General features: G+C 33.3%; 3 protein-coding genes across 4 annotated transcripts; 1 reads left to right on the top strand and 2 right to left on the bottom strand.

Annotated features, from left to right (window-relative positions):
- Positions 1 to 2,619: 2,619 nt before the first annotated feature.
- On the bottom strand, positions 2,620 to 10,308 carry CD69 (CD69 molecule). The gene is made up of 5 exons (XM_019713477.2): positions 10,151 to 10,308; positions 6,484 to 6,606; positions 5,287 to 5,486; positions 4,821 to 4,924; positions 2,620 to 3,702 (listed from the first exon to the last, which is right to left on the bottom strand). Exons 1-5 carry the CDS (start codon positions 10,212 to 10,214, stop codon positions 3,594 to 3,596), a joined length of 600 nt encoding a protein of 199 aa, XP_019569036.2. The 5' UTR covers positions 10,215 to 10,308; the 3' UTR covers positions 2,620 to 3,593.
- A 22,808-nt stretch (positions 10,309 to 33,116) lies between these two features.
- KLRF1 (killer cell lectin like receptor F1) lies at positions 33,117 to 45,582 on the top strand. The gene is made up of 7 exons (XM_074326031.1): positions 33,117 to 33,302; positions 36,171 to 36,269; positions 37,096 to 37,242; positions 37,410 to 37,445; positions 42,360 to 42,499; positions 42,891 to 43,003; positions 45,021 to 45,582. Exons 1-7 carry the CDS (start codon positions 33,218 to 33,220, stop codon positions 45,127 to 45,129), a joined length of 729 nt encoding a protein of 242 aa, XP_074182132.1. The 5' UTR covers positions 33,117 to 33,217; the 3' UTR covers positions 45,130 to 45,582.
- On the bottom strand, positions 45,581 to 69,308 carry CLEC2B (C-type lectin domain family 2 member B). Of its 2 annotated transcripts, XM_074326032.1 has the most exons (7): positions 69,058 to 69,308; positions 64,241 to 64,372; positions 60,036 to 60,128; positions 55,427 to 55,590; positions 52,279 to 52,382; positions 50,376 to 50,486; positions 45,581 to 49,449 (listed from the first exon to the last, which is right to left on the bottom strand). In XM_074326032.1, coding segments are annotated over exons 1-7 (693 nt in total). In that variant the 5' UTR covers positions 69,146 to 69,308; the 3' UTR covers positions 45,581 to 49,448. The 2 variants fall into 2 exon arrangements, with proteins under 2 accessions (XP_074182133.1, XP_019569029.2); XM_019713470.2 differs by lacking the exon at positions 64,241 to 64,372.
- Between the last annotated feature and the right edge of the window lie 2,781 nt (positions 69,309 to 72,089).

Genomic DNA, 72,089 nt, shown 5'->3' with positions numbered 1-72,089 from the left:
CTTTTTCTCTGCAGCCTATCCAAAACTTGTTATTATTTGTCTTGTTGATGATAGCCATTCTAACAGGTGTGAGGTGATATCTCATCGTGGGTATTAGAAACAATAAATGAACACAGTAAAGTTGCTGGCTACAAAATCAATGTACAAAAATCCAAAGCTTTCTTATATATTAACAATTAAATTTCGAAAAAAGAAATGAAAAAAAATTTCTTTTGCAATTGCAACAGCAACAACAACAACAACAACAAAAATGCCTAGGAATAAACTTAACAAAGGATGTGAAGGACCTATAAGACATTTAAAAAAACTATGAGACATTTAAAAAAAAATTTAGAAGACACAAAGAAATGGAAAGACATTCCATATTCATGGATTGGAAGAAGCAACATAGTTAAAATGGCCATATCACCCAAGCAATATACAGATTTAATGCAATCCCCATCAAAATCCCAATGGCATTTTAAAAAGAAATAGAACAAAAAAAGTTATCAGATTTGTATGGAATCACAAAGACCCCGAATAGCTAAAGCAATCCTAAGAAAAAAGAACAATGCTGGAGGTATCACACTCCCTGACTTCAGCTGATACTATAGGGCATCAATAATCAAAACAGCATGGTATTGGCAGAAAAACAGACACACAGACCAATGGAATAGAATTGAAAACCCGGAAATAAACTCACATAAATATGGGCAGTTAATTTTTGACAAAGGAGTGTATAACATTTAATGGCATTTTGTCCTTTAAAAAAATACTTTTCATTTTATTGAATTCCTATAATTCTGTGAAATAAGCATATGAAATATTATTCCCCTTTCCAGAGAATGAAATTGAAATTATGCTGAAAAGCAAAATAAAACACAGATAACAATAGATATCTTCAGCAAGTATTAATATAATTATCCAAGGTAAATAGAGCCTACTGATTTAACATTTAAAAAAAAATAGTTAAAAGCTTGAATACAGAGCAAATAAAGGCTATAGCTGTAATATACTTCATTAGCACCCCACATTTTCCTTACCATAGGCTTCATCACCACCATAATATAATTTCTTACTTTACTATTTGTTTTACAAATAGAACATAAACTCCACTAGGCTAAGTTTTCTTAGTATTTCAACCCTGTTGTCCACCACAGTAGTAGCTGCTTAATAATAACTCACTGAATAAAAATGTTTAAAAACCCCTCAAAAAATAGATAAGATATGCTACGTCGATATAGACATGTTATGTAGAAATGCTGCTGTTTTGCCAGTACTGGAAAATTGATGACATGGTGCTCCCCTTTATAATAATCATCATAAAATGTAATACGTCTTTGGAGTTTTCTTTGAGCCAAGTGCTGTTCTAAGTCCCTTCTCATATATTAACTCATTTAGTTTCTAGCTACTTCTAAGTAAATTTCTAACTATTTCTAACTTAAACAGCTGATCAATTAGTGAGTGGTACAGATGAAACTCAGGCAATATTTCTCCCATGCTCTGGCTCTTCACAGCAACAATTTCCACTTAGACATTTCATAGTACATGCATCACAAAACATTGTTTCTAGCATCACTCAGGAGTATATTGTTGTTAGTTGAAGCTGAATAATATTGAATGTCAACTATAATGATGTATAATATATATAAATATATATATTATATATATACATATACATGTATATATACATATATATATACACACATACAGTCACTGGATATGGAGTAGAGCATGGGGAATAGAGTCAATTGAATTATAACAGCTATATTCGATGTCAGAGGGGTAGTAGATTGGGGGGGTTATCACTTTGTGAGGGGTGTAAATGTCTAACCATTACATTGTTAGACATGAAACTAATTTAAAAAAAGTAGTGATAGTATATTAGACCTTGAAGGCCATTTGTTTCATTTTACAGCAGTGGGAACTGAGGGACATGGAGAGTAAAAAACTTCTGTATTGTTTATCACTAAGCAGTGTCTGGAATTCACATTTCTTTTCAATATGCCATACTAGTGACAAAAGTTTAAAGATACGACATACAGCATACATTTCCAACTTGCAGAGAAGGAGAATATTGCAAAATGCATTCATAAAATAATTTTGAAGGTATAGATTTTTCCTTGACTGAAATATATCATGAAAATTATGTAGTGCCTTATTTCTATTTAATAAATTATTTTATTAAATAACTAAAATATGTATAGCATTTCTGAATTGAACAAGCTGCTTTCAGAAGCATCAGTTATGAGGATCAATTGTCCTCTTATTGGAGAGAGGATGAGATCATAAGTAGGTTCTCATAAAATGACGTTAGGTGTCTCCCAATTTCTCTGTGATTCTTCAGTATGAGAGTGATAAACAACAAAGAAGAAGAAAATAATAGAGACAAAAACATTTTAAATGACATAAATTCCTCTCGATTAGAATATTTACTGAGCATCCACTATTATACAGAAAAATGGATATGGCCCTTTTGGAAACACACATGAAAATAATTTGAAAAGTAGAAACCATGTTATAAAGCTAAGGGTTTATGATAGATAAGTTCTATAAACATGTGATAATATCCTCTTTTTTGATTTCTAGTATGATATATAATTTTTAGTGTATTTTAAAGGAATGAACACTTCTTAGAAACCATTTTGTTGATTTTACTTTTATTTTAACATACATAACGCAACTTATAATTACACTGAATATGAAAGACAAACAAACAAAACACTTTATTGCACTAAGAAATACTTCACATGAAGTACTGCACATGATAGAATTGATTAGGAGAGGCACAGACTTATAATCCGATAACACTGGTATTATTCTTGGTTTGAACAATACAGAACTTTTCCTAATGGGGAATTGTCACATCATATATTGCACAATTTCCAACACTTACCTGTTTTACAAGTATTCCTCATATTTTTTGGTTTTGTCTTTATGTTTTTAAAACACTGTGTATAAGGTTTTAAAGGCAATTAATTATGTACCACTGAAAAAGACAAGTCTACATTGAAGAAGTAAAAACACAACAACATAAATACATGGTCATCCCATTCTTTTGTGGGGAAAAAAATGACAACATAACCCGGCAAACTTCTCCAAAAAAGAGAGAAATATTACAAAGCTTAGTTTCATAAGCATTTGCCCACTTATAAATGTTCTCTGTGTTCCCAGTTAAAATTCTGTTTGTTCACATTCAGTTTTTAATACCACCATCTAACACCTTCAAATAGTGCAAATGCATGAAAGGCACTCATTGTTGGTAGTCATTCAACAATAAATAACTCTTTACCTAGCTATTTTATTATTTCTGTATTTGGAAAAGTATAAAGTGCATTCAGAAAGTTCAAAGTCATTCTTCTCAGTCTTGAACATAATTATCAGTCAATCTGTGATGTTTTTAGCTCATGACAGGGGTATTCCTCATTGCCGAGATTCCTGAAATTTCTCTCCCTTTTTTCCACAGTCTTATTTGGAAGAAAATTTCCAAAATAATACAAAGTTTGTTCACAAAGTCTTTGTGGAAAACGTCTGACCATAGAGCAGCATCCATCAAAATAAATTTCCTTGAGTTCCATATGATAGTATTCTATAATCAAATGATTCATTCCTCATTATTTGAAGGGTTTGCTACATATCCAGTGTAAATTCTTTCCACATTCTGTACTGCTGACCTCTGTGCTATTCAGAAATGCACAGTTCTCAGATCCTGTAAGATTGAACCTGTCAAATAATAAAGAAACTGAGAATTATTTTCAGTTCATTTTCGTTTAGTTACATGAGAATAAACTGTGGTGGCAGAGGCCTCTGCATATTGTGTGTGTGTGTGTGTGTGTGTGTGTGTGTGTGTGTGTGTGTGTGCTGAGTAGGAATGTATGAGGCAGGTCTGCCAGTCTAATGATCATAGATTAATCTGGACAAAAGTAGACAAAGATCTAGAGGAACAGTATGTGGAAGGAAGGTGCAAAGCTAAACTAAGAGTGAAAAGCTCCATTTATTTGGTTGGCATGCCTCCAGAGGAATGAATTTTGGTCATTTTTGAGGTCACAAACCCTTCAAGAAACAATTCTCAGAAAGTATACACATTCAACAATTTTAGGGGGATTATGGCCCCTGAAGCTCATCTGTGGAGAGGGTACCATAAGACACATATTAAGAGTTCCTTTTCTAGAGATCTGAATTTATTCTCTGTATCAGTAATTAAAATAAAACTATTTCAATAGCTAGAAATTTAACTCTGAGTTTTCTGATGACGAAGATTTATACTAAACTTATAAAGTGTCCTCAAACTTTAAAAAATGTAGTTTAATTACAGGTAATAAAATAAAGTCAGCATTTTTAATTTCAGGGCAAGATTTTTCTCAGGTTCATAGAAGCCTCTTATTAGGTATAAAAATATTGTTCTTGAAGGAAAAGAAAAGAGAATATTGCTCTTTATCCTTGTGGAGATGAGAACTGGGAAAGAGTAAGAGGAAATTATTTTCCAAAAATTAGCTCATCAGTAAAACATAAATATGAGATTTGAAATATTGGATTTTGTTTGCATCATCATCATTTTTTCTAGAATATTTCTGAGTCTATTATTCACATGAAATTTGGCTGAGATCAAATTACTAGAAGCATTTATTGTATGAATTCCAAATAGATAAAAAGAACAAAATGATAATATGAAATCCTTTCTTAAAAGAATTCCAAGGAGTATAAGCATACAAAAAAGGTAATTAAAGATCTGCTTATAAAGAGCACAACCTTCGTATTGAACAGTGCTTTGACAGAAAGAAAGGAAAGTGGTTTCCCTGAGTTGCCAGCCTGGGGAGCATAAAAGACATCTTGAAATTTACCAGTTATTAAACTCTTTGCCATTTGACCACTTCCATGTCTGTTCAGCTTCTTTTTTCAGCCCAATCCAGTGTTCAGCTCTACCCACATATCGTTTTAAAAAGATCTTGAAGAAAGCAGAAAGGACATGTGTATTAAACAATCCCTTTGGGGACGTATGTAATAAATCTTCAAAAGCAGTTTCTCAAAAGCTGCATCTGAAGAATGTAGCTAAGCTCATCATTTATTAATTCTATATAGGATCAACTCATTTGGATATCTGGCCTTTGAAAGTAAATATTCAAACAAATTTACAAGATTAAATTGAGACTTCATTTTGACTGATCATACGGCTTCCTGTAACTAAATATTCCTACATGGAAGGCATGTACAACGTCTTCACTTAGAAGGAAACAGAAGGAAACCACAAAGTAGCTAAAAAAATAAAATAGCAATATTTTATGAAACTATTTTTGAATAATACCTTACCATGTCCTTTTCTGAATCAAAGAGAGCGAGAGTAGCACCATGTTTGAGGCAAGATTTGTGGGCTAAGCTCCAGCTCCTTGTTAGATTGGAAATATAGTAGCATTTTCTCTTGTATCCAATCCAGTCATCCGGGCATGAAGAAACATGGCCGCTTGATGGTACTGAGGACATATATTGGACTGGACAATTGTATTGGCCGACTGTAAACAGAAAAATCATTTGTTTTAGTAACAAAAGAAACTAAATACCCACAGAATGCAAACCTAGTTCAGGAGATGTTGTGCTGTGCTTGGTAACAAAGTAAAGGATGAAAGGCAAGAAGGCAAATTCTGAGAAGAGAAGAAGGCAAGTTCTCATCTTATCTGATCTGCCATTGTGCCTAACTGTCATTGTACAAGGTATAAGAAAAAAGAGGGTGGCTCTTTGGCCATAATATCAGAAAGTGGTAGGAAAATAGAAAAATCTTAAAAATACCTTTTGACTAGAAAGGGTAAAGTGCATTATAAATTCTAAGTAAGGTTTAGAATCTGAATGCAGAAGTGGAGGAATTTGAAGATACAGTAGATAAAACACTATATTGGGAGATGAAAGATTTGTAGCTCCAGATGTTTCATAAAATTGTGAAATTTCATGTTTGTAAAATACACAAATGATTTTTGGTATAGCTGTATGTTTTGAATACCATATGACAATTAACTCTCTAGGAGCTTATAGCTATATTCTTAATTATCCATAACCACCATTCTGTGGCCTTTGAGGTAAAAGACAAGAGACTGACCAAATCCTGATTAATCTATGGCTTAGATATTATTTTGTCTATCGACAAGGAATGTGAAGCCCACATTTTCTTTCAAACATAAATATTAATTTATGTAGAATCTAAATCAGCCCCTTTCATTCCAGATTTAAATGTTTGCTCAAATGTCACTTCCTCCCACAGTAATGTATAAGTCATAGACAATTTAAAAAGTTATAAAGAAGCTCTCGAAAACTCAAAAGTATTATATTAAGTATCCAAGGAACTTGGAATTATATTTAACATTTTTTTACTAAATAATCAGCCATGTATGATGTATGGGATGATCCTAAATTAATCAGAATTTCTGATTAATTGGATCGAGTGATTCCTGGTGATTTCAGCTGGGCATGAATGCTTACAGCAAAGAGACTCAATGAATTCATGAAGTGCAGACCTACCTGATAAAGCAATGAGAGCCATGATTAAAACAGTGATGATGACCACATTCAGTACAGCACATGGAACAGGAACTTGAAGGGACCCTTCACGATGTGTTGCAAAGTGAGAGCTGGTGGCATGATCTGAAGAAAGAAAGCTGGTGGTGAATTCAGGCATACTACAGAAGTCAGATAGGGACATTTGATATTCTCTTGAGGCACTTAAATTATAAAAACTAGTTATGAGTCTCCCTATCTTCTTACATACAATTTATATGTTAACTTTCCCCAATTTTTGAGTGATGTTGGATAGTTTCTTATTGGCTAGAAATAAAACAATCCAGGCATAATAATGAGAACATAAAATATCTTTCTAATATGTGCACTTAGTAGCTATGATCATTCTACATATATCATAATTTTATTGTTTTATCATAAGAACTTTTATTAAATACCTGATTACCCTAAAAGACATGTAAAACATCCTAAGCATAATTCCTTAACTTCTCTGTGTTTGAGATGATAAAAATGGAGATAAATGTGGATAGTGTAATAAAAAATATTGAATTAATACATAAATATCTATAAATAGCATGGCTGAAAAAAAAAAAAGATTGATAGTACCAGATGTGAAGCAATTGAAATTTTCATATATTGCTGATGGGAGAGTAGAATGAAAAAAATACTTTAGAAAACTGTTTCTTAAATAATTAAAGATACACCTACCCTATAATTCAGCAATTCTACTGCTATGTATTTTCTCAAAAGAAATGCAAATATGTCTTTAAAATGCTTTGTATAGGAAGGTTCATAGCAGCTTTATTCTTAAGAGCCAATTCTTAGAAATAACCCAAATGCCCATCAGCAGGAAAAATGGATAAACACATTATGCTATAGCCACACAAAGAAATTCTACTTAGTAACCAAAAAAAAAAGAAGTTGATTGTAAAATATCCAACTACAGTTACACACTGTATATTTCAATTTATTTGACATTCAAGTAAAGATGTACTAAACTATGGTGACAGAAATCAGAAAAGTGATTGTTTTATGTGTGTAGGAAAGGTAGTTTGAGTGGAAAGGAACAGGGGAAACTTTCTAGAGTGATGAAAATTTCAAATATTGATTGAAGTTGTAGTTGTAACTCATTAAACTACATTTGGGATCTATGCATCCCTTGTATGGATATTCTACCTCAATTATAAATGACATGTAAATGGATAAAATATTTGAATTTTTGAAGAGAAGTTAAAATAATAAAAGAAACATAACAGTATTATAAACCAAATATTGGGTGGAAGTTTCATTTATCCTCTGTATAATGTTGAAACAAAGTAAGAATCTGATTTCACCAATAAGAAATATTTTTATAGAAGGATTTAGAATATGAATATAATGTGAATCACGAATCTTAGTCACACACACAAAAAATGGAAGAATATCTGTTTTAGAATATAAATAAATAATTGAGAAGAGAGAAGGGGATTTTGCAACTCAGAGTTTGAATTTCAGTTTTTGTTAGGATGAGCTATCAGGAGTTTTACAATTTGCCTCACAAGAAATATAGAGTTCTCAATTGTGTTCTCTAAAAATGAAATGCAAAATTGCTACTTGAGTGATATTAAGATTTACCATAAAAAAGCCTCACAATGCAAAAATATCTTGTCTTTCAGTATGGATGACTTTCATAATTAAAAGAACGTACCTTGAAATGCATGTATTTTTGCCTTAAAACACTTCTCTAAAGTTAAACTGAGCAATGAGATGTTGCTTTCTTTCATAGTAATTTACCATGTACTGGATCTCAGCATCAGCTTTTGCTTCTTCTGGGAATTGTCTTTCCTAGTGTAGATCTGCATTTAGATTTCCCAAGAGATGCCTTTACTTCACTCCCACGTAGTTCTATTTCTTTCAGCTTCTCAAAACTAATCTTCCCTTTTTCACTGGTATACAATTGTCACCAGAAACAGACCTTGGTAGATAAGGTAGTAAGTTCAGAGCTCTTTGTCTAGTTTCACTTCTCCTCATGCTGCTTAGACTCAATGCAGCTCTCATTCCTGAGCCAGTACTAACTCATGCAAATACCTCATGTACTCCAAAGCCTATGTCAATCTGTTGGCTGACATTGCCCATTATCCAATGGATAAACTGTGGGGATGATTCTCAGATTATATTTTATATCCATTAGTGAGAGCTATTATTACTCAGTTTGATTTATCACCTAGGTAACAAAACACTCCCCCAACAGTATACTTCCGCTCTGATTATGGGCCTTGTCCATTAACGGAGAAATTGATAATAAACCTGCCGTTACATATTGAGTTACCTAAGGGTGATGCCTAATGATTGTCCATACAAATGAAGCAAGGGCAGCATAAACTAAGCATTCAATACAAAATTGGGATGATCTAAGGAAAAGTTAAGAATTCCTGAATTAGGTCCTTCTTCTTTCAACTATGCCCTCTGTTTATTTAGTAGTTTTATTATTATAATTGTTGTTCTTTTTAGCACCTCATCTGGGCCATAAAGTTATGGTTACCTAATTACCAAAAAATTTGTGTGGCTTGCACTTGATATCCACAAGTGATTTTTTGTTCTTAAGTTATAGATGGGTTTATTGGAGGTAATTGAAGCTTTTCTGATGCAAAGCAGTCTAGTAGACACATACTCCAAAAACAATGCCTTCCTCTAGATTGTTTCAGCTCTGCTGTTCATAACACATCCCTTTAATACTGTATAGATTTCTTACAAATAAACTCCACTTCCTACATGCTAGGTTTGGGGGGTACCTCAATAAGTAGAGAGGAAGAGGCATAAATGAAAAAACTCAAGGAAGTCTCACAGAAACAAGTTAAAGGAAAACAATGGAAAAATTCTGGTAATAAGAAATAGAATAGGTCTATGGATAGACTAGACAAATAGAAGAGAGGAAAAAGTATAGTATTGCTAAAATGATCATATTTTGATGAAAAATAAAAGAAAGAATAATGTCTTATTTATGTAGAATTTGAAGTCAGTGATTGGAAAGGTGAGAGAGAAGGATGAAATGGAACTAAAGAGTTCTGTAAGAATACAGAGGCAGAAAATGTCATTTTCAAGAATTGTTTCATGACATTCTCCTGATAAATTATTGTTGGACGCTGTACATGTTTAGATGCTCATATGGCTGCTTTCTCAAAGATTGGAAACCTTCATTTCCAGCAACTGGAAGATGCTGTCATGAGAACGCAAGATAAGGCACACAGGAAGCACACAAAGATACAAGGTGAAGACAATCAAGAATGTAATTGTTTATGTGGAAAATAATTTTTGTAAAGAGAGGCAATGCTTCCTGGAGGATGGACAGTTGGATATGGAAAAATGATGGAGAGTGTACTGTGCAAGTGCAGGGAATTTTCTAGTTAAATCTGAAAAATTGAGATGGAATAAATTGAAACAAAGAAACAGATCTTTGAATATCTTTTAAAATTCTCCTTTCTGTTTCCCTCTAGTCTCTGGAATCATATCTTCTCATATATGAAGAAATATATAATTTTTCTCATTTTCTCCTTTATCCTGACTGAAATAGGATATAACTAAGTTCTTGAAAAGACAAAGCCTCATTTTCTTCCCGAAGTATTGTTATATATCATCTGTTATAGTTAGATAGGTAGTTATTACCAGTACATAAAAATAAGATCTGACTTACTTTGTTGTCCTCTCTCCAGATGCAAGGAGCTGTTCTCTGTTAGGGAACAATCTTCTGAATTCATCTTTATTCTAGTCAAGAATCTCTGGTTAATCTCAGGTAAAGCCAATCTACAGTGAAAGTCTTTGCTGGAGCTCTTGCTCAGTGTCTGAGCCTCTGAATATCTCAGCATTTATAGTCAGTTATGTCGTCCCCACCCCCTTCCTCTTGCCTTCCAATCACTCAACTACTCCAGTTCGCTTTAATTTATGCTCTAGTAGCTCAGACAATTTACAACATGTTGTTGTGGTGAGCTACGGGTTTTCCCTGCTGTCTGAAATATGCTTTCTCACAACTGTAGGTGTAGTATGCAGAGACAGATGGGATTTTCCCAGAATCGGTGACATCCTTCCTTAAATTTGTAGAAAACAAAACATAGTTATGGAGACAGCATATCTAAGTAAAGAATTAACAGTTAGGGATTCTTATCTTTGAGATGGAAATAATTTGGAGAGTAATATTTCCCTGGAATCCCATTCATTCATTTATTTTACTAATATTTATTGAACATCCACTATGACCCTGACACTGTTTGGGGCTAGATAATTTATCATTGAATACAAATTTTAAGATCTCTATCCTCATGGATCTCTCTTCAGTGTGGAAGAGTTTTCTTAGGAAGCTATAAATTGGCTTTCAGAAGTTTGTCATTCATGTCTTCCCTGGGGACTAGTTTTTTTTAAGGTCTCATTTGGTAAGTAGCTGCTTTAGTGCAGGAAATAGAAACCCTGTGGTCTGGAACTTCCTTTCTATGTTCTAAAATTGTTTATCTTGAGTTATCGCTTTCATTTACCTCCTGTTAATTTTTTGTCATACTTTACTGTCATTTAGATCACTCTTATTTCCCCTCAGTTGTATTTTATTCTGCTGTTTTTTCCCTATCTTCTGGATTATTTTTTTATACTATACCTCTGAAGTTTAAGACATTTGGTATATAATTACGATAAAAATACATTGCCATGTCAATATCATCCAGATCAGTCATTAAGCTCAACACAAAGTGAATGTAGAACACCCACGTATGATGATTTAAGGAGGGGATCAAAATGCCACTCTGGTTAATAATCTTGGTATGAAAATTTTATCATTAAGATGATTTCTTTAGAGTAAAAACACTCTGTTTTCAGAATAAAGCCTTTGTGAAAATATTATGCTTAGCTGGATTGTAAATTATCATCAGTTACAGGTTAGTTAGGCCATCATATTTATTTGTTTACCTAAGACATGAAGAGGTACATGTTGGTCCCAAAGGCTATATTTGCTTCCATTCTATTTTTCAGTCAATTTCCTAGTGTGTTTTCCAAATAGCAGCTAAAAGTTTTGTTATAATTAAATGACATCATTTTGGTGAGATGTTCAACTCTTCCCCCCTTCCATCCTCAAATGCTTCTTATCAAACCTTCTTATAGTTGAGGAGGTCCATGACCTGGCCCCATTTTCCCTATTGGCCACTTCTCTCTCTAACAGTAACTTCTTTGCTGTCTGACAAAAATCTCAAGTATTCTCCCACTACAGGGTCTTTGCTTTTTCTCTAAAAGGTTCTTCCTTCATCTGCTTGCATGTCTTGCTCTCCCTTTAATTCAACTCACTGCCCAGAGAGGTCTTCCCTTGCCTTTTATATGTAAAATAGAACCTCACACTCTATGTCTCCACATACTATTATCCTTCTTTCCCTCACTTGTCAACATCTGATATTATATTATTGCTTGTCATCTATTTTCCTTATGAAACTATAAGCTGCTTGGGGGCAAGGCCTTTTTCTGACTTGTCCCATCTGTCCCTAACACCTGACGTAATAACTGGAACTTAGTATATACTCGGTACAAACTTGTTGAATGAGTGAATAAATAAATAAATATGAATTAATGAAATAATATATATAAAAACATAAAAGTTACAAAATATAGAGTGCTACTTGGAGAGGCTTGTGGGATTGTAGGGCTCAGAAATATATGACTTTACACTGTCACTGGAGAGCAAGTGCACACTTGAGTATTCCTGATGAGTGCTGAAGGAGTTCAGTTTAGTACTTAACGGAATAGCTGATGCTTTTGCTAATTTCTTTGGGTTAAAGCAACTTAGATCTTTTAAGTGTTTATTTATCCTTCTACAATTGGGAGATCTGGGTTCATATCCACACTCTGACACTAATTTTGCACACTGTATTGTGAAGAATGCATGAGATAATATCTCTGCTATAAATCTGTAACGTTTTTTGAAATCGTCCAAGTCTAAGGGTGGGGTGGAGTGGTGGGGAGGCGAGGGAGGGAGAGAGAGAGAGAGAGAGAGAGAGAGAGAGAGAGAGAGAGAGAGAGAGAGAGAGAGAATCCTTATACAGCAGCTGATTGGGCTAACATAGAAATTATGGTCCAGTTATACCATGTACTTTTCCTGCTGCTGATTCCCATGTAAGTGTGGAAATTAATTTTCATAGCTGGACACAAACTAACTTTGAAGTTTGAATATTCCAGAAGTTAGGCAGGTTAACATAATGAAAATAGTCCAGTTTTTACAGAGAGATAATCATCTCCCACAAATTTCCCTCTACTCCCTATAGGCCAGCTATGTTGACCTTCATTCTATTCTTTGAAAAAGCTAAACTTATTTTTACTTTATAGGGTGTTTTCTTGCTTTTGTTCTCCCTGCTCTCAGATTTTTCCAATTTTAGTATATGCGCTGCCGAAGCGAGCACTGATTTTTCATAGCTAACTGTTCTTGTTTATATTCACTTCACATGTTCCACCTCACCAGAACTTTCCACCTGTATAAAACTTCCTATTAGTCACCATTTATTACCTCACTCTATTCTTTTAGTTTATAGAACATATCATCATTAGAAACCTTGTAGTTCATATATTTTATATATCTGTATTGATATATATGGTTTTTAAAATCATCATTATTATTTATTTCCCTACCTAGAAAGTAAGGTCTTTAATGTAGGAATATGGAATTCATGTTATTCAACAAGGAATCTCTAGAACCTGTAATAGGGCCTAGAACGTAGGAGTTCAACGGGTAGTTGTTGGGTGGATACATGACACAATGTATGTGAATATCCACTCAAGCATTTGTTAACTGTGAGCTTTGGGAAACTTACACAGCTCCAGGGAGCGTTGGCTTTATCTGTAAATGAAACTATTAGTGTCCAACTTATACGTTTTTTTTGGTGAAGAAAACATTATAAATCAGAAAATTAGTTTTCTACCATAGTGACTGGTATATATTAGGTATTTAATGATATGTAGAGAAATAGCAGTTTGATACAAGTCATGAAAAGGGAAAGTTCCTCATTTGATGTAGTGCACTAAGAGATAAAACTGAGAAGCTGCAGCATAATTTCTGATATGGTGCAGCATGGCTCTAGGCTGTCTAGGATACAGACAGACAGAAGAAGCTGCAGTCTCCTACAACCGCCTCTGACAGCTTTCATGAAACTAAGATACTTGCTTATGTGCTCAAGCTTTCTTGCTTCTTCAGCCCCAATCAGGTGGATAAATATTACATATATATATATTTATACCGGAGGTGCCAAAAAATGTATACACACGACTTGTATTCATCTTTTATTCTCAGTATATACGGAGTATTATAATTTTAATACATTTTTTCCCCTTTTTAAAAAATGTATATTTTCTTGGCACCCATTGGGCACAGAAACATATCTAGAGATCGGACTGTAAGAAAATAAAAATCTTTAAACATTATTAAATTGATCAAAATCTGTTACCTTTGTTCTGAAGTCATTTTTCTCTATCTGTCTTTATGGGAGCAGCCAGTATTTTGTTGAAATCAGCACTTGTGTAGTTGGGAGTAGGCAGACACTGCAAACATAAAAACCAATCAGATTCTCAGGAATATATGTTATCAGTAGGCCTACTAGGTATCCACTCGCCCTCATGTGATTCAAGTCCTCTACAATAGCCTAAACTTTATTTCAAAATGAATAAATTGTTCATTAATTCTCTATTCTCTCCCACAGTCATTTTTCAAAGTGTAAGAAATCTCCCTTAGATTTGGGGAAGCAGTCAAATTTAATTCCTGTAAAGGTGTGAACAATAATAGGGGTTGCCCAACATGGCCCTGGATGACACCCGTTGTCCTGATATAATTATTAAAAGCATGTCATTTCACTTGCAAGAGTGTCTTCCTGTCACAATAATTTATTTGCTCACATTACAAATCAATGTTTGTTATATGAAAGAAAGCTATCTCTACATGTGAAAATATACAGCAAATAGGACAAAGCAAAGTGTAGAGGGTCAGGATGCAGTGTGGGAGAGATTTTGGGGTCAGAGGGTTTTCCAATTGTCCCTTATTCATGTAAATATGGAAACAAACTTCTTTTGTGGTCAGCCCTGAAAGATTCAGTTCTCTAAAGCAAAGAAACACATGTATTGAACTGAAGAAACAAAACCAGTGCATATAAACTCTTTTCAATCTTCTTATAAAACACACATGGCAATAATGTATCCCTTTCAACTTTTTCAGAGATATTTTATGTCTTACTTCATAAATTATACATCAAAAATTAAGGGATAACCACAGGACAGAAATTAGCATTAACATGTGATAGTTCAGTTAAGAAAACTGAGGCTTAGAGAAATTAGTGGACAAAGTTGGAAGAAGCCACTCAGGACACAGAATTGATCAACGCCCTTCTCCTTCATGCTTGTTTGACCTTATATGGAGAATCCGGGGGAAGGCCCCAGGAAGGAAATTAAGTAATGTGAGCTAGAAGCAAAGTGATGCAGTGAAGACAGGATATACGGTCCTTATCAGGCAGCAGCTCAGCAGGATGCTTTTCGTGGCACCTGTCACAGAAACCGCAAACTTCCGACCTAACGCAGTTTCCGGACACAACCTGTTCACCTTTTATTTTTTTTATTTTTTTATTTCCTTTCTCTTTCAACAGGTGAATTAGGTTTCTGAATGGCTTTTCATCTTCTTGAGAATCAAAGCTTCAATTTATAATGTTTTTATCTTCTAATAAATTAATATGAATTATGAAAATTGGTAAAATTTATTTTTAAATCACAGATGTGTGTGTGCTTTCAGTTAATTATCACTAAGGGCCAACATAATCGAGGTAGCCACAAGTAAGTGGGGAATTTCCAATTCTAAACACTTTCCAATCTTCTTTCCTCTTTGAATTGATTCTTCGAACTTTCTAATTTTCCCCTTGAGTGGAAGATCTCCTAAAACACAGAAATGAGTTGGTTTGGAAAGTATGAGCTGGTGTATTTCTTCTTCCTGACTTGAGATGGTAAAGGTAAAATACAGTATTCACTTATACAGAAACTTGGAATCTGAAAAATTTGACAATTTTTGAAAGTAAAAGACATAAAAGAACTATATTAAAGATGAGATACAATGTTTTACTATACCTTTACATAAAGTACTTGTAGGTCCAGGCTCCTTACTTGCAGAAAACATTTTTGGGAAATATTTCCAAAGACAATGGCATGAAAACGGCAAATGTAACAGAAAATTTAGGGGGGCCAGGGCCTGTGTTGCTAAGTAATTTGAAATATATCTATTTGTATCTGAATCTTGCTAAACTTGCAATGAACTTGAACAGAACTGCTTTTCCCACCCCCTGTGGACCTATTTGCACCTACTTGGGTACTGAGAGAAAAGCTTCCAGTTAGAAGACATTCAAAGATTGTTTCCATTCTTTTGCCCAATCAATCTGAAGTTTAAATATATTAAAACATTTCTAATGGATTTGATTGGCCTTTACTGAGGCAAGATGTTAGGAAAGGAAAATGAGACCTATGAAAGAAAGTAGGAAGGTCTAGGCAGATATGAAAAAAATCATAATAGTGTATTACGAACAATTGTAGGCTACCATACTTGACAATTTAAGTAAAATGAACATATTTTAAGTAAAAGAAACACATCCCAGACAAATACCTCTTCCAAAATTGAAACAAATTTTAAAAATCTTGAATAGTTCTACAACTATTAAACAAATTGAATCCATATTAAATGCATCCTCTTGGGAAGGAAAACAAAATTAACAAAAACTCCATGCCCAGATAGTTTTATGTTCCAATCTACCAAACATTTAAGGAAGAAATAAGAAATTACAAATTATTCCAGATTGTATTAAAAAATCAGGCCAGGAAACATTGCAATCAAAACCTGACCAGCCAATCTACTCGTGAACATAGATGAACAATTTTTAAAAATAAGTTTACAAAACTGAACTCAGTAAAAAAAAAATAAACTGAACTCAGTAACAAAAATAAAATACCACAGCAATATTGGGTTTACTGCAGGAATACAATGTTGATTTTTCATTTAAAAACCAATCAATACAATTTGCCATATTAACAAATGAAAAGAAAAAAAATAACTTGAAAGATATAAAATACAGTATTTGATAAATTTAACCATATATTCATAATGAAAGTCCGTAACACACTAAGAATCATATGAACTTCCTTGATCTGTAAATTATCTATAATAAGAAGGGTATCTATAAAATATATCATACTTACAGATGAATAATTGAGAATACTTTCTTATGAAATCAGAAATGAAACATGATGTAGTAATGCATTAAGAAGAAATAAATAAATGTAAAAAAATAAACAGATAAAGATCTAACAGAAGAGTCAAACATTTTAAATTAGTTTTTTAAAATTTTGAGATAATTGTAGATTTAATTGCAATTGTAAAGGATCCCTTTAAGCTTTAACCAATTTCTCCCAATGACAATATGTTATAAAATTATAGTACAATATCACAACCAGGATATTGACACTGATATAGTTAAGGTAGAGAACAAACCAATTAACACATGCATCCTTTCGGTTGTCTTTCTAGAAGGAAGTCCATTTCCCTCTTGCCTATCTCTCCCCATATCTGCCCTGGCCCCTGTCCTTAAGCCCTGGCAACCAATAACCTGTTCCTCATTTATATGATTTTCCTCATTTCAAGAAAGTTATATAAATGGTCTCATACAATATGAAAGCTTTGGGAATTGGCTTTTTTTTTCTCAGCATAATTCTCTACAGATTGATCTATGTAGTTGCGAGTATCAGTACTTTGTTCTTTATTGCTGAATAATATTCCATGATATGGATGGTCCACAGATGACTTAACCATTCACTCCTTGAAGGATATTTGGCATTTTTCCAGTTTGGGGCTGTTGAGAATAAAAGTAGTTGATATGAACATCCTTGTATAAATATGTTTTTGTTTTCCTGGAATAAATGTCCAGGGATGCTATTAAGAGTTTGTTTGGTAGCTGCATGTTTGTTTTTTAAAGAAATTGACAATTCTTTTAGAGTGATCGTACCATTTTCCAGTCCCATTAGCAATGTATGGGTGATCCAGTTTTTCCACATCCTTCCCAATATTGGTGTTGTCATTATTTTTTAAAATTTTATTTTATTCATACTGATAGGTGTACAGTGACATCTCATTGTGGTTTAAACTTGTATTTTCATAATGGCTAATGCTGTTGAACATCTTTTTACATGCTTGGTTGCCACTTATATGTCCTCTGCAATGGAATATCTGCATCTTTTGCTCAAACTTAATTGGATTTTTTGTTCAATATGTGTTTGCAAATATTTAATATCCAGTCTGCAGCTTGCCTTTGGATACTCTTCACAGAGTCTTTTAAAGAGCAAAAGTTTTTAACTTTTCCTTTAGTTGAACGTCTATTGTTTTTCTGGTTTCAATTTCATTGATATCTGCTCTTATGTTTATTATGTCTTTCTTTCTGCTTGCTGTGGGTTTGTTTTACTTTCCTTTTTCTAATTTCTTGAGGTATATGCTTGGATCATTGATTTGAGACTCTCCCTCTTTTATAATAAATGCATTTAGTGCTAGGAACTTCCCTCTCACCTCTGCCTTAGTTGTATCCCACAGATATTGATATACTATATTTTCATTTTCATTCAGTTCAATATGCTTTCAAGGTTTTCATAACACTCTGTTTGATCTATGGGTGATTTAGAAATGTGTTATTTCATTTTCAAGCGTTTGGAGATCTTCATATTCTCTTTCTGTTATCAATTTCTAGTTTGATTCCATTGTGGTCAAAGTCTCTGAATTCTTTCCATACTTTTCAATTTACTGAAGTTTGTTTTATTGCTCAGGATATGGTCTATAATACTTCGACATATGTTTATCCGGTTCTATAACAGAATATATATTCTGTTAAGTTGGGTGTTATATAAATGTCTATCAGATTTTATTGGTTGATGGTGTTATTTTTCTATATTATTATGTCTAATATTCTACCCATTGTAGAGAGAGGATTGTTAACATCATTTACTATGATTATGGATATGTTTTTGTTTGTTTGTTTTGTTTTGTTTTTAAGAGTTTATTTGAGCTAAACTGGCGACAATGCTGAGAAACAAAATCTCAACGCATGGAGAAAATGGTCCAATTGTGAATATGTTTTTGTCTCTTTTCATTTCTATAAGTTTTTGCTTCACATATTTTACAACTCTGTTTTTGTTGCATTTATATTTTAAGATTGCCATGTCTTCTTGGTGAATAAACTTTTCCTGTCTGTCTCTGGTTATTTTTTTTTTTTAATTTGTAAATCTATTTTATCTCTTATTATTATAGCCACTCCTGCTCTACATTTTAGTTAAGGTTTTCATAATATATCTCTTTCTATAATTTTACTTTCAATCTATATAGCGTATATAACATATAAAACATATATAACATATATAACAGCCTATATAATATAATAATTAAAATTAATTTCTTTCTTACAGCATATTTGGATCATGTTATTTAATCCACTCTGTCAATCTCTGTTTTTTAAATGTATTTAGACTATTTACATTCAGTGTAATTACTGATATGTTAGGGCTTAACTTTGCCACTTTATTTTTTGATATTAGTTTGTTCTCTATGTTTTATATTTCACTGTTTTCTTTTTCCTGCCTTCCTATGGACTACTTGAATATTTTAAAATTGTCGTTTGATTTCTCTATAGTGTTTTTGAATGAATGTCTTTATAGCTTTAGTAGTGATTGCTGTAGATATTGCATTATATGTACATAACAACATAGTCTACTGGGGTTGACATTTCACCAGTTTGAGTGAAGTGTAGAAACCATACTTCTCTTTATATTTCTTTGTTCTCCCCTACTTAAATATAATTAAAACATATTTCCTCTACATACGTTCAGTACCACATCAACTATAGAATGATTTGAAAAATTCAAGAGAAGAATTAAAGTCTATTGTATTTACCCATATTTCGGCTCTTTCTGTGTTCTTTTTTCCTGCCTTACGTTCAAATGTTCCTTCTTGAAGTGTTTCCTTTCTATTTAAAACTTCCTTTAACTATTCTTTCAGTGAAAGTCTGTTGGTAACAAAATCTCTTAGTTTACGTACTTTTAACAGAGGATTAGATTTCCCTTTAATACCTGAAGGATATTTTCACTAAGTGTAGGATTCTTAATTTTTGGTCTTTTATTTCAGCACTTGAAAAATGTAATAGCACTTCCATCTATCATCCACGGTTTAGCTTGAAAAGTCTTATCATTCAATTTGTTTCTCTCTATAGGTAAAGTTTTGTTTCTGTCTCACTCGCTTTCAAAATTTTGTTTTTAGTGCTCAAAAATTTGATTATGATGTGCCTTGCCATGGATTTCTTTTTATTTGCCCTATTTAGGGTTTGCTCAACTTGAATATGAAAGTTTATATCTTTTGTCAAATTTGAGATTTCAATGTTTAATTCTTAGAATACTGTATGAGCTCCACCCTTTTCCCTCTTCTTCTGGAACTCCAATGATATGGATGTTAGATCTTTTGCTATAGACACACAAATATCTGAGGCTTTATTCTTTATTTTCCTGGTCTCTATTCCCTCTTGTTCTGTATGATTAATTTCTATTTTTCTAGCTTCAAATTCTTTGATTTTTTTCCCCCTCTATCCCTTGCATTCATCTATTGAGCCTATCTATTAAAATTTTTGTTTGGTTATTGTAGTATTCAGTTATAGAAATTCCATTTGGTTCTTCTTTACATCATGTTCTTATTTGTTGAGACTTTCTATTTATTTGTTGAGAATTTATCCATTTGTTTCAAATGTATCCATTATCACTTGTTGAAGCACTTTTATGGTGGTTATCTAAAACTCTTTGTCAGGTAATTCTAATATTTAATACCTCTAATCATTCTAACTTTTCTGTCCTCTTAGTGATTATATATATTGATTGTCTTTTCTTGTGTGAGATATTTTTGGTTTTATTTTTTTGAATAATGAGTGATTTTTACATTAAAACCTTGTTTTAGGGGCATTATAGTTTTGACTCTAGATCTTGTTTGAACCTTTTGTTCTAGCTGGTTTCCTCTGATACCTCTTAAGCATGGTTCTAGCTGGTTTCCTCTGATACCTCTTAAGCATGGGAAGTGGGCCACTGCTTCACTACTGCCAGTTTCTCTACTCAGCCTCTGTTGACACCCAAGGGAAGAAGGGCTACTTCTTACCACTGGGTGGATATGGGAGTTACAGCTCCTCATTGGACTTCTGGTGATACTATATTGTCTGGAAGGGGCAGGAGTACCTCATTATTGTTCCTCACTGTACAACCTACCACCATGGGCAATGGTAAAAGTCCTGACTCCACATTAAGTTTCCTTTAACACCAACAAGGGTGTTGGGGGTGGGTTGTGGAGTTCTCTTATTACTGCTGGGTAGGGAAAGAAGTCCAGGTGGCAGTTGGAGGGTCTTATTACAGCCTGGCAAGTGAAGAAGTTCAATTCAGGTTTACCCTTCGGAGTTTGCTGGTATGAAGAGGGTAGGGACACAACTTTTTCTATGGTATTTGGCTGAAGTGATACAGTTATTATCTAAATGTTTTCTATTTTGCTAGGCTAACTCTTTCCTGGTCCTTTGGAAAGCAAGTTTTTGTGATATGGCATTTTTCTGTTCATACTTGTTGACATTCCTGGGTTGGTGGCTCCTTTAGAGAGCTCCCTTAGAGAGCATCTGGGATAAATGAGACACAAATAAAACCCAGGGAACTCACCACTGTGTCATACTCTAGTCTTGAGTACACTAGTTAGCCTGCCTTATTCTCACCACCTTTCAGTCTTTTTATGTTTGTCTTATACATAATTTCCAGGGTTTTTGTTGTGGTTAGTGTGACAAATAGGGAAAATACTTTTACTTCATCTTCTCAGAAGCAGATTTATAACTTTTAGTTTTCACAGTTGATCTTGTTGTGTGCAAACAAAATCCCAATGAGTCCATAAACTATGAGAATTTTAGATAGCTCGGGAAATTTTCTTGACAACAGATGAATATAGTAAAATAATTGCATTTATATATACCAGCAAGAGATAAAATAAAAATTTAAAAAGGAAACAATTTTAAATGTATAAAAAATCAAATATTAAAGAATAAGTCAAACAAAAGACTTATTTGTAACAAAACTATGAAATATTGATGCAAATATGAAGATATATCATGTTTAAGGATTAAAGAACTAAGCCTAGTGTTATGTTAAGTCATAATTTCAAGGATTTTGGCAATTTCACTTAAGTTGTTGAATTTGATGGCTCATTATATGCTTTTACTATCCTTTTAATGTCTACACAAGAGGTAGCAACAGTTCCTTTTACATTCTTAATATTGATGATTTGTATTCTCTCTCTCCATGTTTTTTTCAAATTATCATTATTGATTAGTCTAGGTAGGGAATTGTCAATTAAAAAGCAACAGTTCTTTATTTTGTTAATTATATTTGTGTTTTCTATTTTGCTTACTTCTGCTTTTTTATTATTTCCTTACTTTCTACTTGTCTACTTACCTGGAGATAACTCACATTCTAGTTCTTAAAGTATTTCCTCTCAGGTTCTTCATGCATGAACCAGAACCTTTAGTAATTTCAATGTTTTAGCCCAGATACATCATATCTCTGAAAAGTCTGTTTCAGATAACCTACCCAATTCCTCTTTATCAGAAATTGTCAAGGCTAGAATAATTAAATTCAAGTTATTTTAACTATCTCTCAATTTTACTAACTTTAAAATGAAAATAATATCTGTGTTTGTCATATAAGGGAGTTGTAAAAGTTTAATGACTTAATATATTTAACACACTTAAAATAGTGCACGGCTGACAGTTGGTACTAAACAAATGTTAGCTATCATACCTCATTGGACTTTCATAACCCAATTGCTGGGAAAGGATTAAAATCACCATAATTACAAAGACCAATTAGGATTCATTTTCTAGTTAAAGGGTGGTATCTACTGCCCCCTGAAACACCATGGCCACATGGAAGACAGTGAATGCCATGCCTGAATAGACTGTAATTTCTATTAGGAAGGATGAAGGATGAAGTAGGAATTGCCTACTGAGTAGGAAATCATCATAACCTGTAACTAATATTGAAAATGATTTGCTAAAAAGAAGTCTTTGTTACTGATCTTTGTGCTCATGTTCTGGAAATTTATACCCCAAGCTTACATTTATCTTAGTCTCCTAACAGGAAATTTTAAAACCACATCAGATAGCTTGAATTTTTTTTTTAAACGTGCTATTGTCCAAGCACCATAGAGGTTTTCTATGATATAGAAATTAAAGAAGTGGGTGGGGAGTAACAAGATCAGATAAAAAAGGAAACAAAACAGAGCTAGTTCACATCAGTAGTAAAAGCTTGAAATGTTTAACATTATTAGGTATCACAAATGTTTGAGCCTTGTGTTGGAAATCATGAATGGATGCAACTTAAAGATTGACTGCTACCATAAACTTAGACAAATTGCTGTATATCACTGAGTTATACTCATTCATCTATTCATTCATTCATTCATTTAATATTTAATACTTTGTGCCAAACACTGAAATAGATACTGGACATACAGAACTGGACAAAACAGCCATGATACCCATGCTTGTAAAGAGTGTGAAGTCTAACAAGTATGTCAGACAATCAATAATTCAGTCTTTCTTTTTCTCTTCATCATTCTAACTAAAGTTTTAATATTTTGTTGATTAAAAAAACCCCTTCTGATATCACTAATATTCTATAGTGTTATTCTGTTCTTTATTTCCTCTCACATTTTATTATTTCCTTCCATCTTCTTGTTTAGGTTTAATTTATTCTTTTATTTCTAGTTTCTTAAGGTAGAAGGTTAGGTTATTGATGTGGATATCTCTGCCTTTTGATTGGATTGTTTAATCCATGTACAATTAATAAAATAAAATAGTTTGTTGGGGTTTAGGTCTTCCATTTTGTTGTTTGTTTTCTATATGTCTGTGTCTTGTCATGCCTCTATTATTCTATTACTGCCTTTCTTTGTGCTAAATTGATACTTTTTAGTGTACAATTTAATATCTTCTTTCATTTTACTACATTTTTAAAGTTACTAGTGGTTTCTCAGAGGATTGTAATTAACATCCTAATGTATAACAATACAGTTCACATTAATGCAAACTTATGTTCAATAGTATCCATAAACTTTACTGTTATAGCTCTGTTCCATCTCCCTTCCTTTGTGTTGTTGTTGTTTTATATATGTATATATTACATCTGTATACATTAAACATCCTATAAAAATTTACAAATTATACATGTACACAAATTATAATTATTGCTTTATGTAATTGTTTTTAAATAAGATTAGATAAAATAGTTATAAAGTAAAAGTTAACTTATACTGTCTTTTATATTTACACATAGTTGCCTTTAACAATTCTCTTTATTTTTTTCACATGAATTCAAGTTACTGTATAGTGTCCTTTCATTTTATCTTGAAAGACTCTCTTTAGCCTTCTTGTAGGGAAGGTCTGCTAGCAAGCAATTGTTTCAGTTTATACGTATCTGGAAATGTCTTCCTTTCTCTGTTATTTTTGATAGATAGCTTTTATGGATATAAAATTCTTGGCTTACAGTCCTTTCAGCACTTTGGATTTTGAACATGTCATTCCACTGTCTTCTGGCATACATACCTTCTAATGAAAAATTTAATTGAGAATCACTTGTTTCTTGAGTCACTCTTCTCACTGAATTCAAGGTTCTCTTTTTTTTTATTGTTTTTGATCGTTTGATTATAATGTATTTAGTAGATCTCTTTAAATTTATCCTATTTGAAGTTCATCAACCTTGATAGATGTGTAGATTAATGTTTTCATCAAATTTAGGGATTTTTGGCCATTACTTTTACAAATATTCTTTCTACCCCATTTCCTTTCTCCTCTCCTCTGGGACTCATATTATGCATAGGTTGAATGCTTGATAGTGTCCTACAGTTCTCTGAAGCTCTGTTTCTTTTTCTACATTTCTTTTGTCCCCAGACTTGATAATGTCAATTAATTTATTTTAAACTTCTGATTCTGTCTTCAGCCAACTCAAAGCTGCTGTTGAGCTCTTCTAGTAAATTTTTTATTTCACTTATTGTAACTTTCAAATTCATAATTTCTATTTGGGTCTTTTTTATGACTTTTGTGTCTCTGTTGATATTTTCTATTTGGTCAGACATTATTGTCATACATTTTTTTATTTCTTTAAACATGGTAGCTCTAGTCCTTTGAAAATTGTAAAATAGCTGATTAAAAATCTGTTTTCATCTCTGCTTGTGCAGAGTCTTAAGATCAATCAGAAGGGAGAACTGAAGGCCTTTTCAGGTTTTTCTTGGGCATCACACAACACTACACATGCACATAGCATCCTATGTTCCTAGCAATATGTGTTAGATTTCTTCAGAGTTCATCTATGAACATTGTATCCCCCAAGTTTTCCTCTTAGGTTTTTTTTTTTTAATCAGCCATTTCTTTGCCAGAACTTGTATTGCCACTTCGGGAAGCCAAATTGTTCAAGCGGTGCTGATTGTTTTGAAAAATGCCACTGGGGTAAAGGCTGCTTATACTAAACAAACTTTGTTTGACTACTTTGGTTCAAATAAAGACATGCCCTACAGATGGGATTTTCCAGTGTAATGTCAGATAGTTCAAATAATGACTACTCTGAGATTTATCTTTTAAGGACTTCCAAATACTTTCTGCCCTCTTTAGTTCCTGTTATGCTGCTGTTTCCCACAGCTATTGTAGTTGCAAGACTGTTAGATTTCAAGGTTACTGTGAAGCTGAGAAGAAGGGAATGGGGAATAGAGCAAGTGAAAACTCCACAATTGTCACTATTCTTAATGAGTTTTAGCTATTTTGTTGAATAAACTACTGTAGATTTTTTAAAGTCTTTGGTTAATTTTCAGCATTCTAGAAAGTTGGTTTTGACTTTTTTGTCAGTGTTCTTGTTGATTTTATAAAGGAACAGCTATTTGTAAGTCATAATGCCACCATCATTCCTACTGATGACAAGTAAACATGCAATTACAATGAAGTATGTTAATTATTTTAATAGGAAAAATAAAGTTAACTATAGGAACATATTGGAAAATTTAGTATGAGGATAGCATTTGTATAAAAAGTAACGTCTATTATGAGAAGTAAAGATGAACAGAAATTTTCCAGATGAACGAGGCAAAAGAAGAGCTTTTTAGCTAGGAACAAATAGTACAAGTCTCAGAGATGAAAGTAAGGATGGTCAATCCGAGGAATTGAAAGAAATTCAATAAGCTGAGATAAAGTGAGACTAGAGAGTGCAGTGGTAGAAAAAGACAGATTACAAAGGACCAAACAAATGCTGTTAAGTGGTTTAGAATTATTCTAAGTACAGTGAGAAGTCTGGAAAACATTATAAATTGTGAATAACTTGGATGAATTATTCATTTTTAGAAGTATTACTCAGGTTGACTAATCCAAGATGGACTGGAGTGAACTGTTAACCTTAAATGGTTATTGTATTCAAGACTAGTGTGGTAGAAGTAGAGGTATAGGAAAGTTATTAAATTAAATACGATTAGTCGATATAATCCATGATTAATTAGATGAGGGAATTCAAGGAGATGAGATGGAGAGAAAGAGAGAGAGACAGAGAGAGAGAGAGAGAGAGAGAGAGAGAGAGAGAGACAGAGATGGTCTTCATGTTTTGATTTAGAAAACTATGGGCAGTATTCCTTAAACAAGACAGATAATAAAGATTGGATTTAAGAGAAAATAAAAATGATGAAGTTAGTTTCTGGAACTTGTGCAGTGATTCAACTAGGTATTTTTAACAGACATTTGTTTGTATGGTTCTAGTCCTAAGCAAAGGAGTCTCGTCAAGTGTGCGTGCGTGTGTGTGTGTGTGTGTGTGTGTGTGTGTGTGTGTGACTTTTCTATCTTTTGATTTAGAAAATGATTTTTCCATCTGCAGTGAATGCAGTGGTATGTCACCTCTCTGGACTGAAGCAATCATCTGATACAGAGTTGTTTCCAGCTGAATTTCTACAGTGTGGCTTTCAGCAAAAGAGTACCATCTTTTTCAAAGTCACACTCTCTCAGACCAATTGCATGAAATTATTATTTCGTGTGACACAATAAAAGTCTAGACCTCTTGATTTATATGAGGGCAAACTTAAAGGGCCACTCATCTCTGGTGCTCTCTAACACTTTTGTTGGGAATGAATCACAGTTCAAAGTTTCCCTTTGCCAGGACAAAAGCTTCTCTTTTTTACACACACACTTGATTTTGAGATACCTCCCTAATTAACATCCTGTATGTAAACCTCTATCTCAGAGTCTGTTTCCTAAAGAACTTGAACAGCAACACAGTCTGAAGAAATATGGGGGGGGGGGGGCATATCTTAGCCAAACAGTGAATTTTCATCCTTGACCTTTTCAGTTTTTTGGATAGTACATGTATATTTTACTCCCTACATGCAATACTACAAAAGAATGAGCAGATATAGAATTTCTCTGTAGCCTGTATCTTCAAAACAGCTGCTTCTCCAATTTCTCTTTGCATATGACATTTTTGAAGAATGATTATAATGAATATTTTGACTCTCCAATTAACACATGGAAATTCATATTTTGCATGAAATATATCACATTTGTAGAAACCATGAAATGACTCATACAAAAACAAACAAACATGGTTCTACTTACTGAGGTTAGAGTACATAGATCCATATTTTATTTTATCAGCATCTTCATTGCCCATTTTTAAAGTGATCATTTTAAGCAGGGGAATGGTGTAGTCTGGCTGACAACCTCCCAAAACCATATTATTTCAGCATATGATTTTCAAAAAAAAAAAAAAAAAAAAAATAGAAAGGTGCTGAGAAGTCAAAATTTATAATTATGACTAGTATGGCTGAGGTTATGTATCTATATTTTTTCATTGACCTAATAATTGGCTTGAGTGGTAGGTGTACTGAATTGAATATGATGAAATGATAAAATCAATGAGCATATAGTATCCAGAAATATAATAGAGCATACCAAATATTAAATTGATGAATAAAATAGGAAATATCTTTATTTATCCAGACTTTCAACTTCAAAACACTAGTGTTCCATGCTTCTCAATGAATATCAGAAAAGCAAGAGCCATGAAAGGTAAAAAGATGAATGCCATGATCCCTTCCCTGGATGTCTGCAGTCTGATTTTAGGCTTAAGCGTCATAAATAATTCATTTTATTTGCAAAAATGTAGTTGAAAATGATATAAGTATATAATTACACAAGATAATAAAAGGGAGAGATTTAATAATAAACCTTTAATAGTAATAAGCCTTAAATGTATGTTAAACTAGTTGTAGAGACTATACTTCTCATTCTTGCTTTCAATATTGAAATAATTTTTCAGGTGGCCAGGTTTTAGAAAACTAATCTATCACTTTTCATTAAAGTCTCAATTCATTTGCAAGCAAATAAGCATGTAACTCCCACACATCTGTTTCCTTTACACGTTTCTCTTTATTTCACCACAAAAGCTACATAATTTATAGGAAGTCAATTTAACTTTTTTATTTAGAAACAAGAAGTTACAAAATTCAAGGCTATTTTTAGGGGTACTGCAAGTTTATAATTTCATTCAATGTTTAAGAAAAAGAATTACTTAATTGAGGTCACAGTTTGTACCTCTGGTTAATATAAAAAAAATAAACAACCTAATACAAAAAATAGGTCAAACTAGCAAATAATTGAATTAATCCAAAAGGAGATAAAACGAGAACGAATGAGTGTAAACGTAGAACCCAATGTACCTTAAAATCCAGTGAAGCAAAAAAACAATCTGAGCACCAAGTGGGTTGGAATTGTAAAATTTTTTTAGTAAGCGGAATCACCTTTGCATCACAATGATAGTGAAATTAGTGTCTCTTGTCACCGCTATGTGACTTGACTAATATAATTTGGCTATTCTTCTGCAATTAAATCCACTTTTCTGCCTACACTATACCTGCACTTGAATAGACCTACCTAATTGGGGAATAACACAAAATCATGTTGAAATGTCCCATTGTAAAAGTATTTACAACCCTAAATATCTATTCCCCTCCTTCCTTCCTCCTACCCTCTCCTTCCTTATTCAATTTCTCTTGCATGGAACCCTCCTAAGTCACTGGTGGTTCCTTCTGTCTCCCCTGCAGAATCCTTCTTTCCTCTCTTGTTTTCTTCTACCTACTTTATCTACATGAGCTTCTTAGATGATCCCATCCAGCCCCATGGCATTAATGGTAGCCATATTCTTAGAACCTATATATTTTTGTACCCTGACCTTCTTCTTACATTCTGTACCTATCAACTCCTTACCCAAAATATGTACTTCTATGTCAAATAGGGATCTTAAACTTAAAATATGCAAAACTAAACTTCCAATTCTGCCTTTTTTTTTTTACCAGGTTATCCTCCAGTTTTTTTATGTCTCTAATGGTAATTTCATCTCAGTAACTCAGAAAAAAAAAATCCTAAATCATCTGTTTCCTCTTTTTTCTAAAACACTACATCTAACCCATCTGTGTGCATCCTTGAGTTCTTCCTTCATACATATGAAATCATCACTTCCACTGTTACTACTGTATTTCAATCTAACACTAACTCTTGCATGCCATTGTTACAAGGTTTTAATTGTGATCTTTCTGCTTCTGCGCTTGAAGACTTTGCAAAGCAACCCCATTTTAATGCCTGGATATTGCTTTATTTTTCTTCCAGGTACTTCCTTACCAACTGAACTGTTATATAGTTTTTGTTTGTTTGTTTTTTGTGCATCTTTCTCTATTCAAATGTAAGCAGCATAAAAATATCACTGTTGTTGTATTCATTGCTATATCCCAGTGCCTAAAACACTGCCAGGCAGATAACAATGTTCAATAATTTTTTGTTGAATGAATGAGTAAATCAATGTGTGCATATGATAGTGAGTGACAAAGTGAGTAGATCGAGGGTGGTAGTATTGAAAAAGGTGGTTAGAGAGGACTTCTCTGAATAATTCAGGAGATTTCCTCTAAGGCTTTGCATTTGTAGCTACAATAGTGCCCAGGAAAGAATCAGACACTACAGAAGTGATGTGTAGATATCAACTCCAAGAAAAAAGACACAGAAATCCTTATAACTTTAGGGTGTCATGTATTCTCTTTACCTGCATTCTGCTTTGAAAGATGCCATGACTCAGTAGCTGTCAAAAAATTTCGTTACCAATCGTCCATTAGATACCCAGCTTGCTGAAAATATCTCCTGCTCTTTTTGTTTCTAGGCCGATGACATTGGTGATATCTTGGTAGGGAGTCTAGTCTCAGCAATCAGTTTTTTATACACTTTGTATTGCACTGATTCTTTTTCTTGGATCAGTCAACCATGAAATATTTATCATCATTTAAGTTTGCATCCTCAAGACTTTGCATACCTATGCTGGAGAAGAATGATGGAAATGTAAAGAGCGGTGGAGTGCAGACGTTTGCAGCACTGTGAGGATGAACACGTTTTTACATGGGCTTTAGGTAGATCCACCTGATTGACAATGTTAGTCTTCACATTCAGCTGGACTATTCAAATATTAAAAATTGAGCTGAGATCTAGATGGTGATTGTGTTTTAGTTTGGGAAGATATTAATATTGTTGCCATTGTTACTATTTAATATCTGATAGTTGAAGACACCACAAAATTCTTTCTTTATGGGGAAAGAAATTTTGGCACTTCTGCTGTATTCTTCGGACTAAATCTTAAAATTATTTTTCCAATATTTTCAAGGTCATTATTGACCCATTGCTATATACTTTATTCAGTACTCAATTTTCCCCTTAACGGACTTGTGAGAAGAATTTGACACAATTGATATTTTCCTTTCTTTCATGAACTTTCTTCTTTTGGCTGCTAGAGAAATAGTACTAGTAATACCATTAATATTGAAATCATCATCTTCACTACTGTAGCACTTCCACTGACTCCACCACTACCAATCTTCTCCTGTGAAATAAGCATAAAAGTTGTTCTTTGTCTCATATTAACTCTCTTGTGTGTTTTTTTAATTATTCATATTTGTGACTACTATATGTAGCTTCCTATGTGATCTGATTTGACAGTGGAAAACTTGTGTAGAATGTTATTTTTATGAGCTTGTATTGAAGTTCCATACTCATGGTGAAATTTCTTGTGTTAATATATACATAGAAAGAAATATTTATGGGAGGAAATTAACAAAAGATATATATATATATATATAGTCTTATATATATGTATATATATGTGTATACACATAATAATTAGTCCATTGACAAAATTATGTCTTCATTCAATGGGATAGTCCTAGTTTTTATTTCTTTTCAAACATACAAAGGAGATAAAAATGTCAGATTCCAGGATATTGCATAAATTAGAGCTAAACACAAATTTGTTTTCATTTTTCACTGCACCTTTGATCTCAATTCAAAGCAATATAAAACATTCAGATATTTTCTCTGGGAACCCACCTTCTACTTTGTTTTCTCAGCATAATTTAAGACAACGACGTCTCAGGAAAAAAAAATCATGTTATCATTTTTTGCAATATTTGAAATGTAACTTTTTAACAGAAGTTTACACAGATCTTAGTGTGACTTACTTTGACACATGCCTAACACACAATTCATTAATTCCATTTTTTACTCCTTAAAAAAGAAAATTAATTAATTTTACAGTAATATTAGAATTTTCAGGCCTATGAAGGGCTGTGTCATGCGGGGTGGCCTGCGGGGTCTCTGGTCCTCCTCCCCACATAAGAACGCAGGATATGGTGAGGCCAAAAAGGAACACCCAAGGAGCCATAGAGAGGGGAGTCATCTCACTACAATCTCATTGGTGGCTGGGTTGGAGACACAGGAAGCAGGAGCCACATGATCTGCAATCCACACTCAGCCATACCACGTGCTTGCCAGCCACCATCTTCTTGCTGGCCCTATTTACTGCTAGCATAGCCACGGCAGTTATATTAGTGGCCAATGTCTCACTGGTTACAGCTGATGGCCAACTAGCCACAGCTGAAGGCCATGCAATCACAGTTGATGGCCATTTACTACCTGAGCCAGCACCTTTCTATGTGAGGCCGAGAGCCTGGAAACTGCTCTCTGGGGCTCTCCCCACAGATTGTTTGACACGGGGTATTCAAAACAGATTGGCATTGCGAATATTTCAACTTAAACTTTTGTAAGTTATTTTTGCTGGGCATTCTTAAGAGGAAATATGTTTACAAAGCAATAAAATTTGTTTATTTGTGGCATATGTGTTTTTCATATAATAAAAATGAAACCAAAAACCTCTAGTTTTATTACAGATTTCAGGGGCGTTGACTTTAGTACACTGAAATTACAGATCAACAGCGTAGATGTTCATTGTTTTCAGCTATCATTTTTTTTTATTAGTTTCAGGTGCACAAAACAAAGTAATACTTAGACGTTTATCATTTATATCCCTCACACTGTGTCAACCCCCCTCCCCCCATCCACTATCCCTCTGACATTGCACACAGCCATTACATTTCCACTGTCTCTATTCAGCTATCATTTTTAAACCTTCAATTCCACTTGTGAACTGGTGCTCTCTGGTGGTTGTTTGAGGACTTAGACAAAGAGCCTGCTACTGTGTGATCGGCAGATGGACAAATCTGTGCAAACAATGAAGTACAAATCTTCCACGCTGCATTCCCGGCAAATATTTCTCTTCCCCTAATTGAATACCTTCACCAAATTCTACCTTCTCATTCAGTCTTTTGCCAAATAATAGTGGACTCTGGTGGCTAAAGTTATGGGTTTTCATTTCAGATTTGCTACAGCTGCCAGAGATTTGGGAGCTGGCTGCCAAAACTTTAAACCACTTTATCTCAACATATCAAGTTAGTGGTTCCTGAATTATATTACTCTTTTTAGTTGGGGCTGAAGGAAACATTTTAGAGAAATAGAAAAATGCTAAACTAGGTTTGGTGATGGTTGCACACATCTATATATTTGCTAAAGTTTAACCAATCATATACATACAATAGGTGAATTTCATGATATCTAGATTAGGCCTCATCAAAGGTAAAGAAAAAAAATTTCTACCCTGCCTTATGAATATTGGGCATTCTCTTCAAATACCAGTAAGGGTCGTTGGAAAATATGGTTTCTTTCCTACATTTTCTCCAAACTTTTATTTTACATTTAGAATGTTTTTAGAATGCCAAAAATTGCCAGTATTTTTCTTCAAATTGCATAATTATATTATTAGCATAATTTTTAATCAATGTTGTTTTAGGATCAGAAAATAATTTAACTGTTAGGTAATTGCAAGCTATTATATTAAATCAAATATCACTATAAGGGAGTGTAATTGAAAATTTACATATTTAGGCTAAAAATAGGCAACTCTAAAAGGGGTACAATTTCCACTCCTCTGACGTTCTGGGATTATCAGGAGACATTTTTAAAAGAACAAATATAATTTTAAATTCAATATGTGGTGGGTAGTTGAGAAATTATATGTTATCTGGGTCATGAGAGAAAAACAAACATTTCCTCTGAGGTTTTCACCAAAGATAAATGTGTGAACCCTTGTATGTACCCTGAGTGGACAAGTTGAGGACAAATTAGTAGTCTGAGGACAAAGCTCTGATTAGCATCAGGTTTATTATATTCTTATTTCATATCATAGTTTAAAAACATACATATACATACACATACATTCACTAACATTGAAAATGCAAGACGAAGACAGATACATGACATTGAATGTGCAGTTGAAAAAAAGGAATTCAATCCAAACATCCCAACTTAAATTTAAAGGTATGGAATTTAGTATTTTTTTTCAAGTATGTGAATTAATAAGGTTATGTATTTAATATGGATTAATATTAACATGGATATTATTAATATGGGTAATAATTTCCAATATTCTGTTCTTGTCTGTTCTTGAACTGTTTCTTTTCTTTTCTTTTCTTTTTTTTTTTCGGTGCTTCCCTTTCTTTGTCTTTGTCTTGTCATCTCTCTTTCTCTGTCTGTCTGTGTCTCTCTCATTTATCAATGTGGGACTAACAGTTATTTGTCTTTAAAGTGATATTTTATCTCATATAATTTCTTAAATATATTCTCAGGAAATATATATATTGAATTCAAACTAATAATTAAAAAATGAATATTTGGTGTCAGTCATCCACCTCATTATTCATAAAATATAGCATTTTAAATAGCAATTTTTAATTCAGCTTTAAAATACGTTTTCTACCAGGTGAACAATTTTGTTTTGGAAAATAGAGACATTAACCTGAAAGATTACAAAATACACTTGCTCCTCTGTGCAAACTTTTTGCACACTCAGTTTGTAGATGTCACTTGGAAATCAGAATATATTTTGGTGAATAAAAGGAGCTCAGGAAGTTACAAATAATAAATTTGCAATTTCTATTTATTTAAGTAGTATATGCTAATATTCATCCTTTACTAATGTATCCTTTGCTAATGTTTAGTAAAGCTTGCTAAGTTTTAGTAAATCTTGGGGTGACTAAAACATTGCATTTGAATCTAATTGACAAATTAAACCTTGTTATTACACACAGAATTTTCTTCGCACTAATAATGAGAAATTATAAGTTTTGCCCTATACGTAAAGTTTCAGAATCACTATAGAAGTAGTATCACTAATAATATAATTACTTAAAACAGATTTAAAATGTTTATGCATTTTGTTTTGTCCTTAGTAAATTTTCATTCCATTGGCCTTGCACAAAGTGTTTTAAAATCACTTGAACTAATTCCTTTCTCTACAGGTAAGTCACTAACTTACTACCCAATTAGGATTCTTTACTTCACATTCCAATTTATTGGTAGGGATCACTTTAAAAAATTTTTGTTTATCTTATTCTATAATTATGCATATGTAAACATATGCAATTATAATGATATATAATACATATTATACAATATAATTATAATTACTTTATAACAATGTAAAATATTTAGAAGTCAAATCTATGTGATAAGGTACTTCCAGTTATCTCCAATGTCCATAAAGCCAGCACCCATCCTGTTCCTTTCACCCCATTTAACTACTTTATCCAACTAGTCCCCCTTTTGATGGACATGGATGATATTTGTATTCTTTTTCTATTATACTCCTATTAGAAATAGTGTTGCAATGTCTTGCACATATGTCTTTTCATACTTCGCCAATATGTCACCAGGACGGATTCCTAGGAGAGAGATCGCTGTATGATAATGTAAATGCCTATTTAATTTTGCTAGTTTTTTTTCCCAAATATCCCTCCATAGAATTGTACTTTTTCATATTTCTATCTTTTTAAATGTTTACTTGGCTAGTTCTTAATGTGCTCTGATAATAATTTATTTGATTTATAAAAATAAACAAATAACTTTTTCACATACGTTGAATTCTTGGAACTTATTGGTTATCATTCATTACTAATGTATCAAACTATTCAAAAATAATCTGGGAAATGCAGTGTATTCATTAACTGAATTCGGATGTATCTTATTTTACTATGTTTGTCAATATTATGTTAAGAGAAAAATTGTGTACTGTTTCTCTGAACTACTACTGTTCTACATGGCTTGACAGAGTTTCGCAACTTCAAATGTAGTTCCTCTATTTCCATAGGTTTAAAGAGAATTTAGAATATGAAATCAGTATTAATAATTCAATTTATTGACTGAACAGTAAGGAAATCACAGTTATGGGAGTGATTTCTTATCAATCATTGTGATGCATTTGCAAAAATTATCTTTGATAAGGACATAAACTATTATGCAAAATATGGATGCTGTAAATATATTTAGTATAAACCAATTACTCATACAATTCTATAAGCCAGTGTCTACCAATATAATTTGTCTTAATGAGGTTGAGAAACATAACAACATTTACACTTGAGACACTGGATGAGTCTCTTTGCTTTCTGTCTAATGATATCAGTATGTTGATTAATAGCCATCACTGAGTGCACACTCTTATCTTCAACCTAGCAGTGCTGGTACATGAAAAATAAAACATTTGTCACTCTAAAAGAGGTTACCATCTAAAGAGAAGCTGAAGCCCCATTATTACATGGATTAGAAAGAATTTTAAGACTTTTTTTAGATTAAAATAGCAGGTTCCAGGAGTCATATTTAGTTTTGATTCATATTACATCCTTAGTAAATTAAACAGGTGAAATGACTTGTGAATATTAAAGCAAATGATTAATTTGAAAGTATTTATTTGTGTGTGTGTGTGTGTGTGTGTGTGTGTATATATATATATATATATATATATATATACACACACACACATATGACTGTACATGCCCACATTCCTGAATGTGTGTGTGAGTGTTTGTGTGTGTGTGTGTATGTGTATGTGTGTTTGGGAAATTATTAGGTGTATATATTAAAAGTCTTTTTTCCCACTGGTTAATTATGTCAAATATTAGCAGTTATTTTAAGATTCAATATAACTTGTATCATAGCTTCTGACCATCAGAGTATTATCATTATTAAATAAAATAAATATGTATTTTTCTATTTAGTTAAGTTTTATGCTTTTGATTGCCTAATATCCTTTGAATTCAAAACTAACATTATATACAATTCTATTATTACAATTCTATCACTTCTTGGAAACGTACTTTTCTAAGCTAATTCATATGATTAATTTCTCAGATTGTTCTGTGATATTGCACAGGTATAAAATCTTGTTGGGAATATCTGGAACAGTAAATGGTGTTCTGGTTTTGACTTTGATCTCCCTGACTCTGTTGGGTAAGTTAAAAGTTCTTTAATAAATAAACATACAAAAAATATTTACTTTTCTCTTATGACTCTTCATATTCATTCATTCTTCCTTATGTACAAAGCCGTATGTTACACTTCATAATAATGTATTTAATATTCAGTAAAAACAAGTATCTTGTTCTTAGGTGGCATACAGTCTGATAGGAGGAAAGTGTGTGTGTGTGTATGTGTGTGTGTTTGAGATAAGACGTGTATTTGGAAACCATATTTTTGATTTATCAGATAGTTGTGAATAGAATTCCATAATTTTTCTTAAACATTTTAATACATTTTATCTAAGATTGTATTTCGTTTACTCTTGGTTTTGTCCAACAAACATTTACTGAGAAACTACTACACCTCAAGCATTAGTACAAATTTCCAAAGTTAAATAAAAAAGGAATATCATGTTGAGGAATGTCATATTCTAGTAGAAAAAACCGATTTTAGATAAATATGTATGGTAAAATGGCGTAAACACAGCATCATAAGTTTCAGCAAAACATCAAGAAAGCATGGAAAGAGATGTGTGCTCCTTAGAGCAGGAACTTTGCTTGATTTACTACTGTATCTCCAGTTCTTAGGACAAAGCCTGGCATAGAATGGATCCTAAATAAATATGTGTTCTATAAATGAATTAATTGTGTAATATTTGAAATTATTTTTCATTAAACATGATAATAAAAAAAGAAATTTCTAGTTATCCCTTCAGTTATTTCTTGTTCCAATTATCAGAATGAATCTAAAGAATTTGTCTTTGAGACATTGCACAGAGAAGATATTTATCCAATCTTAAAATAATCCTATTCTCAAGTTTCTCAAGGAGTGTTGCTAAAATGCCATAAAGGAAATAATTCAAATATAAGCCAACATGATGATATTGGAAACCTGAAAGTGAATAGTGATGCGAGAGGAAATATAAGTAAAAAAGACTCAGACCACTGTGTTTCAAGAGCTACAGGTATTTCTCAACGGTTTGACCTATATTTGTTTCTATTTTTTTGGACCTTCTAAGTTTGAAAAATCTTATTGAACATGTATGCAATAGATTAAATAAACCAATGAAGAGTTTAATAAATCAACTTTTCACCCTAAACTTTATTCATATATTCTTTTATTTTTTTGCAGTGAGAGGAGAGCTGGCTGCAAAACAGGACATAAAAAGTAGGTTTTTCCCTCCAAACATTTAAAATAAAATTGAGACATATAAATATGAGAATGAGAACATAATTGTGATGATAAGGCAGTATGTAAATAACGTTTTTTGTTTTACATACTTATCCTTTTTTTGAAATACAAAACAGATTAAGTAATTACATCTAACGAATTATCCATTATGATTTTAAACTTAGAACTTCCAACCATACAGAATTTTGGAAAACTATCTGTTGTACTTTCATTTTTTTTTTTAATTTTTTGTTGTTGTTAGTTTAACGTTTTAACACTTAACTCTTTGAGACTTGGACATTTATTTTATAGTATGATATGAGAGGAAGATGCAGATTCATTTATTTTATAATTATTTATCAAAAGATTTTTCTCTAATTCCCTAGTTTGTGTTGTCCCTTTTATCACGTATGAAAATGTCGTGTATATTATGGTTTACTCTTTTCTTTTGAATTATTTGTTTTACATATACAAGTCACAAACCAATTAAAAATTGTAGTTTTACCACTTATTTTATCTAATTCCTCGTTATGTTGGGTATTATATGGAACCTTTTTAGGGGTAAGGAAGCTTTGATAGGTAAACATGGAATCACATAACCACTATTAAACGTTGATTAAAGTCAATCTAAATACTGTATATCAAATTATAAGATAATAATTTTCTATTACTTTTTTCTTCTTGTTTAATTGAGATAATAGTCACAAACATAAAGTTAAATATTTAAAATTAAACAATTCAATGATGTTAGAACATTCAAATGTACAACCACCATATCTGTCTAGTTACAAAACATTTCATCACCCCTCCAAAAAAGAAATCCCACACCTAATAAGCAATTACTTTCCATCTCCTGTTCCCCCAGCCCTTACTAATTACTAATCAGCTTTCTGTCACTATGGATTTACCTCTTCTGGCTTTTCATATAATGGAATCATGCACTATTTGACCTTTTGTGTCTTGCCTGTCGTACTTAGCATAACATTCTGAAGTTTATCTATGTTGTATCATGTATCAGCATTTTATTTCTTTTTATTACTGAATAATATTCCATTATATGTATGCGTATATACCACAATTTGTTTAAGGTGGCAATAGTGACCAATGTGGTCCACAGATTGAAAGAAATCTCTATCAAAATTCTAATGTTTTTTCTTTTTTATTATTAGTTTCAGGTGCACAAGATAAAGCAAAACTTAGACGTTTATCATTTATATCCCTCACACTGTGTGAACCCCCCTCTCCCCATCCACTATCCCTCTGTACGTTCCCCAAATTAATTTTCAAACCCCCATGACCATCTTCTGGTTACCGACCATTTTTCAAAACCTCTCACCTTCCCCTTATCCCCACCCCCCCGCCCCTCTAGCAACCCTCAGTTTCTCCTCTATGTCTCCAAAACTGTCTCCGATTAGTTCATTCACTTATTCTTTTCTTTAGATTCCGCATATAAGTGAGACCATATGGTATTTGTCTTTCTCTTTCTGACTTATTTCACTTAACATAATGTTCTCTAGGTCCATCCATGTTGTTGCAAATGGTAAGATTTCTTTCTTCTTTATGGCTGCGTAATACTCCATTGTATAAATGTACCACAGTTTCTTAATCCAGTCATCTACTGATGGGCATTTTGGTTGTTTCCAGGTCTTGGCTATTGTGTATAGTGCTGCAATAAACATAGGAGTGCATAAAGATTTTTGAATTGGAGTTTTGGATTTCTCCGGATAGATACCTAGGAGTGGGATTGCTGGATCATAAGGTAGTTCCATTTTCAGATTTTTGAGATACCTCCAAACTGTTTTCCATAGTGGCTGCACCAATCTGCATTCCCACCAACAGTGCACCAGCGTTCCCTTTTCTCCACATCCACGCCAGCACTTGTTGTTTGTTGATTTATTGATGATAGCCATCTTGACTGGGGTGAGGTGGTATCTCATTGTGGTTTTTATTTGCATTTCTCTGATGGTTAGTGAGGTTGAACATTTCTTCATATGTCTGTTTGCCATCTGTATGTCCTTTTTAGAAAAATGTCTCTTCATGTCCTCTGCCCATTTTTTAATTGGGTTGTTTGTTTTTTTGGAGTTGAGTTGAGTGAGTTTTTTATAAATTTGTGATATTAACCCCTTATCAGATATATCATTGGCAAATATCTTTTCCCATTCAGTAGGATCCCTTTTTGTTTTATTGATGGTTTCCTTTGCTGTGAAAAAGCTTTTTAGTTTGATGTAATCCCACATGTTTATTTTTTCTCTTACTTCCCTCATGCGAGGGGATATATCAGTAAAAATCTTACTCCGGGTAATGTCTGTGAAGTTTCTTCCTATATTTTCTTCTAGGAATTTTATGGTTTCAGATCTTACATTTAAATCTTTAAGCCATTTTGAATTTATTTTTGTATGTGGTGTAAGGAGGTGATCCAGCTTCATCTTTTTGCATGTGTCTGTCCAAGTTTCCCAGCACCATTTATTGAATAGACTGTCTTTACCCCACTGTACATTCTTGCTTCCATTGTCATAGATTAAATGGCCATATAGGCATGGATTTATTTCTGGACTCTCTATTCTGTTCCATTGATCTATGGGTCTGTTTTTATGCCAGTACCATGCTGTTTTGATTACTGTAGCCTTGTAGTATAATTTGAAGTCAGGTATTGTTATACCTCCCACTTTGTTCTTATTTCTCAAGATTGTTGAGGATATCCAGGGTTCTAATGGTTTTTTTATCTGCAGTAATGGGTGAGGTGATCCTAAAATTCATATGGAATTGCAAAGGATCTTGAATAGCAAACTGTCTTGAAAAAGAAGAAAACATTTGAAAGATTCACATTTTCCAATGTCCAACTTACTACAATCAACAGTAATCAAAACAGCATGGCCTTAAGATAGACATATAGATCAATGGAATAGAACTGAGGATTCAGAATTAAGTTCATACACCTAGGGCCAAATGATTTTTGACAAAGATGCCAAAACCATTCAATGTAGAAAGAACAATGTTTTCAACAAATGGGCTGGGTTAACTGGATAGCCACATGCAAAAAATGAATTTGATACTTAGTTCATACATTATAAAAAAATCAATTCAAAATGGATCGAAGACCTAAATGTAAGAGCTAAACTATACAATTGTTACAAGAAAAAAATAGATGTAAATATTCATAACCTTTGATTAGATAATGATTTCAAATACGATATTAAAATCACAAGTGACAAAATAAAAAATAGATAAAATAAATATCATCAAAAGTAATGACATTTATCAAAGGACATTATAAAGAAATTGAAAAGACAACACACCAAATAGGAAAACTTATTTGCAAATCATAAATCAAATAGATCTGTATTATCCAGAATATATAAAAACTCATAACTCCAAAACAAACTAAAAACCCCTAAAGAACTCAATTAAAAATTGGGCAAAAGACAAAACAGACATTTCTCAAAGAAACTATATAAAAGATATACAAAAGACTAATAAGCACATGAAAAGTTGCTTAAATTGATTAGTCATTAAAACCACAATGGGAAACCACTTCGTACCCACCAGGACAGCTATAATGAAACAAAAATAACAAATGTTGTTGAGGATGAGGAGAAATTGTTCATACATCACTGATAGAAATGTAAAATGGTGTGCACTGTGGAAAACAATTTGGCAGTTCCTCGAAAAGTTAAATATAGAATTATCATATCACCCAGCAATTCAAATCTTAGGCATATACCCAAAAGAATGAAAAGCATATCCATACAAAAATTCATACATAAATGTTTATAGCAGGTGTATTCATAATAGCTAAAAATAGCCCAAATATCCATCAGTTGATAAATGGGTAAACAAAATGTGCTATACCACCATGCAATGGAATATTACACAGCCATAAAATGGATCGAAGCACTGACATACGTTTTAATTGGATGAACCTTGAAAATTTTATGCCAAGTGAAAAAACCAGACACAAAAAGCTACATATTATATGATTCCATTTATATGAAATGTCCACCATAGTCAAATCTGAAGAGACAGAAAACAAATTAGCGATTGCCAAGGCTAGGAGTAAAAAGAATGGGTAGAGGCTGCTTTATGGGGTTTCATTTTTGGGTGATGAAAATATTTTGGAATTTGATGGTAGTTGTGTTTGCACAACATTGTGGGTGTACTAAAACCAGCAGCATTTGCATTTTAAATGATTAAGTGGTGAATTTTATGTTATATGAATTTTACTTCAGTTAAAAAAAGAAGATTGTAATAGCCACAAGTTTGAATAGTTACATTGGCCTGCACTTACATTTTTATATATACTTCACTTTCTCTCATTATTATGCCAGAAGTCTCAGATATTTTCAATTTGAGAATACCTCAGTTTAATTTTAATTGAAGAAAAATCAAAAGACTTGATGAACTTGCAATTATAAAAAGGTTTGATAAATTAATATCATTTAATATCAAAAGGAAGATAGTAAAATAGATTTACACACATAAAACAAGGATAGAGATTCTAATACTATATATGGATAAATTCAAAGCAAATGGTATAGATACTATTTTATCTAATCTCTCAAATAGCATTGATGCAATGTATATCTTAATGGGTTCATGTTATTTTAGTAATTATACATTTAGTAATTATATGGTAATTTAGTTACTATATTTAGTAATTATATTTAGTAATTAGATCATGGCACAAAAAAGATCCCTCATATCTGGCTTTTGCTTTATCTTACTAAATTAATTTTCTTAAGTCCCAGGAATTATTATTTGTATTTTGGATACCTTTTGAGTCTGAACACTTTGTGATGAGTGATTTTATCATAGCTCCACTCTTATTCATATAACACATAAGTATTCTCACAGTTGATTTTCAGAGATACATATATAATTTAATTTCTCTTTGTTTCCCACATTTGCCTATAGGATTGTGCCCATCAGAATGGCTCAAATATCAAGAAAAATGTTATTGGTTTTCTAATGAGTTGAAAAGTTGGAATGACAGCTACAGGTATTGTTTGGGAAGAAAATCTCATCTACTAATCATTCAGGACCACCTTCAAATGGCAAGTGGTTTCGTATCATGGTTATGGTATTAGCCTCATTACAGTTAAAAATAGCTTTCCTCAAATTTCTTCCCACCCTTCCATTAAATTATTATTTACCTTGATTACTGAGTTTTCGGCACCATCTTAAATTTGTGTTTGAAGCCACTGCCTCACTTGACTCATGCTAATCCTGGTCTGAATATTTGCACTGAATTTGCCAGTAGTGTATGTGTATGTATATAATATATAACATAGTTATATAATGTGTGTGACAATTAGATATGAATTAAGTAGCATAAGAATCCTCATGCAGAGTGCTAGGTGTCCAATAAAATTTTAAAGTTTTACTTAGTATGTTTGAATTATTAAAATATTATGTTCCTTTAGTCACTCATTACCCACTTTTTAGGCTTTTATACAGAAAAATCTAAAACAATCAAACTACGTGTGGATTGGGCTTAACTTTACCTCCCAGAAGAGGACATGGACCTGGGTGGATGGTTCTCCATTAGATTCAAAGATGTGAGTCTTTACAAAAAGACAACCTGATTTATTGTTTATTGTGAAACTTGTCTTCATAAATCTCTAAGTCCACCCAAATCCACTCTGACATAGTTCTTGGTATTGAAGAATTGAAAGGATGAAAAATAATTTAATGTTCACTGGAGTAATGATAGATATTTTGGTTTTATTTTCAAAGCAAAAGAATGGCTGTATATTTATTATTTAAAAACTACTCATCAGTTATATAGAAAGATGGACTGAACCAATGTACTTTTCTGCTGTCAAAGTTCTCGATGTTTACTTTAGCCATTTTTAGTAACTGGGAAAAAAGAAAAAACTACAGTTTTTTTTTGGTATTGTTTTATTATTATAACGGTAAAAGACAAATGAGAAATATAAGACAGAACAAAATCATCCAAAATTCTCTCCTCAATTGTATGAGATGATTGAGCATTTAAAAACTTTCATCAATATTTGTGTGCTTATATTAATTTTATGATAAACTACTTAATTAGAAATACAAATAGTAAAACTAGTAAATTCAAATCTTATCTCTATGTTGGTAGGCAGAAGAATGGTCCCAAAGATCTCCATATCTTAATCCCCAAATCCTGTGACTTTGCATGGCAAAAAAGACTTCAAGGGTGTGATTAAATTAATAATCTTGAGATAGTAACATTATGCTGGATTACCCAAATGGGCGCAATGTAATCACTAGTCCTTACAAGAGGAAGAAAGTAGATCCCAAGTCCAAGAAGGGGATGTAAAGATAAACACAGTGTTCCAATTGATATAACCATGGCCCAAGAAGTGGACAGCTTCTAGAAGCTGCAAAAGGCAATGAACAGATTTTTCCCATAGTGCCTGCAGAAGGCAGCTCTGCAGATACTTGATTTTCACTCCCATAAAACCAGTTTTGAATTGTAAGGTAGCACATTTGTGTTGTGTTAAGCCACTAAGTTTATGGTACTCTATTACAGGAGTGATAAGCAACTGATACACTAGAGCAACCAATTAATGACACTGTTGTTTCATTTTGTCTTTGCCCTTATTTTGTTATTAAATATTACTTATTTTCCATATCACTGTACTAAATTAATCAATCTAAGGAAGTCAACTGAAGCCGTTATTTGCAATGGAGAGTAAAATTGTGGGTGTGTGTCATCTGAGGGTAGAGTTGTAACAGTGAACATTATCTGGTAGACTACTTATGAACATGCTAACAGGTTTCTTCCCTCATGCCAAATCCACTCAACACTGCCTATAAGATTGAGTTTTAAATTTAGACCATGCCTAGGGATTTTTGTTCAAAATATATTCAATATAAAATTCAAATAAAAACTTGGACACAGTGTGGTTTCCAATATGATAACCCAGTACTTATTTGCCCCTTATTAATTTGGAAAATTTTATGACCATGTGTATCTTGCCCATGATTCTTAAACTTTTTCCTCAGTTTAAATAAATTCTTAACAGAATAAATCACTAACACTACAGTATATTGCAGATAATTTTATTATTGTATTTATCATATTGGTTTATGGATAAAAATACAATAAACGCACAAATTATTTAGGGCTTACATGGCTCAATTTGTATGCTGAGTTCTTTACAAACATCAATTCATTTAGCTCCATAACAATATTATGGGTTAAATATTATTATTACCATTGTACAATTTGATATGAGAAGTCAAGAAATGTTAAGTGAACTGTCCATGTAACTTAATCTTATTTTTTTAATCTAAAGGACCACATGGAACAATGCAAAGGATACTAGAACAGGATTATGGGCACACATTTATTCTTAGCTCTCTCATGTGCAAACAGACACTGTGAGAATCACAGACAGTGTGAGAACTCTTTGCCAATCACAGACAGTAATACTAAGTTACAGAGATACTGTAGTATTTAGTGAGTCAAGGTATTTGAAAATGCCTTGAAATTTTGAATTACTTTTTAATTAAACGAGGGCAAATACAAATGGATGTCTTAAGCAACAATGATTAACAATGTATTTATCCTCTTTTTTGCAGATTCTTCATAAAAGGACCAGCTACAGAAAATAGCTGTGGTACCATCAAGGAAAAGAAAATTTACTCTGAAACCTGCAGCAGTGTTTTCAAATGGGTTTGTCAATATTAGAATTAAAAAAAAAAATTGATAGTGGAATAATCAATGATCAAAAGATTTGCCTATCAGTCTCTAATATTAATCTTCATGAATAAGAATTTAAAACTGTAATTAAACACCAAAATCTCTTCTCCATTTTCCCTCTATCATCTACATTGGTCCTAGCCTCAGAGTAACCATGTTAATAATCTAAAATATATCTTTTTGATTTTTGTGCTAATATAATCTAGTGTAAATCCATGCATTTATGTTCAGCATTTTTATTCCTTTCTTTTTTATTTACAACAAATGTTATTAAATTCTGTCTACTTTTGACTGAGAAAAACAAATGCCATATGATCTCACTTATATGTGGAATCTAAAGAACAGAATAAATGAACAAATAAGACAGAAATAGACTGATAGATACAGAGAACAAACTGATGGTTTCTAGATGAGAGGGAGTTTGGGGGGCTGGGTGAGAAAGGTGAAGGGATTAAGTAGTACAAATTGATAGTTACAAAATAGTCATGGGATGTGAAATACAGTATGGGGAATATAGTCAATAATGTTACAAAAACTATGTATAGTGTCAGATTGGTACTTGACTTATCGAGGAGATTACTTCATAAATTATATAAATATCTAACCACTATACTGTACACCTGAAACTAATATAAAATAATATTGAGTGTCAACTATAATTTAAAGAATATACAGTCATGGGATATAAAGCACAGCATAGAGAATATAGTCAATGGTATTATAATACTATGTACAGTATCCATTAGGTAGTAGATTGTTGGAGGTATCACTTTGTGAGGTATGTAAATGTCTAATCACTATGTTGTTTCATACACCTAAAACTAATAATAAAAAAATGTTGGAAAAAATTGTGTTTGCTTTTCTGTATTTTGCTTTTAAAAATTATTAACAATAGCCTGTGAAAATTTTGTATAGCTCTGAGTTGCCTTATATAGTGGATTTTTACATTCTTTACTCCTTTATTGATGAGCATTATCTGTGTTTCCAGGAGTTTGCTACTTAAACTATGCTGTAACAAATATTCTAGATATCTTCTTCAATAATAATATTTTTATTTCTATGATATAAAATTTAAAACTGGAAATTCTGGGTAAAAAGTGTTAGATAGGTTGTTTACTTTAGATTTTATAAAAATGTTACCTAAATTTAGAAACTATCGCAAACTTTTAAGAAGATTATGGGTTCAGAAAAAAGAAATTAAACCTTTTTCCTGAGCTTCTTGAGAATTAGTTGCTAAATTAATTTATTTCATTATGAAATTTTAAGTATCATAGGATAATGTGTATATTTACTACAAACAAAATCTTCTACTTCATCACAGTACAATGATAAAAATCAACAAATTAACATTGTTACAGTACTACCAACAATTTCTCAGACTCCCTTCAGAGTTTGCTAGTGTCAAAATACGTAATGCTCTTTAAACATCTAGCTCACATTCATTTTCTGCATTTAGATATGTCTCTTTAGTTTCCTTCTGTTTAGAAGAGTTCCTTAGTCGCTTGACATTCATGGCCTTGACATTTGAATACTACAAGCTGGTTATTTGGTAAAATGTTCTTCAGTTTGAATTTGTCTGATTATTTCTCATGGTTATACTCAAGATAAGCCTCCTTGGCAGGAATGGCAGAGAAGGGATACAATGAAGCTGTCTTTCTCACTGCATCCTCTCAGATAGTACGCATTTTTCCTTGTTCTATTATTGGTGATATTCACTTTGTTCACATGATTAATGTGGTATCTACCATACTTAACTGTAAAGTTACTCTTTCCCTTTGTGATTTAGTATTTGTGGGAGTGAGCAAGATGGCCTTAACATTCTCCTCAGCCTGACTATAAGTTTCGTTCTTACTGACTATGCACCTCTGGCTTCCATTTTTCTTAGAGCATTTACTTTAGAAACTTGTACATGGAAATTCTTTCTATGCTCCTTTGATAGGTAACTTTTTCTTAAGGCCTCTTGAAAGCTTTACAATCCAGAAACATCTTTTTCAAGGACCAAAGAGCCATCCCTTTGAAATGTAATCGTAAAGAAGGCACCCTTATTTTTCAGTTTCTGCAGGAGGGTAGGAGACTAACTTTAGTGGGTGCCTAGCTCCAAGTTGTAAAACTACCTCCTATCATGAAGATCTGAAAAAGTTTAATTTTCCTTTGGTTAAACCACATAGAAAAATCAGATTGTGTATGATCTCCCCCTCCTCCCAGCTCTTGAAAACCCTGCTGGCTTTCGTTTCAGCAGACTTTAGTTCAGACTCAGCTCTAACCTATCTCCCTTATTCCAATAGTCTTGTATAAAGTCTTTCTTCCCTGTGTAACATTGTTTCGTGCAATTTTTGTTTCGACAGGAGGTACTTCTAAATTTTGTAAATATCTCATTTATTATTAAAATTGCAATTCATTTTTGTGGATGCCCGTTTTCACATTTTGTTAAATATGCCATAATCTTCTATTTTGAAGGTGAAATTGTTCCAAACCTTCAAGGTGACATCTGTGTCCCTGATCTCCACAATCCTTTGCTGTCTGTAGGTTGTTTTCATTGTTTTATTTTTTAATTTTTTAGTGGCATTAATCTCTGCAGAATACCAGTAACCATTTTTGCCAATGTCTGAACTGGCCTGTATGTTCTAGCCTGATTCATAAACATCAATAAAATAATTAACCAAGCAAATATAAAATTAAAACTTGGTTTCTTTTCCAAATAATTTGCCTTTCTTTGTATCTTTCAAAATATGATGTTTAACTTTCTGACTCCTCAGCTAGAATTTAAGCTCCATGTGGGCAAGGATTTTGCCCTGTTTGGATTCCTGTTTTATCCTTATTATTTAAAGCAATGCCTGATACATAATAGATGTTTAATAAATATTGGTTGAATGAAATTTGATTGATGCTATGAAGAAAATTTGCATGATACTTATTTGAATATAAAGTAGGGTGATCTGATATTGTCACTGAATTCAGTTAATACTTCATTAAATATGTAACAAATAAACATATCTGTTGAGTAGAATTAAGTAAAAAAAAGAAGAAACCTTCCAAAAGGGCCCAGATAAAGCATGAATAGGTGAAAAAAATCTTTTGAGTTTAGTGAGTCAAGATGTGAAGTAGTAGATGTCAAGAAAGTATAAGCTAGGTGTGAAATATGGATGGAAAATACAAAGTGTCATACATGCCATATAAGTGTTTCCACTTTCATTTAAATAGCAATTGGAAACCAATTAGCAGAATAACATAGGCACTTTTGAAATTTGAAGCCATTACCCTGGCTATAGTATGGGGAAAGGAATATGAGGTATCCACTATTGGGCAAGAGATGATGGATTAGTATGAATGTTTTGAAGATAAAGAGAAGTGAATTGAAATTTAAACGTTAATAGGACTTGTTGATTGACTGAAAGGGTAGAAGAGGAAGAAAGCAATGTTAAGCATAATAACATGTTTCTGTTTTTATGCAGCTAGTGGATGGTGGTTCCCTTTAATGCAGTGATGAGGACCATATTTGGGGGTAAATTATAAATTAAATTTTAGACACATTCAGGTTAAGATATAATTGAGACATTGAAGTGGAGTAGGCAGTTAGATATTAAATCTGGAACTCAGAGGAAGTTTCATTGTTGAGCATGTAAGTTTGGGATCCTTTAGGATAGATATTGATCTCAAATATGAAAAGGAGATTGCCTAAGGAGGAGTACCAAGGGAGAAGGGAAGGCCTAAAACAATAGGAAGGCTAACATATATGGCAGGGACAAAACATGTATCCTGAAAGCAGAGAAAGCAGAGCAGTCAGGGAGCCAGGAGGAATCCCAGGGGGATATGGTGTCACAGAATTCTTGGAAGACAATATTTAAAGAAAGCAGAAATAGGAAATAAATGTTAAATGCTGCTTGAGAGAACATGAGAGATGTTAACTGAAGCCAGACCATTGGATATAGCAATACAGATGGGGGATGATTTGGTGAGCGCAGCTCTTGTGCACTTTTGCGGTATGATCAGGTAAAACTAGACTGGAGTGACTGAAATGCCTGAAGGATGCATTTTCCTTGATTTAAAAAGAACCTTGAAACAAGATAGGGACATTCTAGCTCAGGCTTATATCCAAGATAGATGGAATATAGTAATGAAAATAAGCTGATCTTGGTAATATAATACAATGTATTAGTTTGCTAGCACCGTCAGAACAAAGTGTCACAAATTGGATGGTTTAAAACGACAATTCATTCTTCATCTTTCTGGCAACTGGAAGTCTGAGATCAAGGTGTCTGCTGATCTTTCAGACTGCTTGCACTAGTGGAGAATCCTCCCTTGCCTTTTCTAACAAAAGAGGGGGAAAAAAGAAGAAGAATTCGTAAACAGAAATAGAAAAGAACTGCCTTAACTTAAAAATTGTATTTAAAAAAAACTAGATAAAACATTGCTAATGGTTAAATGTTAGAAATATTTTCCTTAAAATGTGAAACACATCAAGAATATTCACCATCAGTATTGTCCTGGCAGTCCTACACATTTTATTTTTTTAAATTAAATTAAATTTTATTATTAGGTTTAGGTATACAAAACAACATAATGATTAGACACAAAGTGATGATAACCCCACCAAGTCGGCTACCCATATTAATTTGACAAGAAATAAGTAATAGTTATAAGACAGAAAAAGAACTGTTATTATTAGATACTACGTTTTGCAGTATTTAAAAGAATCCATAAATTATTAGAAAGCAAAAGAACTTTCAGAATGGATGTTGAACAGGAGAATTACCAAAAAAAGTCACATATCTGTATAGAAAAAATTATTTTAAAAGATGATAAAATTACATAATTGCAATAGCAAAAAAATAGATACATGTATAAGGATGCAAAAATAAATAATTTTCAGTAACTGTTTAGAAAAATTGTAAGTTACTTAAGAAGACAAAAATCAATACAAAATATATATTATAAATTAATGAGAAAATACTGTTATAAATACAATACTCTCAACACTGACCTATAAATTCTGTAAAATTACAAGATTCTTCTAAAATTGCTATAGAAAAGCAAAGATCCATTCCATTTGAAAAGTAAAAACACAAGTTGAAAGAAATTACTCTAACAATTATCAAAAGGTATTATATTATCAGGCTATAATATTAAAGCAGTGAAATGTTGAAAGTTAAGTTATACAGAGAGAAAGAAAGAAAGGTTACAGATATTAAAACTATCTTATCCTTGGTTACAAGCCCATGATTAGAAACATTTACCAAGTGCCTTTTTTCTTCTTGCAAATCCATTTTCTTTCTGTGTAGCATCTAGCTGTTGCTACACCATCATCACCGAGGTAAGCACATTTTCCATCTCCTTTCACATCAAACCTACAACAGAGGGATTAAACACTATGTACTAGGGAGTCTTGTGATCTCACCCTTGCCCAAATGACATATTTAAAAAAATGTCTTTCCAGAGTCCTAAAAAAGTGTGCTGTGACACAGTACTCTTGCTAGGGTTAAGATAGCTATACCAAATTGGATCCTAAAAGTCTATCTTCCAAGAATTTATATTTGTTAAACAGAAATTAAGTTAGTTACATGTAATCAGTGGAACTACCAGTTCATATAAACCAATGGTTCTTAACCTGGGGCAGTTTTGCTTTGTGGCCCCTCTTCCTCCCCACCCCCTCAAGGGACACTTGGCAATAACTGGAGACATTTTTGGTTGTCACAAGTGGAGTGGGGAGGGAGGAATTGCTAGTGTCTAGTAGTAGAGGCCAGAGATGCTACTATCATGTACAAGAAAGTGCACTTTTGAAATGAGGAAAAAAGGTGAAGGGGTTAAGAAGAACAAATTGCCAGTTATAAAAACAGTCATGGGGATGTGAAGTACAGCACAGGGAATATAGTCAAATATTGTAATATCACGTGGGTACTAGACTTATCAGGATGATCACTTTGTACATTACACAAATGTTTAATCACTATGCTGTACACCTGAAGCTAATACAATATTATATACCCCAAAGATTGGAAAACATTTATCTGTAAAGATGTATGTGCTCCGATGTTCATTGCAGCTTTATTTATGGTGGCCATGACATGGAAACAATGTAAGTGTCCTTTGATAGATGAATGGATAAAGAAGATGTGATATATATCCACAACAGAATACTACTGTACCATAAGAAAAAATGAAACAGTACCATTTGTGACAACATAGATGGATATTGAGATTGTTATGCTAAGTGAAATAAGTCACACAGAAAAAGTCAAGAACCATATGATTTCACTGATACGTGAGATATAAACCTGAAAGCAACAAAGGAACAAGACACAAATAAAGAAACAAAAACTCATAGACACAGACAATAGTTCAATGGTTACCAGAGGGTAATGCAGGTGGGGTTGTGGTAGATGAGGATAAATGGGATCAAATATATGGTGATGGAAGGAGATCTGACTCTGGGTGGTGAACACACAATGTGATATATACATGATGTATTACAGAATAGTACACTTGAAACCTATGTGATTTTACTATCCATTGTCACTCCAATAAATTTGAATTAAAAAGAAAAAAAAAAAAAAAAGTGCCCTTTCTAACAACAAAGAATTGTTCAGTCCAAAATGTCAGTTGTGCTGCTACTGAGAAATTCTAATAGAAACTAAGTGGTAAAGTCGCTGGCAGTCATCATGCTGAGGTCATATGTGCAGTGAACTCAGGTCTTTAGATCCAATGTTTTTTATTGTAAAATAGAAGATGCAAAGCCCAGGATAAATTGTACTATCAAAGCAAATAAAATCATGTTAAAACGAACAACAAATTTATCCTGAGCTGTCAAAGATGTCAGCAAACAGATAGCGTAAAACTTGAAAAACAGATGTAAAATTGGAGAAAATAAGTTAAAATCAGGCAAAAGTTTAATTTTTTGGACTGTGTTTATGAATATTAGGTCTCTATTTTCAAAACAACCAAGTAGGACATTCCTCTTATATCTTGATTCCCAACCTGTCTGGCTGACAATTGGAACTAGTCTAAGTATTATACAATCTTCCCCATTCCATCTTTTCAACATGCACACAAATCTTGGGATCTAGAGAAATGTAGGCAATGCAGAAGCTCTAAAGTTTAAATGATCTGAATGTAAATAATCCCAGAAATAAAGAAACTCACCATTTGTTAAACATGGTTCCATTTACCCATTGTCCTGTTTGATTTTTTGTCATCGTGAGCCCAATCCAATGATCAGAAGTGCATTTGTGTTGGGTAAGAAAATTCTTTAGAGACAAAATAAATTTCATAATTTTACTTGTCAGTTTTTATCACAACCTATTGTGTGCCTCTTTCTCTGCTGATTGTGAGGAGCGAGGCGACAAATATTCAACTCCTAGCTACATCAGAAGATAGCTATCGCATTTTGAAAAAGTATTTTACCTTCCTACCCTCAGTTTTCTTATTTGTGAGACAAAGATGTGAGATAATTTTTCTTTAAGATAGTTTTTGATTCTAAACTGATACATATTCAACATGAAAATCTATTCCCCCAGGATTTTTAAACAATAAACTCTGGAAAGCCAGAGTTTGTCATTGAGCTCTTGCACAGCCTTCCTAACCATGACATATTCATTATGTTTTCCTCTTCCTAGAAATTATTAGTATATTGAGTTTAATGTTGTATTTTACATCAACTTCTCTCCCAAAATGATCACATATGCATACACACACACACACACACACACACACATACACAGTGTACACAGACACACTCACCTCCTTTTATTCTTATTCATTCAATTTGAAAATTGTTTGCTACCTTAGACCCCTTTTTGACCATAGAATTATATTATATGTGGAAAGTCAGTGAGTCTACTCTGCTACTAAATACTTTGGAAACCACAAACTTTATATTATTTCACTCCATGTTTCAGTGTTATGATAAATATAAGGAAATCATGACAGATCACAGCATTATGGTCCATTCCTATCTCATAACAGGGACACCAGTAACCTTGGGCATTTTAATATACCATCTTCTGCAGCATTTCATGAATTTAGTTGAAAAAAATTCAATTCATTGGGCTAAGATTTGGGGATTACAAAGGAACAGATTAAGAAACATTCTCCCTGGATTCAAAGAGTTTCACTTAGTGAGAAAAAATTATGTAAACATAGATAGAAAATATTCTACTAGATAAGGAGATGATAAAGAGTATAATAAATACATAGTGAAATTTGAGTTTACAGGAAGAAGTATCTGGTTTTGATGGGAGACTTTCAAATAGGATGTGCTCTAAGATGTGGGCCTAGAAGGGAAAAGGAGAAGATTCCATGATAAATATAGAGAGTAAGGGAGAAAAGGACATTCATAGTCTAGTCTTACGAAAGAGTTTTGTTTGAAGGCAGAAAAATATATATATAATAAAGGATAAACATATTGTAAAACAGCAAGAGATTGTATATATATATATACAATATATAGGATGAGGTTCAGTAGTTGTGGTTTTGGTGACAGGCAACTAGGAGGTGCATTTCCTAGAGTCCATCCTATGAAAAATATTAATCACTATTTCCTTAACAAAGGGGTGCCCATATAGTCCCTTGTTAAAAATGCAAGATAATTAAAAATAATTCATGAAACAAGTTTCATCTCATTTCAATTATGGAAAACATTTTATAATTTAAATAAATATATATAATACTCTAAACTATTTTAAATAAACAGTCCTTTAAAACTTTTGTATACATTACTTTTATCACTCCTTCACAGATAAGTTTACCTCATTCTGTTTGTCACTTAAAATTTGCCCAGATTATATAGTACACAATAGGCATCTGTGATTTTCAAAATATATCAGGATATTGCATGATCAGGTATTTTTTTTTTTTTAATCCAAACAGTACAATCATTCTTATCTGATATGTTTAATGATTTCTCTTAAGTCCAAAATTGTTTTGTGTAATTCTGTTCTTTGTGTTCCATGCTATTAAGTATTTTTTCAGTCTTTGCCAACAAGATTCCTGTAAGTGAAGCTTTTGAAAATATTTTGCCTTATTATTTATTTATCCCTCAAAAATTTTATTAACACTTATTATTTTCCATCTTGCTGCTAATTTAGCATCTTTTTCTCCAGAGAGGAACTGTTAAGGTAGTTTAAAGATTTCTAAGAATGTTTATTTCAGAAGTTTTGCAAAATTCAGAAGTGAAACTGTTGACTGCAGAAGCTCTTCCGATTTAATTGAGCATGCATATTTGATTTTCTGTGTTGACTCTTAACATATCTAGTTCTTCACATTTGATTCTGATTTCCCTACCATTTAATGCTTCCAAAATTGTTTTGTTTCCTTGCACTGATCTATAAATTACCCCAGCTTTGTTCACATCTATTTAAATTTGAACCAATCTTCAGGGAGATTACATAAATATACTTTGTTCACCACAGAAATAACATACAATTTTCTTTTAACAATGTTGACTGCTGTGCTATACTCTTTACATTTCAAACACTTCTTAATTATACATTATTCACACAAAAAATTAAAATCATGTTACATTACCACTTATATTGACCCTTTATTTTTAAAGAGACTAAACAAAAGTAAAAATATATGCTTACTGCAGAAGTGACTTGGGGAAAAACAGATTTCACTAGTGCAGAGCTACAGAGCTTCATTATCTCTTATTAAAGTTCTTGGTGATTCTCTACTCATAAATTTTTTGCCATGTAGATCAACATTTATTCAACAAAAATCCATTCAGCTTTTAATTTGTATCTGCCTTTATGCTACAGCAAAGCATGCAATTTCAAATAAAACACAATATCTGCTCACTGGAAGCTCATACTCTGGGCTAGGGGGAAACTTTCAATTACACACCTATTGCATTACCAGTAGTGAGTGCTCTGATAGAGCCTGCCATGGGACCTCAGCGACAGACAGCAAAGCCAGCCTGAGAAGTTAGAGGAAGATTTCTCACAGGAGGTGGAATGGAGAATCTCATCCTCCCTGAGGCAGTTATTTATTTGTGGAGTGCTGACTTTTAAAAGATTTCCAAATATTATCAAGTTCTTTTATTTCTACTTCTTAAAATATTAATATAAAGATAGCTATCAAGTCTACTACTTGATGAAAGTCTTACACAATCCAAACAAAATATCACCAGGTTTTCCCAACTGTATCTTTCATGACATGTTATGGACATCTTCAATATTCTGTAGATATAGACAGGCATGTGTAAAAAGTTTTAAAAATAATAATGGAATTTGAATATTTCCAATGTCCCTACTCAATAAAATTCACAAGGAATATGTGTTAGATTACTTACCATTTCTTCCATAGTGTCAATCGTAGTTAGGTCAGCATGTTGAGTGGAACAGTTGTATCTACTTGAATGCCAATTCTCTTCTTGCTTAGAGAAATAATAGCAATCATCTTGGAAACGAATCCAATCATCTGGACAAAAATACCAAGTAACCAGAGGTGGCTTAACTGGAAATGAAAAATATGTATTTTAAGAACCAGATGAAATAATATGCCTCTGTATTTGAGATCACTGGGGAAAGATAGGATTGTGATGTAAAAGATTATGATCATTATTAGAATTGCATATCTTTCACATGACAAGTTGAAAAAAATTCACGTTAAGTTAAATGACAGCAGCTCAGAATTTGACAAGACACTCATATTCCTTTCAACTCCAGTCTCAATGATACATAGTCCTTCCTAGAGCAAACAGTGTGATTTCATTTGTCACTTATGCTATTTCTGGGTAAATGAAATATAATGAAATCCTAGTATTATGAGTAAGTAATAAAAGTGATAATTTATACTAGAGATATATCTAGGAAATTTGTGTTAAACTCTAAAGAAGCAGTGAAAATAATAAAACAGAATAAATAGCTAACAAGGTATGTGTTGTATTGCCTGTTTTCAATGAGGTACCACCATCACTGTATGGTTTTGGATTAACCAATGAAAAGAACCCACATGAATTTGGAAGGTGGAAGTAAACGGAATCCATTATTCTTGGAGGCCTAGGGCATAGGAAGTTCATAGGCTTTTTAAAAAGTTTCCCGTTTGTAATCATGGCAGCTAGACGTATTAGTTTATTAGACTTTCCTCTAATCTCTGGGTTCTCCAAACACATTAGTGCTTTAAGCCAAAATTACTAGTGATCATTTGTCCTCCAGCTACACAGCCTTCCAGACCCTTACTCCACAGCTCCTCCCACAATCATGTTATCCCCAATTCCTACATTAAAGTCCTATTCTTGAAAATTTGTTGTGTCTACTTTTCCGAGCACACACAGACTGAATCAGTTTTTGGTACAAAAAGTGGTTCTAAAGAAATAGAACCTTAAGGATGAGATATGATATGGGTTTTCCAATGCAGTTTGCTTTAAAGGCATGGATCTAATGACCACTTATAAATGGGATACTGGTGACTTAGGGTGCACAGAGGCAAAACAATTTGTTAAATTATCATCTATAGTCACCTGATGCCAAGTACTTATAACAGCCTTCTCTTCATCATTGGTATTATAATGAGCCAAAAGTGTAAAGATAACGATAACTGAACTCCATGCTAACAAAACTAAGCCAATTGACGTACATAGAGAGTTATATGCAACAACTACGTAATGCACATTCTTTACAGTGCACATGAACCATTTACCAAAATGCAGGACAGTGAAGTGGTAATAAGAAATTTTTAAAAATTGAAGACATTTACAGTATGCCACCTGACTGCAGTGGAATTGAGCCATATATCAATAACAAAAATAAAATTAGATTATCACCAAAGTTTGTAAATTAAGCAATTCAATGCTAAATAACTCATCAATCAAAGAAGAAACATGGGAAGTAAAAAGTATTTTGAACTGAAAGATAGTTACATATACATAGTATATGTGATATATATAAACTTATAGAACGTAACACATTTTCTTAAAGGTTAGAGGAAAATGTATTGGCATAAATTTATGTTTCAAAAAGGAAGAAAAACTTTTAGAAAAGATAATTATCTATCTCAAAAAAGTAAGAGTGGTGAATTAAAGCAAAGTAGAAAGACACAATTAAAAAAATAAGACCCAAAATTAGTTGAATAGAAAATTAGTAGAAAGTAGAAAAAGTCAAGAAACTCATAAGTTGGCTTTTAGAATGATCTAAAGATAGAACACTAGGAAAACTGATGAAAAATTTAAAAGAGGGAGATAAAGAAACAAATTAACAATACCAGGAATGAAAAAAAGAAGATACATTTTTAAAATGCACAACTTATCACAACTGACAAAGGAAAAGTAATACCATGTTGCCCCGAAAATAAGACCTAGCCGGACAATCAGCTCTAATGCGTCTTTTGGAGCAAAAATTAATATAAGACCAGGTCCTATTTTACTATAATATGATACCGGGTCTTTATAATATAATATAATATAATATAATATAATATAATATAATATAATATAATATAATATAATATAATATTATAATACTGAGTCTTAATTTTTACTCCAAAAGACGCATTACAGTTGATTGTCTGGCTAGGTCTTATTTTTGGGGAAACAGGGTAACTATGAATAATACCCTATTTAGTAAAGAAGTTAAATCTTTAATTAAAAATTCCATCAAAGAAATCTCCCATTCCAGATGGTTTCAGTTGTGAATGCATCTAATCATTTAGGAAAGACGTAACAATATTACACAGCATCTTTAAGAAAATATAATAGGAGGAAATACTTTCCAATTAAAATTTTGAGGCCATGGTAATCTTGATATCAACACCTCATAATAGTATTATAAAAAGGGGAAACTATAGCTCAGTCTTTAATAAACATATGTGCATATACCTTAAAATATTAGCCAGTTTAATCAAGTGTTAAAAGGTTAATACTTTATAATCAAATTGAGTTTATTTTACACATGAATATTTAGTTTAACATGTGTGCAATTTAGCGCAAACAGAAAAAAGAAGCAAATTAAGTATCTCAATAGCATTTGATAGTATTCTATACCACTTCAAAATAAAACCTTTTAGCCATCTAGGAATTAAAGGGAGTTCCCTTAATTTGATTAAGAATATCCACAAATTATCATTCTTAATGGAGAAATATTAAAAACTTTCTTATAGATATTAAGAGTAAGATAAGAATGCAAGTTCTCACTACTTCTCAGTCTTGCACTGGAAATTCTAGCCAGTAAACTAAGGCAATAAAAATATATAAACTAGTATAAGGATTTCAAAAAAAATAAAACTGCTATTATTTACAGATAATCTGAATGCTGACATAAACATCTAAATAAAAATGAAGACAATTTATCAAAATTTGTAGTTAATATAAAACACACCTTAACATATTTAAAAAGTCATAATAACTTGTATGCTTCTGGATCATAATGGAAGTAAACTAGAAATCAATAACAGAAAGATAACTGAAAATTTCCAAAATACATGGAGCTGAAACAAAATACTTCTAAATAACACATGGATCAAAGAAGTCTCCAGGGAAATTAAAACATATTTTGAACTAAATGAAAATGAAAACACAACTTATCAAATTTTATGGTGTGCAGCAAAATTAGTTCTCAGAGGAAAATATATAGCATTAAATGTACACATTAGAAAAGAAGAAAGGTTGACAACCAATAATCTGTTTCCATTTTAGAAAACTAATAACAGAGAGAAATAAAATCTAAAGTAACAAAAAAGAAATAATAAGAATTAGAACAAAAATTAATGAAATTGAAAGCAAGAAATTAATAGAAAAAAGCAACAAATCAAAAGCTGGTTCTTTGCATAGAACAATAAAATCAATAAACCTCTACATAGGCTAAGAAAAAGACAGAAGACACAAATGAATAATATCAGAAATCAAAGAGAAGACATTACTACAGATCCCATGAAAATTTAAAAGATAATAAAGGAATATTATGAATAACTAAATGCCCACAAATTTGATAATCTAGATGAAATGGACCAATTCCTTGAAAGATATAATTTTCCAAAACTCACTCAAGAGGAAACAATTTGAATAGAATTATATCTTTTAAAGAAATTGAATCAATAATCATGACTGTCCCGAAACAGAAAGCACCAAGCTCAGAGGGGCTTACTGGTGAATTCTATCAACATTTAAGGAAGAAATTATACCAATTCTCTTACAATCTCTTTCAGAGAATAGAAGCAGAGGGAATACTTCCTAACTCATTCCATAAGGCCAGCATTATCCTAATACCAAAAACCAAAGACAGTATAAGAGAACCATAGACCAATATAGCTCATGAATATAGATGCAAACATTCTCAACAAAATATTACAAAATCATATCCAACAATGTATAAAAGAATTATACACCATGAAAAGTGGGATTTATTTAACACAGCCATGCTCAGTTGTTTATCTTCTGCAGCTAGTTTTGCACTACTAATACAAAGTTGAGTAGTTGCAACAGAGATTGTGTGGCTAACAAAGCCTAAATTATTTACTATGTGGCCCTTTGTATAAAAAATTTTTTAACTCCCTTCTATAAAATGAGTCAATAAACTTTTGCTACATGTTATGAAGTGGAAGAATAATACAAGCGTAATGTGGAACAAAAGAAATGAGATGCAGAGGATATATGCAAATTGCATGATTTTACTTATGTAAAAATTTTTAAGTGGACAAAACTAACTTGAGCAACAGAAGTCGAAATAGTGATTACCATTATCAGGGTGAATGATTTTGCCTTAATCTTTGCATCTCCCAATGCCTTACACAAGTCACATAATTCATAAAAATTCATTTATGTCCATTAAATATATTGTGACTAATGGGAAGGAAGTGAGAATAATGAGAAAAGATCATGGGAGATGAGAAGGAAAAGGATCATATAATAGGAAACTCAGAAAAGAAAAAAAAAATAAGGGAAGAAATAAAGGATGTAATTTACTCACCTGTTACAATAGGTACAACAATGTTCACAATAATAGCTATTATTAGTACAGTAGAAAGTATTAAAATAGACACCTTATATTTTTTGTTAACACCTGAAAAACAGAAAACAAACATATTTAGATTAAAAAACAGGTGAAAGAAAAACTAAATTTGCATTCATAACTGACACACCTGTGACGGGCCAGCCGCCACGAGTCGATCAGTACCTGAATGGGGGAGTGGGAATGAAATAAAAGACACACACAAATGCTAATGCGGCCGGTCTTCAGTCATGCTGAAGCCCTGAGTTTATTATTTTTAACCAATATATACAGTTTGAGTACGTGCAGTTAAACGAAGAAGATATGCATTATCTCAGCGAAAGTAAATCTTTTCAGCCTCAACTTTACTTTGACATAGAAGATACAAGGTCACTGAAACTCACAAAAGTAAATATCTCAAGGAGACAGAACCTACCAATTGTTCAGAAAGCCCTTAGTCTTCTGTGTCCGGGAACTGGCTGTTTCTACCACATTCCTCAGCAGACGTTAGGCGCCTCTCAGATAAGGCAGAGACAATGTTATGGGGGCAGAAACCGAGCCAGTCTGCAAGGTTCAGGGTTGCAAGAAACCATGGCTCCCCACATCTCCCCCTTTTTTATTTTATAAAAGCAAAGTCCATCCAGCCAGGATGGCGAGGTGACGGAGCCTGTCTTAGGTGTCCTAGGACGCCAGCCTCAACTTACCCGTGTTTGGTACTCATATTTTATTATACAAGCCCTGTCTTAGGTGTTGAAGCGGCTCCCAAGTACTTACCCGTCTTTGGCTAACCCGCTCCTCTAAATGCATGGGGGAGAAAGACTTAAGGCTTTGCCTTGAGCTCAAGCTGATGGATGTCAGCTCGTAAGTCTAACATCTTGTTGATGAAACATCTGATGAGGATGGGGAGTAGGCACAGAACCAAGCAGACACAGATGCTCAATGTAAGAAATATTATAACAGAATGGGTAATATAAGGCATAGAGGGCAAAACACTCCTAAGAACAACAAACTCAGAGGCAGCCTGAGCTGCATCAAATTTTAAGGGTTTAGCTTCTCTCATACTTTGAATTTTATCATGAAGCCAGCTTTGTTTTATACACACAGAAACAAAAAGGTTACATAAAGCGGCTGAGGCAGCAAGTACAGATTAGTTACATTTTCTCAAAGTTTGACCCTGACTGTCTTTAGACCTTTTGATATTGTCCCATTCCCAGAACAGCAGGTGTCTGTTTGTTCTTTATGCTTATTGGAGTTTTCCTTAGCGATCCTCCCAAACTCTGCTTGAAGTTACATTTTCTTAACCCTTAATGCTCCAATTTCCTACATATCCCCCTTTTTTATTTTTTTTTTTGAGATCGTGTCTGGCTTAGGTAGTCAGTACAGACATTTTCACTTACCCGTCATTGGATATCAATCATCAAAGCGATCGACTCCTGTCTTAGGTTGTAAAAATGCTTACTGATCATTACCCGTCATTGGCTACCGATCTCCTTTGAGGAAAACCAGAGACAGCAGTGGCTTTTCCCAGGCAGGGGGAAGGGGAGGCAAGGCTCCTTTTTGGATCTTTTAAGGCAGCTCATTGGGGGTCCCCACTCGGTTTCGCCTGGCTTAGGTTGTATCTCCCATGAGATATCTTACCCGTCTTTGGCTGCAAACCATCTTTTGGGGATCAGACAGAGAGACATAAGGTGTAAAATATAGAGATAAGCAAAGTTCTTAAAAAGGCACAGTCTTACAGGCTCTTCTTTCCTTAAGGAAAGACATGGGGGGGACAGTCGGCTAGGCTGTTGTGTGACTACATCTCCCCCTCTTTTTTTTTTTTTTTTTTTTTTGAAGCATGAGAAACACAGAACGTGTAGTTTTTTAATTTACAGCCCATCGGAGGACTATTTGTCCACATTTGAGGACTATGTAAAATAAACAGAACAATAAACAGAATAGCAATATCTCCAGCAAACCCTCTACCCAAAGTCTTTAAGCATTTAACAGGGTCTAAAGTGGAAAGTCCTTTTGTAGCTGCGGAAAGTGAGAGTTTTTTTACATCCTAGGGGCGTGGATGGGTATCTATAGATGTCTTTTTTTGTGTGGGCTGTCGTTTATGGTATGGTTTAACACCGACCAGGAATTTACAAAGGTTTTTTTTTTTTTGGACCTGGAGAAATACAAGTAAAGCCTCTTTTTTATGTTATCTCGCGGGGAGAAGTAGGATCAGTTTTTCCACGTAATATTTTAAACAAAGGTTGTAATTTACCGTTTGTCAACCGCAACTGAGGTCTAATTTAGTTAATGTCTCCCAGTAGCTTTTGGAAATCATTTAATGTTTTTAAACAATCTCGTCGGATTTGTATTTTTTGAGGCACAATGGCCTGAGGCATTAAACAACATCCCAGATAAGAGTAAGGAGGCACTTGTTGAATTTTTTTGGGGGCTATAACTTGTCCATAATTGTGGAGCTTTTTTATTTAAATGAGCAAAAGCAGCAAGCAACTTTGGTTCACAAGAGTGGGCAAGAAGTATGTCATCCATGTAGTGGATGATGTAAATATCTGAAAATGTCCTTCGGGTAGGTTTTATTGTAGCTGATATAAATTTTTGACATCATGTAGGGCTATTAGCCATTTTCTGAGGTAGCACTAGCCAATGATAGCTCTTAAAAGGTTTTTGTAAATTAACAGAAGGAACACTGAAAGCAAATCTAGGGCAGTCATCAGGATTTAAAGGTATAGTATAAAAACAATCTTTTAAGTCCAAAACAATTTTATATGTGTTTTTTGGTATGGCTGTAGGACAGGGCAAGCCTGTCTGTAAAGCTCCCATTAATTTTATGGTTTTATTAACTTTTTGTAAATTTTGTCATAATTTCTATCTATCAGATTTTTTTTTCATAATAACAAAAATGGGATAATTCCAGGGAGAATTGGAGGAAGCAATGTGTCCCTTTTAAAGTTGGTCCTGTACTAGCAGCTTGTAAAATCTTTTGTAGGGGGGACCTTTGATCTTTTACGTCTGGTAATTGTTTGATTGTCACAGGGGCTACAACAGGGGCCTCAGGCTATGGATCCAGCCCTGTAACTACACTTGGAGGAGAGCTTAATTGTAATCTAGGCTTTTATTTTGATTGAGATTTTAATAAAGGTCCAGTCTGTTGAGCCTGGACTAATTGCATTTGAACAGACAGGGAAGCGAGTGCGGCTTGTAATCTTTGCACCTCTGTTTCCAAGGGGGATCTTTACCCCGAGGATTTTATTGATTTCTAAAAGGAATCTGGGGACTCCGAGGACAATTTTTTCCATCCACAGCAACTTTAAGCTCAATCAGCTGTCCCTGAATCTTTTTTAGCTGTTCTGTAAAAGAAAGTGTAGTGTCTGTAGGTTGTTTGTCTTCTTGAGCCATAGCCACCAAAGGAGGGTATTTGTTTTTATTATATTTGGCTGCTTTATCCTCTAAGTCTTTTTGATCCTGAGGGTCTAAATCTTCCCAGTCCTCCACCGGAGGTTCCTGAGAAATAGGCTCTGTATCTTTAAAAAATTTTTCTGTGGGTTTGGCTTCCTCCCCCTTTTCTCTCTCTGCCAGAGAAGCGGCAGATGAAAGAATTTCTTCATTGCCAGCTTGTTTTACTTTCTCTAGCTTACAGCTCTTACGCCTGAGATCTAAACAATCTCTAATCAAGGTCCACAACCCGAATGTTTCTACAGGGATCTGCTGAGGTCCGTGGGCAGCATAATAATCTTGTAACTGCTCTCCCACTTTCTCCCAAGTTTCCAGACTGACAGTGCCTTCTTCTGGAAACCATGGACAAACTTCTTTTACAAATTCTAAAAACTTATCTAACTGTTCTCTGCTCACCCGACTGCCACGGGCGGCAAGCAATTTCTTAAGTCCTCTAACATACAGGTCCTTGCTGCTAGCGTGACCCATCCTTCACCCTAACTCGGCCCTTCTTTCAACAAAGAAACAATCAGGTGCCCGTCTGGCCGTGCTCCTCGTGGAGCTAAATCTGTCTTGGCTAGAGGCGCTCCGGTATAAACCCCCGGACAGGTGGACTGTAAAGCCCAGTCACCGTTATGTCGTATGACAGAACCAGAACCGCAGATTAGGGCTCAAGCAAGCTCCGTGACAAGAAGTCGTGGAACTATCACTCACTCACACATTCATTGGACCGAGGGGTATTGTGCCTTACTCACCGCACATCCACTGAAATAAGCTCTCTACGAGCTGGGCCCTTGCCACGCAGTGTTCCTCACTGTTACCCCCGTATTCAGGTCCCTGTTCGGGAGCCAAGTGTGACGGGCTAGCCGCCACGAGTCGATCAGTACCTGAATGGGGTAGTGGGAATGAAATAAAAGACACACACAAATGCTAATGCGGCCGGTCTTCAGTCATGCTGAAGCCCTGAGTTTATTATTTTTAACCAATATATACAGTTTGAGTACGTGCAGTTAAACGAAGAAGATATGCATTATCTCAGCGAAAGTAAATCTTTTCAGCCTCAACTTTACTTTGACATAAAAGATACAAGGTCACTGAAACTCACAAAAGTAAATATCTCAAAGAAACAGAACCTACCAATTGTTCAAAAAGCCCTTAGTCTTCTGTGTCCGGGAACTGGCTGTTTCTACCACATTCCTCAGCAGCCGTTAGGCGCCTCTCAGATAAGGCAGAGACAATGTTATGGGGGCAGAAACCAAGCCAGTCTACAAGGTTCAGGGTTACAAAAAACCATGGCTCCCCACACACACCCCTTTAGGCAATTTTATTCTGATATTTCACAAGGAGATAACATAAAATATACTTTTTCCGTTTGTCATATGAAAAAAAAATCTGATTTTTTTCCTTTGGTTGAAATTTCTCAGGACATTCTTACATCCAGTTCAAATGTTACCAGGGATTTTACATCATTGTCCAAGAAATCAAATATGTGTGAGTCTTTGGGGTAGAATTTCCTCAGGCCTGGACCCCCTACTCCAGGCCTTTACTATGCTTCATCTATGGTAAAATATCAGCACATCCTAAGATTCCTTGAATGTTTCTAAGAAAAATCTATTTTCTAACTAATGAAAAGTTTAATTTAAAGGATAGCTAGAATAGCATATTTGAAAAGTCATAGAATAATCAATCAAAAGATTTGGGACTGAGATTTTTGCCACAAACAAGCAATGGTAACTTGGATAAGTCATTTTTTTTTTTTGATCCTACATTTTCTTATCTGCAAAGTCAGTAGGACAGAATTAATCTCTGGTCAGAAATTGTTTTTCTTTTATTAGTGCACAATTAGGAAAAAAATGGAATATAAGTTTTTTTTGTTTGTTTGTTTGTTTTACCATTATAACATTTTGGTTTATTTATTTATGTTTTTAATTTATTTTTTATTAGTTTCAAGTGTACAAAGCAATGTAATAGTTAGACATTTAAACCCTTCATAAAATGATAACCCATCCCTCAAGCTACTACCTCTCTAACATCTTATATAGCTGTTACAATACAAATGACTATCTTCCCTATGTTGTACTCCACATCCCATGACTATATATACCTATATATTTAGTTATAGTTGACATTCAATATTATTCTACTTCAGCTTTAGGTGTATAGTGCATTGGTCAGGCATCTACACAGTCTATGATGTGATCTCGCCGATAAATCCAGTACCCATCTTGCACCTTACATGATCTTTACAACATTGTTGATTACATTCCCCATACTGTATTAACTACCAATTTGTATTTCTTAATGCCTTCACCTTTTCACCTTGATCCCAGCCCCTTTCCCATCTATCATCCTGATAGATTTAGAACCTCTCTGGCACCATACCTAGCTATTACAATATTATTAAGTATATTCCTTATGCTATACCCTACATCCCCATGACTACTGGATAACAACCAATTTGTACTTCTTAATCCCTTACCCTTTCATCCATCCTTTACCCCCCTCCCATCTTAAAGAAGTCCCTCTAAGAGTCCTTGTAATATTGGTTTGGTGGTGATGAACTCTGTCAGCTTTTTCTTGTCTGGGAAGCTCCTCATCTGTCCTTCAATTCTAAATGACAGCCTTGCTGGGTAGAGCAACATTGATTGTATATAGTTGCTTTTCATCACTTGGAATATTTCCTGCCATTCCCTTCTTGCCTACAAAATTTCTTTTGAGAAATAAGCTGACAATCTTATGGGGGCTGCCTTGTAGGTAACTAACTGCTTTTCTCTTACTGCTTTTAAGATTCTCTCTTTGTACTTAACCTTTGGCATTTTAATTATGATGTGTCTTGGTGTTGGCCTCTTTGGGTTTATCTTGTTTGGGACTCTCTTCACTTCCTGGGCTTGTATGTCTATTTCCTTCACCAGGTTATGGAATTTTTCTGTCACTATTTCTTCAAACAGGTTTTCAATTCCTTGCTCTCTCTCTTTTTCTTCTGGTACCCCTATAATGTGAATGTTGGTATGCTTGATATTGTCCCGGAGGCCCCTTAAACTCTCCTCAATTTTTTTGATTCTTTTTTCTTTCTTCTGTTCCGTTTGAGTGTTTTCTGCTACCTTATCTTCAACATCACTGATCGGATCCTCTGCTTCATGTAATCTACTGTTGATTCTTTGTAATATATTCTTCATTTCTGCTATTGTGTCCTTTATTTCTGACTGGTTCTTTTTTATGGTTTTCATCTCTCTGTTGAAATTCTCTTTAAAATCATTGAGCATTCTTATAATTAGTGTTTGGAACTCTGCGACTGATAGATTGCTTATCTCCATTTCACTTAGTCCTTTTTCTGGAGCTTTGTTCTGTTGTTTGATTTGGGACATGTTTCTTTGTTTCCCTGTTTTGGTTACTTCCCTGTGCTTGTTTCTATGTATTAGGTATGGCTGCTATGTCTTCTGGTCTTAGTAGAGTGGCCTTATGTAGTAGGTGTGCTGCGGGGTTCAGTGGTATGTCTTTCTGGTCACCTGAGTCACATGCTCCAGGTGCGTCCCTTCTGTGGGTTATGTGTGCCCTCCTTTTGTAGTTGAGCCTTGGTTGATAACTGCACATCAATGGAAGGGACTGACCCTTGGGCTCACTGGTTGTGAGGACTGGCCTTGACTACAGTGGAAAAGTTGTTGTGCAGGGGCTGACCCTAAGGATCTGCCTCAGCAGGACTCTGGTGCCTCCCCAATCTTCCCCTTGGGTGTATTGTACTTGGAGTTGGCTAGGTGATGCTCCAGTTCATTTTGAATCTGGCCAATGAGGGCACCAGCTCCAGGCCCACCTTGGAAGGGATCTGCTATAGGTCTACTTCAGCCACAGCCCATGCCTAGTGGGAGCCAGAAAGAAATCCACAGATGGCTGCCACCCATGTTGTGCTTGGAAGGTTTTTGAGCCAAGCCAAGAACCAAGGCTGCCTGCTTCTAGTCCTGCTAGAGGCACAGGACACACTCAAGCCAGATGTTGCTTATCTTTGAACCTTTGAGAGACCCTAGGAAAGTACAGCTTGAGCCAAGGCAAGCGGCCACTGAGAGCAGCCTGGGTGTGCCTGAATCGAGTTGGGCAGGATCAGATCTCAAATCACCAAGGTGTGGAGAACAAACAGCAGAGACTCAGATATGGCGGCTGCTTGTGTTCATACACTGGGAAAGGGGAGGACACAGCATAGAAACAATGACCTCTGCCAGTTCCTCTGTCCAGGAGAAAGCTACCTCTCCAGCCCCCATCCCACACTGGATAACTCATTTCACTACCATTTATCCCTGCTACGTTTCCAGCTGCTGTCCCAGAGCTGGAGCTCAGAGCAAGTGATTCTGTTGGTGGGTAAATCTGTGCAGTCTCTTTAAGAGGAGCACCTTTGCAAAGGCAAAAGTCAGTTTCTGGAGTACAATTTTTGGTGCATTCCCAAAACAAAACAATGTAATATTAAGTAACTTATATATTTGTTTGATATACATAAAGTATTTGCACATAAAACATATAAATCTATACTGTCGAAAGGTATGTAAAGTTAAATTTAAAACTGGTTTTGTAACTGGCTAGAAAGCATTTTTTTTGGTTCAGATATTTTCATGTTACAAAATAATATTTGATACCACTGTCCCAAACCCTCTTTGATCTAACCATAGACAGAATTATTAAGTTATCAAAAAAAGAGGATTAAAGTATTTATATGTTCTAATATAAACTACAACAATAGTTTTTAACTGTTCAATGCACTGGTAGATTGAAATAAAATTAAATGGTAAATGTTTAATACTCACCATAGCCCCTAAGTCATGGATTGCTCTCTTTAATGCATTTTAGAGTCATTTCCTCCCTTCTTTTCCTTAATTTGACTATAAAGAGCCCTGTTTAAATAACTTTGAAAGATTTTCCTGTTAGATTTAGAATTTGGATCTTACATACTCTGAACTTGTTACTTAATACATCTACTGCTACTAAGTGGTTTTCTAAGGATTTTTTTCTTTTTTGGTACATTTTATTTCCTTATCCTTCTTAAGGTTGCCAGAGACATCCTCAAGGATATCAGGGTACCAGCAATTGTTTTGATAAGAGTAAGACAGGGAACTAATCTTTCTGCTGTTAAGTACCTCTGAAGTCTGGTTTATCTTGACTTCCTTACAGGCCATAAACAATCTTTTAAAGTATTACAAATATTGGCCAACTTTTTCATATCATGTGTGCATTCTGGGCATTGAATGAGTTTGCAGATTTAACATCTTCTCCAATAATGGAGTCATGAAATACTAAGTAAATGTAAAACTGAATCTTGAACAGTTTTATACTATGGCTAATCCCTCTCCATTACTAATTAAGATAAAGTGAATGTGAGTTAAAAGGACAAAACAGTCCATTACAAATCTGAATTTTGTTGTTAAAATTTTAATTTATATAGCTGTTAACTAAAAATAAGATTTTATGCCTAGATAGGGAGAACCTACAAGACCCATTTCATGTCTTCTAAGGCTTTTGTCTAACATTACGCGTATGCTTCATAATTTCACGAAATGACTTTCATTCTGAGAACAACTGAAAATGTTCTTACCTCGTTTTGTTTCATCACTTCCTTGGTTGCTGTTGTCAGTACTCGGCACCCTTCCAGACAGGGCAGCTAAAGGGATGCTTTGTGTCATATCTTCCAAAACTTCTCTTTAAAGTTTCCACTTTCACGTAAAAATGTTATTGTTCTTTTTACAACACAGCTCCAACTACACTCAAGCTACTTTTGAAAAGTAAAAGAAATGTAAATACTAGCTCTTAAAACGAAAGTATGTAACTATATGACTATGATCTTGAGTCATGCTGTTATCTTCCGGTAAAAGAAAAAAAAAAAAAAAAGGAGAAGCTTAGTAAAAACAAAACAACCTACATGGTAAAGAACTCATATTGTCTTCTCTCTCGCCAGAGGATCCTCATCTGAACCACAGAGTAAAAAATATTCAGTTGCAAATGTTTTTCAATTCTCCCAAGAGTTCCCATTCAATTCTCCCAAAAGTGCCTTAGGAGATAAAAATACTAATTAATTAAGATGCATGTGTTAGGACATTATGGTTTAATTACTATGTGTTAAGAAAGGCCGTCTTAAAGGTGATGAAAGCAAAGAACAGAAAGTTATGCTTTAAACTGGCTACTGAAATAAGAACAAATGCCACTTTCTCTCAAACACAAACATCATGTCACACACATGTCACACACACACACACACACATACACACACACGAGGAAAAAAAAAAAAAAAAACAAGAGAAAAAGAAAAAAAATAGTTTAAAAGTACCCAGAATGTTATCATCAATATTCAAGATGATAATGTTATGCTAGTGTTAGGTTATTAGGACAGTTTGGTTTTCAAATCTGTCCTCATGAGAATTTTCAAATTTTCTCATATCTCTCCTCTATTACATATATATATATATACATAAAAGGGAGGAAACTTAAGGGAAACTGCTTATGTCCCACAAGCTTCTTCAGAGTTAACATCATATTTGTTCTGACAGGGACAGTCTGAGTGGAAAAGGAAATGAGAATAAAAAAGTAGAGTGCAAAAGAATGAAAAGAAAGAAAATGTAAAGAGAAAAAGAAGTGCAGAATTAAACTCTTCTACGTAGCTCCAAATATATATCTCTGGTCACTTCTGCCATTACCCAAAACAAAATTGCACAAGGTAAACTGCAGAAGAAAAGGGTAGATAACAGAATTGTTGCTTCAATTTGGGGACAGTAAGAAGACTAAAAGTTTGGGGAGAAAAAAACTGAACATATTCTATCTGTATTATTGTCAAAACATTCTATTCATAGAACTACTAAGAATGCATATATAGGAGAATGTAGCAATTGCATTATCATGGTTGAATGAAATTTAGTTTAGTTTCTAAGGGAAAATAGTCAACATATAAAATTTGACTCACAATATAAAACATTTCCATTATCTCAAAACGTTCCGTGATGTACCTTTGCAGTTCCTCCCTCTACCTCTGGAACCAGACAGTGATTAACTTACAATCAATGGGAGAAGTTTTGCTGGTTTTAGAATTTTACATAAATAGAATCATGTAGTATGCACTTCTGTTATTCGGTGTCTTTTGCTCAGCATAACGTTTTTGAGTTTCATCCATATTTTTGCATAGACCAACAGTTCATTCCTTTTTATTGTCGAGTAGTATTTCATTGTGTGGATACATAATAATTTGTTCATCTATTACCCCATTGGGTTGTTTCTAATTTGGCGCTATCATAAATAAAACCAGCATACATATTTTTGCTAAAGTCTCTCTTTGGATATTATTTTCTAATCTTTTGAAGAAATACCTACGAGTAAAATCATTAGATCTTATAGAAAAATGTATATTTGTGTTTGCCCCTTTTTTATTTGTGATAAGACCACTTAACATGCAGTCTGGGAGGTGATGGACATGTCTATGACCTTGATTGTGGTGCTGGTATCATGAGTGTTTGCATATGTCTAAACTCATCAAATTGCACACATTAAATATGTACAGTTTTTGAATATAAATTATACTTAAGTAAAGTGTGTTTAAAAAAGAAAATAAATGTTTAATTTTGTAAACATGTAACATTTTCCAAAGAGGTTGTACCATTCCCACTATTAGTTCCAGTAGCTCCACATCAACAGTAACATTTGTTATGGTGAGCCTTTTAAATTTTAGTACGTTTATGATGGTATCGAAATGTAGTTTCAAGTTGTACATTTCTAATAATCTGTTGAGCATTTTCTCATGTACTTATGGCAATTAATATATGTATTAGGTTGATGCAAAAGTAATCGTGGTTTAAAAGGTTTAAAATAATTGCAAAAATCTCAATTACTTTTGCACCAACCTAATATTTTGCGAACTCTACATTTAAATATTTTGCCAATTTTTATACAATTTTTGCCATATTGAGGTATATATATACATATATATACACACATATATATATATATAATGAGTTATAACGTTATTTATAAATAATATGGAAACAATCCCTTTGTCAGATATACATATTACAAATATTTCCCACCATTTGTGGAGTGTCTTTTCACAAAATTTTATAAAACAAAAGTATTTCTTTATTATCTTATCCAGGTATATGTCAGTTCTCCTGATCTCTGCCATAAGATATCCCAGAGAGAACTATATCACCTTGACATATCTTAGAATGTGATATCGCATATACTTACTATACAGAATAGATTCATTATTACATTGATGACATTATGCTAATTATACCTGGTGAATAATAAGTAGTAAACATCCTATAACTTTAGTATGACATATGTTCACCAGGAAGAATCTGATCTCATTTGACCAATTTGATACAATGGATCCTAAAATTAGAATGTACACCAGCATTCTATCAGAAACTCATAGGGGGCATATTGGAAATTAGGCCTTAGCAGTTCCAAAAAGGCACAGTAAATGCATAAGCAGATGGCTCAGACTTCCATGGTATATTTCTGTATTAATTTTCTCTCTTCATGTCAACCATGTGTATGACCTTGGGGCAAGATGGGGTGGGGTATTGGAAAGGGTTCCATATAATCATATAGTGAAGAAGTAAAAATAAAAGTTTTATCACT

This window comes from Rhinolophus sinicus, linkage group LG02 (genome assembly GCF_036562045.2).
Source record: "Rhinolophus sinicus isolate RSC01 linkage group LG02, ASM3656204v1, whole genome shotgun sequence".
In the NCBI taxonomy this organism is placed as follows: domain Eukaryota; kingdom Metazoa; phylum Chordata; class Mammalia; order Chiroptera; family Rhinolophidae; genus Rhinolophus; species Rhinolophus sinicus.
The sequence above is the reverse complement of the archived record's forward strand: the minus strand, read 5'-3'. Positions and strand labels throughout refer to the sequence as shown.

Excerpts from the sequence above, each read along its gene's own strand:
- KLRF1 (XM_074326031.1), top strand. The coding sequence starts at position 33,218 with ATGCAAGACGAAGACAGATACATGACATTGAATGTGCAGTTGAAAAAA. Across the intron at positions 42,500-42,890 it reads TTCAGGACCACCTTCAAATG|GCTTTTATACAGAAAAATCT; the intron begins GCAAGTGGTTTC and ends CCCACTTTTTAG. Across the intron at positions 43,004-45,020 it reads TCTCCATTAGATTCAAAGAT|ATTCTTCATAAAAGGACCAG; the intron begins GTGAGTCTTTAC and ends TCTTTTTTGCAG.
- CD69 (XM_019713477.2), bottom strand. The coding sequence starts at position 10,214 with ATGAATTCAGAAGATTGTTCCCTAACAGAGAACAGCTCCTTGCATCTG. Across the intron at positions 5,487-6,483 it reads GGCTCTCATTGCTTTATCAG|TCGGCCAATACAATTGTCCA; the intron begins GTAGGTCTGCAC and ends TTCTGTTTACAG. Across the intron at positions 3,703-4,820 it reads GGCAAAGAGTTTAATAACTG|GTTCAATCTTACAGGATCTG; the intron begins GTAAATTTCAAG and ends ATTATTTGACAG.
- CLEC2B (XM_074326032.1), bottom strand. The coding sequence starts at position 69,145 with ATGACACAAAGCATCCCTTTAGCTGCCCTGTCTGGAAGGGTGCCGAGT. Across the intron at positions 60,129-64,240 it reads CTTATTTCAGTGGATGTGCG|GTGTTAACAAAAAATATAAG; the intron begins GTGAGTAAGGCA and ends TCTGTTTTTCAG. Across the intron at positions 52,383-55,426 it reads TTGACACTATGGAAGAAATG|AATTTTCTTACCCAACACAA; the intron begins GTAAGTAATCTA and ends TTGTCTCTAAAG.